This window comes from Nomascus leucogenys, chromosome 18 (genome assembly GCF_006542625.1).
Source record: "Nomascus leucogenys isolate Asia chromosome 18, Asia_NLE_v1, whole genome shotgun sequence".
Taxonomy (NCBI): Eukaryota; Metazoa; Chordata; class Mammalia; order Primates; family Hylobatidae; genus Nomascus; species Nomascus leucogenys.
In genome coordinates, this window is record NC_044398.1 from 100,256,316 (window position 1) to 100,324,649 (window position 68,334).

At 53.9% G+C, this 68,334-nt stretch overlaps 4 protein-coding genes and 1 pseudogene across 6 annotated transcripts; 2 read left to right on the forward strand and 3 right to left on the reverse strand.

The window, feature by feature from the left end:
* Positions 1-421: 421 nt before the first annotated feature.
* PRSS21 (serine protease 21) lies at positions 422-22,199 on the forward strand. Of its 2 annotated transcripts, XM_030798631.1 has the most exons (6): positions 422-497; positions 17,916-17,942; positions 18,266-18,452; positions 19,164-19,456; positions 21,437-21,591; positions 21,847-22,199. In XM_030798631.1, exons 1-6 carry the CDS (start codon positions 434-436, stop codon positions 22,084-22,086), a joined length of 966 nt encoding a protein of 321 aa, XP_030654491.1. In that variant the 5' UTR covers positions 422-433; the 3' UTR covers positions 22,087-22,199. The 2 variants fall into 2 exon arrangements, with proteins under 2 accessions (XP_030654491.1, XP_003269229.1); XM_003269181.3 differs by lacking the exons at positions 17,916-17,942; positions 18,266-18,452; positions 19,164-19,456; positions 21,437-21,591; positions 21,847-22,199 and adding exons at positions 905-1,070; positions 1,232-1,515; positions 5,365-5,522; positions 5,892-6,282 and having other exon boundaries at positions 434-587.
* A 933-nt stretch (positions 22,200-23,132) lies between these two features.
* Positions 23,133-23,474, reverse strand: LOC100583177 (annotated as a pseudogene).
* A 7,487-nt stretch (positions 23,475-30,961) lies between these two features.
* On the forward strand, positions 30,962-33,053 carry ZG16B (zymogen granule protein 16B). The gene is made up of 4 exons (XM_003269068.3): positions 30,962-31,112; positions 31,198-31,276; positions 31,477-31,579; positions 32,556-33,053. Exons 1-4 carry the CDS (start codon positions 31,032-31,034, stop codon positions 32,926-32,928), a joined length of 636 nt encoding a protein of 211 aa, XP_003269116.3. The 5' UTR covers positions 30,962-31,031; the 3' UTR covers positions 32,929-33,053.
* A 3,088-nt stretch (positions 33,054-36,141) lies between these two features.
* On the reverse strand, positions 36,142-45,417 carry LOC115831170 (serine protease 30-like). Its single transcript, XM_030797791.1, has 9 exons — positions 45,366-45,417; positions 45,259-45,285; positions 44,870-45,035; positions 44,518-44,786; positions 43,858-44,018; positions 43,332-43,641; positions 42,780-42,874; positions 42,492-42,629; positions 36,142-36,249 (listed from the first exon to the last, which is right to left on the reverse strand). The coding sequence occupies exons 1-9, from the start codon at positions 45,415-45,417 to the stop codon at positions 36,142-36,144; spliced, it is 1,326 nt and encodes a 441-aa protein (XP_030653651.1).
* A 10,898-nt stretch (positions 45,418-56,315) lies between these two features.
* LOC100593690 (serine protease 22) lies at positions 56,316-61,433 on the reverse strand. Of its 2 annotated transcripts, XM_030798661.1 has the most exons (6): positions 61,307-61,433; positions 60,501-60,527; positions 59,648-59,819; positions 59,140-59,417; positions 57,424-57,581; positions 56,316-56,888 (listed from the first exon to the last, which is right to left on the reverse strand). In XM_030798661.1, the coding sequence occupies exons 1-6, from the start codon at positions 61,386-61,388 to the stop codon at positions 56,652-56,654; spliced, it is 954 nt and encodes a 317-aa protein (XP_030654521.1). In that variant the 5' UTR covers positions 61,389-61,433; the 3' UTR covers positions 56,316-56,651. The 2 variants fall into 2 exon arrangements, 1 of the variants encoding a protein (XP_030654521.1); XR_004026770.1 differs by lacking the exons at positions 56,316-56,888; positions 61,307-61,433 and adding an exon at positions 60,937-61,226 and having other exon boundaries at positions 57,499-57,581.
* Between the last annotated feature and the right edge of the window lie 6,901 nt (positions 61,434-68,334).

Here is a 68,334-nt window from a genome sequence, read left to right on the forward strand (position 1 = left end):
CAGTCTGTGGGTCTGTACAGGACAGGCACTGCCAGCAGCAGGTTCCACGCTTCCAGTCCCCACCCGGCCCTCAGGAAGGCCTTGTCTGCCTGCCTTAAGGGGACTCCTGGCTCAGGGCCAGGCCCTTGGTGCTGGAGGAGGTCGTGGGTGGAAGGCAGGGGGCACCAAGCGGGCAGCCAGGACCCCCGGGCTGCAGACAAGAAAAGGACTGTGGGGTCCACCGGGTCTGGGCCACATCAAGGAATGTGGTTGAAGACCCGCCCTTAGGAGCTGAAAGCCAGGGCGCTACCAGGCCTGAGAGGCCCCCAAAGAGCCCTTGGGCCCGGTTTGGGAGGATTAAGCTGGAGCTCCCACCCCGCCCTGCCCCCAGGGGGCGCCCCGGGCCCGGCGCGAGAGGAGGCAGAAGGGGCGCCAGGCCGCGGGAGAGGAAGCCATGGGCGCGCGCGGGGCTCTGCTGCTGGCGCTGCTGCTGGCGCGGGCTGGTCTCGGGAAGCCGGGTGAGCTCAGGGCGCTGCTGGCGGGACCGGGGGCAGCGGGGAGGACGGCAGGTGGAGGCCGCGGGGGGCTCACGTCTTGTCTCCTGCAGAGTCGCAGGAGGCGGAGCTGTTGTCAGGTAGGGCGCCCAGGACGCGCGATGCCTGCCAGGGCGGCTGGGCCGGGGTGCACAGGGGCCCATCTACTGCTCTCTGTTCCCGGTCCCGAGAACGTGATGCTCTCAAGTAACTAATGGGCCCTGGGGGTGGGACCGTCCACTGCCCACCACGTGGGAGGATCCCTAGCGTCACCTTCTTGGGGCGCGGTTCCCCAGGGAGCGCCTCTCTGCGCGCACCCCGGGGCCAGGCTGGGCGGGGCGGGCCTGCCCACCCCACCCGGCAGCTCAGCCGCGTCGGTCTGTCCATCCCAGAGGCCTGCGGCCACCGGGAAATTCACTCGCTGGTGGCGGGCGGAGTGGAGTCCGCGCGCGGGCGCTGGCCATGGCAGGCCAGCCTGCGCCTGAGGAGACGCCACCGATGTGGAGGGAGCCTGCTCAGCCGCCGCTGGGTGCTCTCGGCTGCGCACTGCTTCCAAAAGTGAGTCTGGGGGGCGGTCGGAGCCGCAGACTTGCTAATGGCCTCCAGGATGAGCAAACAGTAGCCACCCCGCAGCTTGGCCTCAGGGACTGGGCCTCCAGCGTGCTCAGGCGGCCAGCCCGCTATTCCAGGGCTCCCCGCCCTCTCTCCTTTTCTGCTAGGCACTACTACCCCTCCGAGTGGACGGTCCAGTTGGGCGAGCTGACTTCCAGGCCAGCTCCTTGGAACCTGCGGGCCTACAGCAATCGTTACAAAGTGCAGGACATCATTGTGAAGCCTGACACTCTTGGGGTTCTACACAATGACATTGCCCTGCTGAGACTGGCCTCCTCTGTCGCCTACAATGCGTACATCCAGCCCATTTGCGTCGAGTCTTCCAGCTTCACCTTCGTGCACCGGCCGGACTGCTGGGTGACCGGCTGGGGGTTAATCAGCCCCAGTGGCAGTGAGGCTGGGGATAGACCGGGTGGGGTGATGGGGGTGCGGGGTGGGCATTACCCTCTATCCCTGTTCCCACTACACAAGCACAGCGGCCCCCTCTTTGGTCTGGGGGGTGCAAACTGCGCCCCTCCTGCTCTCATTCTCTCCTCACTTGCTTTTCTGCTCTCACTGCCACCTGCCAGGGCAGGGACCAAACACCCAGTTCTTCCCCCTTCCAGGGACTGTGGGGCCTGCAGGACAGTGTGAGAGGGAGGCCAGCTTGGCCTGGGCCTGAAGGAGTGAGGGGCAGTTCGGGAGGACCTGGCGACAGAAGCCTCAGGCAATGATTTTTAAAAATTGAGGCAACTCACAAACCATGAAATTTTCAAGTGTTTGGTGTTGAAGTACACAATTCAGTGATTTTTAGCCTACAGTCATGTGTCACTTAATGACTGGGATATGTTCTGAGATATGCATCATGAGGCAGTTTCATCATTGTGTCAACATCGTAGAGTGTAGTTACACAAACCCAGATGGCAGAGCCTGCTACACACCCAGACTGTGTGGTCTAGCCCATTGCTCCTGGGCTACAAACCTATGCAGCTTGTTACTGCACTGAATACCAGAGCAGTTGTAACACACTGGTAAGTACTTACGTACTTAAACATATCTAAACAGAGAAGAGGCACAGTAAAGATATGGCATAAAAGATAAAAACCAGGCCGGGCGCATGAGCCTGTAATCTCAGCACTTTGGAAGGCCGAGGCAGGTGAATCACCTGAGGTCAGGAGTTCGAGACCAGCCTGACTAATATGGTGAAACCCCGTCTCTACTGAAAATACAAAAATTAGCCGAGTGTGGAGGCGGGTGCCTGTAATCTCAGCTCCTTGGGAGGGTGAGGCAGGAGAATCGCTTGAACCCGTGAGGGGCAGAGGTTTCAGTGAGCCGAGATGGCGCCACTGCATTCCAGCCTGGGTGACAGAGTGAGACTCCATCTCAAAAAAAAAAAAAAAAAAAAAAAAGATAAAAAGCAGGCCGGGCGCGGTGGCTCACGCTTGTAATCCCAGCACTTTGGGAGGCCGAGGCGGGCGGATCACGAGGTCAGGAGATCAAGACCACGGTGAAACCCCGTCTCTACTAAAAATACAAAAAAAATAAGCCGGGCGTGGTGGCGGGCGCCTGTAGTCCCAGCTACTCGGAGAGGCTGAGGCAGGAGAATGGCGTGAACCCGGGAGGCAGAGCTTGCAGTGAGCCGAGACTGTGCCACTGCACTCCAGCCTGGGCGACAGAGCAAGACTCCATCTCAAAAAAAAAAAAAAAAAAAAAAAAAAAAAGATAAAAAGCAGTATACCTGTGCGCTAGGCACTTACCATTAGTGGAGCTGGCTGGACTAGAAGTGGCTGTTCGTAAGTGAATGAATGGTGAGTGAGTGTGAAGGTCTAGGACATGACTGTACATACTATACACTTTATAAACACTGTATACTGAGGCTACACTAAATTTACCCAAAAACCTTTTCTTTCTTTAATAGCAAGTGGAACTTAGCTTACTGTAAACTTTTTACTTTATAAAAATTATTACTATTTTAACTTTTTTACTGTTTTGTAATAGCAGCTACCTTAAGACACAAACACATTGTATAGCTATATGAAAATATTTTCTTTCTTTATATTCTGTTTCTTTTTTTTTTTTTTTTTTTTTTTTTGAGATGGAGTCTTGCTCTGTCGCCCAGGCTGGAGTGCAGTGGCGCAGTCTTGGCTCACTGCAAGTTCCGCCTCCCGGGTTCGCGCCATTCTCCTGCCTCAGCCTCTCTGAATAGCTGGGACTACAGGCGCCCGCCACCACGCCCGGCTAATTTTTTGTATTTTTAGTAGAGATGGGGTTTCACCGTGGTCTCGATCTCCTGACCTCATGATCCGCCCGCCTCGGCCTCCCAAAGTGCTGGGATTACAAGCGTGAGCCACCGCGCCCGGCCTCTTTATATTCTTTTTCTATGAGCTTGTTTTCTATTCCATACACGTGGAACATACAATGTATGATTTTTGGGTGTCTAGATTCTTTCATATAACATAATGTCTCCAAGGTTCATTTTGTGGGATGTATCAATACAGGGTTTCACTTTGTTGGCTGGGCTGGTCTCAAACTCCTGACCTCAGGTGAACTACCCACCTCGGCCTCCCAAAGTGCTGGAATTACAGGTGTGAGCCACCACGCCCAGCCATTTCATCAATTATTAATAGTGAGCTATTAACATCTCCAACTATTATTATAGAACTGTCTATTTCTCCCACCAATTCTGTCAGTTTTGCTTTATATGTTTTGGGGATCTGTTGTTAGGTATGAAGATGTTTATGATTGGTATATTTTCTTGGTGATTTGATTGTTTTATCAATATGTAATGTTGTTCTTGCACTCTTATAACAAGTTTGCATTAAACTCTATTTTGTCTGATATAGTATAGCAACCTCAGCTCTCTTTTGGTTACTATTTTTACGGAACTTTTTCCCAACCTTTCACTTTCAGTCTGTGTGTTTCACTGGATCTAAAATGAATCTCTTATAAGGAGCACCTATCTGGATCCAGTGATTTTTTAAAAAGCCATTTTATCAGTCTCTGCTTTTTATTTGCAGCATTCAAACCCTTTGCAGTAAGTGTAATTAATTACTGATCTGCAAAGAATTACTTCTGCCATTTTGTTATTTGGTTTTTAGATCTCATCATATCTTTTTTCCATGCAGATGTTTTATATTTCTTTTGTTTCTTATTTCCTCATTTTTGTTCAACTGATTGTTTTAGAGTACCATATTGATTCCCTTCTCATTTGCTTCTCTGTGTTTATTTTGCTTTGTTAGTGGTTGCTCTAGGGATTACAATTAACATCTAAACCTTATAACAACCTACTTTGAATTTATACCAACTTAGCTTCAACAGTATTCAAAAAATCTCTGTTCCTATGTGGCTCCATTCCTCCACTTTATGTTATTATTGTCACAATTTACATCTTTACTGATTGTGTGACCTTTAACCTAGATTTATAATTATTGTTTTATGTATTTGTCATTTAAATTACATAAGAAAAAGAGGAGTTACACACCAAAACTACAATAATACTGACTTCTGTATTTACCTGTGTAGTTGTCTTAACCAGGGCTCTTTGTTTGTTTGTACGACTTTGAGTTACTCTAGTGTTCTTTCATTTTAACTGGAAGGATTCCTTTATCCACTTCTTGTAGGGTAGGTCGGCTAATGACAAATCTTCTCAGCTTTTGGTTATCTGAGAATGTCTTAATTTCTTCTTCATTTTTTTCCTGATATAAAATTCTTGGTTGACTGTTTCTGTTAATCTTGCTGAGGATCCCTTGTCCTTGATGAATCACTTCTCTCTTCCTGTTCATAAGATTTTCTCTTTATCTTTTGTTAGTTTTATTATAATGTGTCTCGGTGTAAATCTCTTTGTGTTTATCCTATGTGGAATTTGCTCAGCTTCTTGAATCTGTGGGTTCACGTCTTTCATCAAATATGGCAAGTTTTGACCTGGATCCCACAGCTGTTGTGCGTTAATCATAAACATTCTCATCTACTGTAGCCCTTCTTCCTGCCGTGCTTTGGTCTCCACAGACTCAGACGGGCTATCATCTCCATTCTGAGAGTTTCAGGAAGCACGGCAACAGCCTGGCCCATCCATTGGGTTATTCTGTGATATTGTTGATTGCTTGTGATGCACTGGGTGCTGGGGAGTCAAGAGCAATGCTGGGTATTGTGGGTGTGTCAGGGACCCTCCCCCCACCACTATAACACATGCCCTTTCTCCTCTCCCTGCTCCAGATGGTAGAGGAGAGGTGAAGGGTGCTGTCTTTCTCTGTCCTATTTCCAGCACCTCTGCCACCTCCTTACAACCTCCAGGAAGCACAGGTCACCATCTTAAACAACACCAGGTGTAATTACCTGTTTGAACAGCCCTCTAGCCGTAGTATGATCCGGGATTCCATGTTTTGTGCTGGTGCTGAGGATGGCAGTGTAGACACCTGCAAAGTGAGTGCCTCTACCCCACCAGGTAATCCCACCCTCTCCAGCTCCAGACCTGAGAGCAACTACCATTTCTCCCCCAACCACTCCCAACCCATTGCTTCGATTTCTTAGGAAGAAACCAGTGCAGTCTTAGTTACTGAGCCTACAAAATATGCTTCTCATTTTTCATAAATTCTGCCTACACTGATTAACCCACCAACCCCTGGAGGCTGTTGCCCCACTTTAAAAGTGTAGAAGCTGAGACTTGATTCCATGGGAAGGAGTAAGGTTTGCCTTCAGTCTGCCTAGCCCCACAGCCCCTCCTGCTCTCATGGCCTCTCTGCTGCCCCACCCACTCTGCCCCAGGCTGGGCTCACCCATGCTGCTCCCCAGGGTGACTCAGGTGGACCCTTGGTCTGTGACAAGGATGGACTGTGGTATCAGGTTGGAATCGTGAGCTGGGGAATGGACTGCGGTCAACCCAATCGGCCTGGTGTCTACACCAACATCAGTGTGTACTTCCAGTGGATCCGGAGGGTGATGTCACACAGTACACCGAGGCCAAACCCCTCCCAGCTGTTGCTGCCCCTTGCCCTGCTACGGGCTCCCTGACTCCTGCAGCCATTCTGAGTGCACCAGAAACTGTGAGGCTGTAGTGGGGACCACAGTATTGGCTCACCTCCTCTGGGCTGTGGGCACTTCAGGGACAGGGTTGGGACTGCCTGCTGGATCAGATTCCAGCCCCTTTTGTCTCATTTGCTAATAAATACGTGTGCATGTTCAAGCTGATGCCTTGCAGAGCTTTCTGTGGACCTAAGGGGCTTCGTGGACAACTCCCTGCTCTTCACTCATGTCCAGTCCAGGCCAAGACCCCACCTGAACTCCTAAATTGTTATCCAGGTTTTTGTTGCAAACAGCAGGACCCTCTGGTTATTTCAATCGGAAAGATAACTGATAGAAGAGCAGTAGTACTTCAGTGTGTCAGACGGGTGGAAAGACATGGATTGAGGACGCCACAGAGGGAATGCTCTCAGTGCTCCCATCCTAGGGTTCCCAATCACACAAATGCCAGATGTTCCTGATCTTATTTTCGTCACCGCAATGGTTGACCTAAAACCAGGACATGGGTGCAGGTAGTTTATCTGGAAGGTGATCCCAGGAAGCAAAGATGAGAAAATGGAGAAACCAAGGCAGGAAAGGCACAAATGCCAATGAATTTGCTCAAACTGGGAGAAATTGAGCCACAATCCTGTGGGGGCTTCAGCATTGGCCCACTGAGGACAAGGACACCAGGGGTGAGTGTTTCTCTCTTGCCCCCTGACCCCACAAGTTGAGGGAGGTCCTTGGGGCATGGTATGATGCCACAGAGCTGTAGCAGCCCCTAGGTGAGGCTGTGGGCACCCAGGCATCTGCTGTAGCAGCACCATAAGGTGGCTGGCATGGGGGAGGGGGGTATGTCTTCCCCCAGCCTTGAGGTTCCTGACCCCGGCATCAGATTGGCCAAGGAACCAGTCCAACAAGGTAAATGCTGCAGGCTCCCTGAACTGGGAAAGCGATCTGCATTTTGCTAAGATCCAAAAATGCTGTGAGCACAAGAAGGTGCAAGAAGCTCTGGCCTAGACAGCCCCTGATCCCATCCCCACCCCACAGCCCTTGCTCCTTTGAAAATGCAACCACTTGAAGCAAACTCTCCCTGCTCACCGTTAGCCTCGGGAGGAAGGCTGCAGAGGGGCTCTGATTCTCAAACCGTGGAGGGTGGGCAGTCACAGGTGATCCCTGCCTACGATGTCCTCCCACCCTTCAGGACCACATCACTCACCAGTGGGGGGCTGACCTATTAGCAGGTGGAATTGCCAGTCCTGCCAAATTGTAGAGGGAGTGTCATGATACAGTGGACGTGCTATCCTCCTACCCTATGCATGCGTTGGGGTCGGGGAGGGTCTTCCTGCTGAGGAGACCTGGCCTGTCCACATAGAAGAATATTGAGACTGGAAAAAGGTGGGCAGATTCCAAGGTAGAACTGGAGTGGATGTAGCTGGTTCTGAGGGACAGGAGGTGAGTCCAGCAGCCCTTTCTAAGTTTGAGGGTGTTCTGCAGGTGAGCAGGTCTATGCAGACCTATTCTCAAAGGCCGAGGGAGCCAACAGGCCAAAGAAAGAGACTGACAAATCCAGTGTCTAAGAAATAAACATTTAATAGGAGCTTACAAACTGAAGCGATATCTTGGTTGTCCATGAGATGGTGGATCTCCACACCCTGAAGAAAGTTTCTTTATATCACAAGATTTTTTTTTTTTTTTTTTTGGTAAAACAAGTGCGATTGGTCATGCCTCAGACATTGCAGCAAAATCTTGACCACTGAGGAGATTAGAGAGGCATCTTTCTGAGTTATCTGTGTGACAGGAACAGCTTGGTATGCTGGAGTGAAACATGGTCACCATGGGGTTTTCACTTCAAGATGGCCTCACTCTTGCCATACAAAAGACTGTTTTCCTATAGGTCTAGGGACATTCCAGTGGAGTTGAACAAGTAAGTAGAGACGGACTTTTTTTTTTTTTTTTTGAGACGGAGTCTAACTCTGTCACCCAGGCTGGAGTGCAGTGGCGCGATCTCGGCTCACTGCAAGCTCCGCCTCCTGGGTTCACGCCATTCTCCTGTCTCAGCCTCTCCGAGTAGCTGGGACTACAGGTGCCTGCCACCACGCCCAGCTAATTTTTTTGTATTTTTGGTAGAGACGGGGTTTCACTGTGGTCTCGATCTCCTGACCTCGTGATCCGCCCGCCTCGGCCTCCCAAAGTGCTTAGATTACAAGCATGAGCCACCGCACCTGGCTTTTTTTTTTTTTTTTTTTTGAGATGGAGTCTCACACTGTTGCCTGGGCTGGAGTGCAGTGGCATGATCTCGGCTCACTGCAACCTCCACCTCCAGGGTTCACGTGATTCTCCTGCCTCAGCCTCCCAAGTAGCTGGGATTACAGGCGCACACCACAACACCGGGCTAATTTTTTTGTATTTTTTTTTTAGTAGAGACGGGGTTTCACTATGTTGGCCAGACTGGTCTCGAACTCCTGACCTCGTGATCCTCTCACCTTGGCTTCCCAAAATGCTGGGATTACAGGCGTGAGCCACTGCGCCCGCCCTAGAGATGGACTTTGGCCAGAGGGAATGACTTCAGAGATAAAAGGTGATGTCCACAGCCCAGAGTGGCCCATTTTGGGTGTCAGCAGGGCCTCAGGGTTCCATTGCCATATGCTGGTGAGGCAAGAGGAAAGGTGGGGACTAAGAGTAGCCCTGGGATTGGAGGAGCCAACGGGAAGGAGAGTGGAGATGGAGCACCTTGGGGTGGGGTGATGGAATAAGTACAGGGTGTAGCGGCTGCCTGTGAAAGGAGCGGAGATCTGGGGGAATGTGGGGAATGGGCAGGCAGGTTCGGACCTTGGGTGGGGGGACAGTCAGAGTCCAGAGGACTCAGAGCTCTGGCTGGCATGGCCAAGTCCTGTTGGGATGCTGGCATCTGCCCTGCCCAGGACCCCCCCCCCCCCACGCCACGGGAGACAGAGGCTACACCTCCAGGCATCGAATGAATAGACACCAAGGGTGACGGGCAGGGAGAGATCTGGAGAATTCGGGGGTGTCTTAGTGAATTCTTACGTTGCTATAAAGGAATACCTGAGGCTGGGTGATTTATACAGAAAAGGGGTTTATTTGGCCCGTGGTTCTGCAGACTGTACAAGAAGCATAGCACCAACATGGTGACCCCTCAAGAAGCTTCCGCTCATGGCAGAAGGTGAGGCAGGAGCACATGTGTCCCATGGTAAGAGCAGTAGCGAGACAGATGCCAGACAACCAGCTCTCACATCAACTAACAGGGCAGCAACTCACTCATTACCGCAGGGAGGGCACCAAGCCATTCACGAGGGACCCGCCCCCATGACCCTAACACCTCCCACCAGGCCCACCTCCAACAGTGAGGCTTCCATTTCACATGAGATTTGGAGGGGACAGACATCCAAACCATATCATCAGTGCACCAATATGGTCTGTGGTAAGGAAGAGATAGTTAGGCTGGGTCACATCAAGGAAGAGCAGGAGACGACCAAACACAGACGGTAGGAGGGGGAGCAAGCAGAAGGAATAGCATGTACCAGGGCCCTGAGGTGGGAAGGAACCTGGGTGTCTCCACCCCGAAACCAAGGGTAAAATAATGACAGCAGCATCTACGGGGCCACGCTCTATTGCGAGGGCTGAGCTGCATTAACTCACTCTTCCTCATCCTGAGGCTGCTCCCCCGTGAGGCCCCAACAATGTGGCTCCCAGTGCCTGCCTGCCTGGGTTTGAATTTAATCCATTTACATTCAAGGTTGTTATTGATAGGTAAGGACTGTTTCCTTCATTTTGTTATTATTATTTATTTTTTTTTGAGAAGGAGTCTCACTCTGTTGCCCAGGCTGGAGTGCAGTGACACCATCTCGGCTCACTGCAACCTCCACCTCCTGGTTCAAGCAATTCTCCTCCCTCAGCCTCCTCAGTAGCTGGGACTACAGGCCCCCGCCACCACACCTGGCTAATTTTTGTATTATTAGTAGAGATGGGGTTTCGCCACGTTGGCCAGGCTGGTCTCGAACTCCTGACCTTAGGTGATCCACCCGCCTTGGCCTCCCACAGTGCTGGGATTACAGGCGTGAGCCACCACGCCCTGCCGATCTTGTTAATTGTTTTCTGGTTATATATCCTTTCTTCCTCTCTTCTTGTTATCATTGCAGTTTGGTGGTTTTTGGTAGTGATGGGTTTAATTCTTTTCTCTTTCCCTTTTATATATCCGCTCTACCAGTGCGTTTTATACTTTCACGTGTTTTCAAGTTAGTGATTGTCACCTTTTTGCTTCCAGATGTGGGATTCCCTTCAGCATTTCTTGCAAGACTAGTCAGTCTAGTGGCGATTAATTCCCTCAGTTTTTGTTTGTCTGGAAAGGACTTTACTTCTCCCTCATTTCTGAACGATAGCTTCGGCTAATAACTTTCTCCTTTCAGCACTTTGACTATCTCACTCCTCTCCTGGTTTCAAAGTTTTCTGCACAGAAATCTGCTGTTTGTGTAATGGAGATTCCCTCCTATGTGACTTGACACTTTTCTCTTGCTGTTTTTCGAATTCTCACTTTGTCTTTGAGTTTTGACAATTTGACTTTGATGTGCCACAGAGAGGACCATTTTGGGTTTAATATATTTGGGATACTTTGAGCTTCTTGGGTCTAGATGTCCATATCTCTCTCCAGACTTGGGAAATTTTCATTAAATAGGTTTTCTATGCTTTATCCTCACTCTCCTCTCTCTGGAACTCCCATAATACGAACATGCATATGCTTAATGGAGTCCCTTAAGTCTTACAGACTTTCTTCTTCCCAATCCTTTTTTTTTTTTCTCCAATTGGGTAATTTGAAACAACTTGTCTTCCAGTTCAGAGAATCTTCTGCTTGACAAGTCTAATATTGAAGCTATCATATTTTTTTACTTCATGAATTGAATTTCTCGGCTGCAGGATTTTCTGTTTTGTTCCTTTTTTATGTTTTTTTTTAATCTGTTTGTTGAATTTCTCATTAATATGTTTTCCTGATTTTGTTGAATTACCTGTCTGCATTTTCTTCTATCTCATTTAGTTTTCTTTTCTTTTCTTTCTTGAGATGGAGTTTCACTCCTGTTGCCCAGGCTGGTATGGCATGATCTTGGTTCACCACAACCTCCGCCTCCCAGGTTCAAGCGATTCTCCTGCCTCAGCCTCCTGAGTAGCTGGGATTACAGGCATGTGCCACCACGCCTGGCTAATTTTTTGTATTTAGTAGAGACGGGATTTCACCATGTTGGTCAGGGTGGTCTTGAACTCCCGACCTCAGGTGATCCACCCCCCCCGCCCCCCACTTGGCCTTCCAAAGTACAGCCGTGAGCCACCGCACCCGGCCTCATTTAGTTTTCTTAAGATCATTATTTTGAATTTATTTCTGACAGTTCACTGATTTCCTTTTTCACTGGGGTCTATTACTAGACAGTTATGTTCCTTTGGTGCCAAATTTTCTTGCTGCTTCATGTTGCTTGTGTCCTTTCACCGATGTCTGTACATCCGGTGGAACAATTGCCTTTTCCTAAGTTTCTAGAGTGCCTTTCATAGAGATAGACTTTTACCTGCAGTTGGGTCTTAGTGTGCTGGTTGGAAAGGGTGTGGTGGCTGTGTTTCCAGATGGGTGCAGTGATATGGTCTCCGTGCAGCTCTTCAGCTGTGTTGAGCATCAGCAATAACTGTGGGTGCCTCGAGGCCTAGGCTGTAGAGATTTGTGGCAGTGGTTGTTAATGTCCTTGATGTCAAGGGCTTTTGGGATCCTCTTATTCTTATTTTCCCCACAATGGGGACATGCAGCCAAAGGGGACCTTTTAGTGTCAAGTTTGATATGGCCCACAAGACGATGCAGTGGCACTGGCTTTCATTTGCAGGTGCTTGGAGTAGTTGTGGGGCTGGGGTCCTAGGCTCAGAGCCTGGCGTACAAATTGAGGCAAGGCCTGGGTCATTGGGTGCAGGTTTACTCTCTGTGGCCGGGTTGAATGTGCATTGCCCACAGAGCCAGGATCTGTACTTCTGACACACTCCCTAGCAGGTCAGGCCCAGGGGGCTGGGTTGTAGCTGTGATTCTACCGTGGGGGGCAGAGCAATGGCCCATCTCTAGGGAAGATGTGGTGCTCTTCAGGTTTAAACCTGGGGATCAGGGTACGGCTGCCACTCCGGGACCTGAGCCAATAGGGCTCAGTGCAACTCAGAGTTCAGGGCCTCAGCTTAACTCAGGGTTCAGGGGCTCAGCGTAACTCAGGGTTCAGGGGCTCAGCGTAACTCAGGGTTCAGGGGCTCAGCGTAACTCAGGGTTCAGGGGCTCAGCGTAACTCAGGGTTCAGGGGCTCAGCGTAACTCAGGGTTCAGGGGCTCAGCGTAACTCAGGGTTCAAGGGCTGAGGCTCCATGCAGTAGTGACTCTAAACCCCGAGAAGGTAGGGCTTGGCAGTTTCCCAGACTTCATGAGGCCAGATACAGTGGCAGAGTGGCAGAGCACAGCTGTCATTTCGGTCCTGCTGGGGAGGGAGGTGGCAGGAAACAGCACATTCCAGGGGAAGGCAGGGAGCAGCGCAGAGAGACTCCACTTTCCAGGGAGAGGGCTATCTCCGCAGCTCCATCTCTAGGAGGCTAATCTGGCTCCAGGGAGGCAAGATACTGGAGCTGGCCCATAGGGCAGTGTCTCAGCTGGAGCTGGCCCACAGCACGGGTGTCAGCTCAGCCACTGCCGAGCCAGTGTTTCCCTGGGATGCGAGCTACTCCATCAGGTCAGCCCCTGGATTCATAGCTGCTCAGCTCAGCCCAGGCAATGATCTCTTGGGGGAAGTGGGCTGCTTTAGCTTAGGCCTGGGGAATGTGACTATTCTGGGTAGCCCTGGCACCGTTTCCTGGAATGCAGCAGGCTTCTCCAACTTCGGCTCTGAGCAGCCAAGGTGCTGTTTTCCCGGGAGGCAGGTTGTGGCTTTGGCTCTGGCCTGAGCGGAGAAGGGGGAAGGTTAGGTGGAGCACCTCAACCTCTGCTTGGCCCCAGGAGCAAGGGTGTGACCGCTCCTCCCAGCTCAGTTTAGGGGTGTGAAGCCACCAGGCTGAGGTGGTTCAGTGGTGGCTTAGTCTCAGGGATAAAGGGCAACTGTGGCTACTCAATCCCAGGGCAAGATATGCTCTGGCCGTAGTTCCAATTCAACGCTGGTGCAGGGTGGTAGCCACATGACCACAGGAAATGGGCTCAGTGTGGGCTCCTCTGCAGGGAGCTCAGCTGTGCGGCCTCAGGCAGCCCCCTTGCCTGGGCTTAGTGCCTGTGAGGACAAGGGACACCAGTGGTGAGGGCTGTAGGTGTCCAAGGTGCTGGTGGGGCTCCTGGGATCCCCTTGCTTACCTTCTTGCCTCATTCCCAGCTGATCCTGGTAGGGGACTGGGGTGCAGGCCCAGTGTTTCCTTCTGTTCTTCATGCGGCCATCCTGAGTTTCTCCGCTCACCAGGTTTCTGTTACTCCTCTAAAGCACTCTGGTGCTCTTCCTCAGTTATTTTCATTAAAAGTTAATTGTTGGCCAGGCGTGGTGGCTCACACCTATAATCCCAGCACTTTGGGAGGCCAAGGCGGGCAGATCACGAGGTCAAGAGATCGAGACCATCCTGGCCAACCTGGTGAAACTCTGTCTCTACTAAAAATACAAAAAAAAAAAAAAAAAAAAAAAAGGCATGGTGGCAGGTGCCTGTAATCCCAGCTACTTGGGAGGCTGAGGCAGGAGAATCACTTGAACCCGGGAGGTGGAGGTTGCAGTGAGCTGAAATCACGCCATTGCACTCCAGCCTGGGCAACAGTGTGAGACTTAGTCTCAAAAATAAAATAAAATAAAATAAAATAAAATTAAATTAAATTAAAAAATGAAATAAAAATAAAAACGTAGCTGGGTGTGGTGGCTCGAACCTGTGGTCCCAACTACTTGGGAGGATGAGGTAAGAGGATTACATTGAGCCTGGGATGCTGAGGCTACAGAGAGCCAAGATCTCAGCACTGCGCTCCAGCCTGGGCAATAGAGGGAGACCCTGTCTCAAAAAAAAAGTAAAATAAAGAAAAAAAAAGGAAGGAAATTGTGACACATACTGCGATATGGATGAGCCATGAAGACACTGTGCTCAGTGAAATAAGCTAGTCACAAAAAACGAACACTGTATGATTTCACACATATGAAGTACTTAGAGGAGCCAAAAGCATAGAGACAGAAAGCAAAACAGAAGTTGCCAGAGACTGATAGGGCGGGAGCAGAGCCTCACTTTAGTTTTGGCACCTGGCTCTGGTTGTGACGCCTGCACCGTCTCCCTGGAGGGGCTGGTCAGAGCTGGGCTCCCACTGAGTGATATGCCAAGGTGGGGCCCCCACTGTACCTCTGCTCCCACCCTACTGCACCAGCCGCCCAGCTCCCACCCCTCTGCACCACCCACCCAGCTCCCACCCCTCTGCTCCCACCCCTCTGCAGCATCCGTCCAGCACTCCTCTGACTTTCAGGGGCAGCAAGGGCCAGGCACGGGGTGTGGGCAGCGGAGTCCGTCAGAGGAGGAGCCTCCTTCAGGGAGGTGGAGGTGGAAGAGGCCAAGCCCTTGGCCAGCACAGCTCTCAGAGGCAGGAGCTTGGAGGTGGCACAAAGCGGGCTGTGTTCTCGCGCTAGCCCAGCCTAAGGGCACCTTTCCATGTTTTGTTTTGTTTTGTTTTGTTTTTCAGACAGACTCTCGCGCTGTCACCCAGGCTGGAGTGCAATGATGCGATCTTGGCTCACTGCAACCTCTGCCTCCCAGGTTCAAATGATTCTCCTGCCTCAGCCTCCAGGGTAGCTGAGATTACAGGTGCCTACCACCATGCCCAGCTATTTTTTGTACTTTTAGTAGAGACACGATTTCACCATGTTGGCCAGGCTGGTCTCAAATTCCTGAACTTGTGATCCACCCGCCTTGGCCTCCCAAAGTGCTGGGATTACAGGCGTGAGCCACGGCACCCGACCTGCCTTTCCATGTTTTGCTGACAGTTCAGGGGCCTTCTTTCTAACTCCAGGCTGACAGGTTTGGCGCCCAGAAGGAGAGTCGTCCGGGCCAGGACTCCAGAAGCACCAGCTGAGGTTGAGGGGACTTGGTGGAAGGGATAGTTAGCAGCCTGGCCAGAGGGGTGCCAGGACTCACCCAAATGCACACTGGAGGGGATATTCAGATGGCGCGAGCACGGGGATCACACATGCTCGTTCACACACGTGCACTTGAAGATGCATGCACACACATGCACCCAGACACACGCCCACCCAGCCTCTCCTGCACGCGGGGGACATGCACACACGAGGACACTCCTCCTCACCTGCATGCCTGACCTGGGGAAGAAGCCCACCTGCTGGGAGGCACCTCCCCCCCCACCCTCCATCTGCCCTGGCCCAAGTGCTGGCCCTGAGCCCGTGCCCAGGGAGACTTAACACAGGCCCTTTGTCCCTTGGGATCAGGGCTCCCAAGAGAGGGATTTCCTGAGCATTTATTTCCTGCCCAGGGCACGCCCCAGTCCTCATTCTGCCAGGAGAGGGGAACAATGAGGCCTTCTCCTGCCCGCAGAGGTGGCCCTGGGCCGGCTGGCCCTTGTGTGTCAGGAGTCGGGTTAGGGCCACAAGCCCCTGCCTCCCTGCCCTCCAGGTGTGGGGCTTGGGAAGACCCCTCTGTGGCTTTGCAGCCTGAGGCACAGCAGACAAGAGGGTCTCCATCTGCAGCCCATGCAGCAGCCAGGGCCTCCCTGCAGCCCCGGGGCCAGGCTGGGTCTCTGCGGGAAGCCCCCAGCCTCACTGGAGGCAAGAACCTGAGTCCCTGGCTCAGATCTCCGGGTAGGACTGGCCTGACTGAGACCCTGGGAAAACCAGGAGCTGACACCTCCTAGGGGCCTCGGTGGCTCCCCGGGACTCAGGAACCAGAGGGAACGTCCTGCTGGCTGGGAGAGGGGCAGGATCAGAAGCCCAGGGACCTTTGCCCCAACCCCAGCAGGCCAAGGCCAGGCTGTGCATGTGACTTGTCCTTGAGCAGCTGCTGCTGGGGAAGGAGGCCCTGAGGGAAGGCACCGCAGCCTTGTGCTGCTGAAACCCGAAGCTCCCACACGCCCGCTGCGCCCTCACCGAGTTCCCGTTGGTACCACACTCTGTGCTAAGCGTTTTATCTGTACTTTCCCCAAAGAAACTTAATACTTTTATTGGAAAACCAGAACGCCTAATCACACATTTTGCCTAATCTTTCATGTAATTAACCTTCCACTAGTGCAAGTGTTGAAAATAGAATACACTATTCCCAAGTTTCAAGTTGAGGGAGGCGGGATTCCCGGGTTCTGGTTGTACATTCCCATTTTCACTGATCCATTCAGTGGTCAATGGATTCTTGGGTTGCTTTCGTGTCAGCTACCGTGAAAAATCCTGCTATGAACATGAGTATACAAATATCTCTTGAAGGCCGGGCGCAGTGGCTCACACCTTCACCCTGGCACTTTGGGAGGCCGCAGAGGGCACATCACCTGAGGTCAGAAGTTCAAACCAGCCTGGCTGGTGAAACCCCATCTCTACTGAAAATACAAAAATTAGCTAAGCATGGTGGCAGGTGCCTCTAATCCCAGCTACTCTGGAGGCTGAGACAGGAGAATCACTTGAACCCAGGAGGCGGAGGTTGCAGTGAGCCGAGATCGCACCACTGCACTCTAGCCTGAGCGACAGAGCAAGACTCCGTCTCAAAAACAAACAAAACTAAACCCCCCCAAAAACCAAAAACAAATATCTCTTGAAGACCTTCCTTTCAGTTCTTTTGGGTGTATACACAGAAGTGGAATTGCAGCTGGGCGCAGTGGCTCATGCCTGTAATCCCAGCACTTTGAGAGGCTGAGGCGGGCGGATCACCTGAGGTCAGGAGTTGGAGACTAGCCTGGTTAACATGGCGAAACCCCGTCTCTACTAAAAATACAAAAATGAGCCAGGTGTGCTGGCGCGCACCTGTAACCCCAGCTACTTGGGAGGCTGAGGCAGGAGAATCGCTTGAACCCGGGAGGTGGAGGTTGCAGTGAGCTGGGATCATGCCAATGCACTCCAGCCTGGGCGACAAGAGCGAAACTCCATCTCAAAAAAAAAAAAAAAAAAAAAAAAAATTTGTTCCAGAGAAGTGAAGAGAGCCCAGCGGGAGCCCGCAGTGGGGACAGCCTGGGCAGAGACTTGGCAGGATCCCCATTCTGGGTGGAACGGGCCCAGGACCACTGTTTTCCCAAGGAAGTCCCATGAAGGACCAGCCATGCTGCTAGGCCCCACCCGGCCTTCAGGGGGTCCCCAGGCTTTAAGGGGACTCCTGGCTCAGGGCCAGGCCCTTGGTGCTGGAGGAGGTCGTGGGTGGAAGGCAGGGGGCACCAAGAGGGCAGCCAGGACCCCTGGGCTGCACACAAGAAAGGGACTGTGGGGTCCACCGGGTCTGGGCCACATCAAGGAGTGTGGTTGCAGACCCGCCCTAGGAGCTGAAAGCCAGGGCGCTGCCAGGCCTGAGAGTCCCCAAACAGCACTTGGGCCCGGGAGGGTGAAGCTGGGAGTAGAGGGCAGAGCTCCCACCCCGCCCCGCCCCCAGGGGGCGCCCCGGGCCCGGCGCGAGAGGAGGCAGAGGGGGCGCCAGGCCGCGGGAGAGGAGGCCATGGGCGCGCGCGGGGCGCTGCTGCTGGCGCTGCTGCTGGCGCTAGAGGGACTCAGGAAGCCGGGTGAGCTCGGGGCGCTGCTGGCGGGACGGGGTGGGGGCGGGGGCGGTGAGGAGGACGCGAGGTGGAGGCCCCGGGGAGCTCACTTCTTGTCTCCTGCAGAGTCAGATGAGGCGGAGCTGTTGTCAGGTAGGGCGCCCGGGACGCGCGATTCCTGCCAGGGCCATTGGGCCGAGGTGGGCGGGGAGGCGGTGGGGGGGTAGGGGGGACCTCTACTGCTCTCTCGCCCCCGCCCTGGGGATCGAGAGCTCTGTTGGTGTGGAAAGTAACTAATGGGCGCTGGAGGGGGATGGGCGGGCCCTGCAGAGCACGTGGGAGGGTCTCCAGTATCACCTACTTCCTGCTGCACACACGCGAGGGGACCCTCGGTGGGCAAAAACGTGGTTTCCCGGACTGGGTTGAAGGGGAGAAAGGGAGAGGTCGGGCTTAGGGGGCTGCCTCCCGCGGCTCAGCAGTTCCTCTGACCATCCGAGGACCATGCGGCCAACGGGTCATCACGTCGCGCATCGTGGGTGGAGAGGACGCTGAACTCGGGCGTTGGCCATGGCAGGGGAGCCTGCGCCTGTGGGATTCCCACGTGTGCGGAGCGAGCCTGCTCAGCCACCGCTGGGCGCTCACGGCGGCGCACTGCTTTGAAAGGTGAGTGGGGGTGCCAACGGAGGGGTGCGGTGACGGGCAGGAGCAGGGCTGGGGGGAGTGCCGCCGAACTTTACCTGTGGTCTGATGCCAGACTTGGGCGTGAATGTTGTGCGTGGATGCGGCCTGGTGTTCTCCTGAGCCCCAGGCTGTGCTGCAGCCGGTTACACCCACTCCAGTTCCCTTTGGGTCTCCTGGAGGGAACCCTGTTCAGGTTCTTCCAGAATGTTCTTCCAGAACATTTCCACGCACTTTTGAGTATTCTCTCCCTTATTCTTTCAACCCAAAGTTCACCACCGTCCATCCCACCCTCATCCCCGTTCCTGGTGGACGGTGCAGTACAGTATGGGGCACTGAGCCAAGGCCAGCACGCCCGGGCCGCTGTGTGGACTCCATCCTGCCAAGCCCACGCTGTCGCGGTGCATTTGCCCATTCCTCCTTGGGCTGCATGGGGGTGCCCCTGGAGGCCTTGGCTGAATGCAAGGGTCCTTCGGACAGCTCTGGGAGGTGACAAGACCCCACCCTCCTGCTGCAGGAGCAGGTCCTAGGACTTTGGTTGTGGTCTCTCTGAGCTCTTTCATTTCTACAGGGGACCCTGGGTGTTAGCAAGTACTAGCAACACCACAGTCTCCCCTCCTGGACCGGACCCCAGTTGTGCTCAGGTAGCCAGCCCTCCGTCCCAGGGCCCCTGACTGCTCTCTTCTCTTCTACCAGCTCTAGTGACCTTAGTGATCCCTCCGGGTGGACGGTCCAGTTTGGCCAGCTGACTCCCATGCCATCCTTCTGGAGCCTGCAGGCTTACTACACCCGTTACTTCGTGTCGAATATCTATCTGAGCCCTCACTACCTGGGGAATTCACCCTATGACATTGCCTTGGTGAAGCTGTCTGCACCTGTCACCTACACTAACCACATCCAGCCCATCTGTCTCCAGGCCTCCACATTTGAGTTTGAGAACCGGACAGACTGCTGGGTGACCGGCTGGGGGTACATCAAAGAGGATGAGGGTGAGGCTGGGGACAGGTGGGTCAGGGAGGAACTGTCTTTGTTCACCTGTTCCCCTACATAGGCACAATAGCCCCCTGCTTGGTCTGGGGGTGCAGGCTACGCCCCTCTTGCTCACAGTCTCTCCTCATCTGCCAGGGCAGGGACCAACACCCAGTTCCCTCCCTTCCAGGGGCTGTGGGGGCCAGAAGGAGAGTGTGAGAGGGAGGCCAGCTTGGCGCAGGCCTGCGGGTGGTGCGGTGGTGGAGGGGTTCTGGAGGGCTTGGCGACATAAACCTCAGACTTGGATTTATTCCTGCATCTTTCCACCTCCCGCGGTGCTCACCAATGCCCCAGGCATCGGGCTCCCGGGCTGCCTCTCCAAGCCTCCCGCACCCACCCTAGCTCTGGCCAATTCTCCTGCAGCACTGAGCCCATTCCTCTCCCCAGAAACTTCCAACCCACGCTCAACCACAGCTCCCACGGAAACCCCTCTGGGGGTCCTCTGGTGGGCCTGCCGTGGCACCTGCGTGTCCCCCAACACACATGCCCTGAAAGAAGTGGGCCCAGCATCAGGAGGAGCCCCGGGGCCGGCAGCCCCCGACTAGGCGTGTTCCCTGTATCAGGACTCCCCCTCCCTCTGCTCCGCCGTCTGGCCCGTCCCTGCATCATCCCACAACAGTAGTAACAATAACAAACGTGGTTCCTTGAGCACACACTGTGCGCCTGGCACTGTTCTAGGCGTGGGGGCCCAGCAGTGAGCCAGGCGTGGCCTCTCCTTCTGCTGGAGCTCACCTAGGAATGAAGTTGGTAACGTTTTTATACCCATCTTACAGATGAGGAAACTGAGAGGGTTATGGAAATTGCCAAGAACTAGTAAATGGAGAAGTCAGGGCCCCTTGCCTTAGAAAGGGTAAGGGATGTCCCCAAGTCACACCCTGGCAGTTGGAAGCGGGAGTGGGGAACTCAGCACTGGAGCCGCCTCCCTCTAGAGGAGGGATCCTTTCCCTTCCCTGAGAAGGACCCCTGCTGCAAAGACGAGTGGATGTGAGCTAGGGGCATGGCCAGGCTGCCTCTGCCACCCTTTCTTCCCAGCCCAGGGTGGACAGGTCACACCAACCCCAGGCTGAGCCTCAACTCACAGTGCAAGGGAGGCAGGGGGCAGGTACTTCTGGAGCCCCCTGCCTGGTGTGCACCTTTGCTGTGCCCTGCGCTGGCTGGGAGGCCTCGGGCAAAGCTGTTCATCTCACGGAGCCTCCATTTCCTCCCCTGTGAAATAGGGTAATGATGGTTCCACATCCCAGGCTAGTTCCCAGGTTGTTAGTCCCGAGGGCTTAGGAGAGGCCCCGCTGACTGGAAGCACTGCCTGCAGGTTGGGTCTCATTGTCTTTTGTCATCCTCGGCAGGAGAAGGTGCCGGCTGGCGCTCTGAGGCAGGAATTGGACACGTGTGGGTTCCTGTCAGGCTCTGAGACTTCCCCAGTGCCTTGCCGGGGGTCAGCGGGGTGATATCCCCCTGATTCTCCTTATCTGGGAGTGGGTCCTGATGATTGCTGCCTCCCAGGGGTGCTGGGGGGGGGGCCCTAAGAGCGCTGCAACAAACTTGTGCCCAGGCCTGGAAAGCGCCCAGCTGCTACTGAGGCCAGGGCTGCAGCCAGGCTGCCCCTCCCCCAGGTCTGGCTTTGGATGCTCATCTTAACACCATCTCAGCTGCTGTCACCCCTCCCTCGGCTCCTTTTGGCTAAGGAGTCTCTCCATGGGCCCAGGCAGGGTCATTGTTGCCATCCTGCAGACAGGGAAAGTGAGGCTGGGGGAGCTCTGACAGCCTGTCCCTCCCCGGGGCCTTCTGTGATGCTGCTGAGGGTCTCTGCTGTGCTGGGGTCTGGGCTGGCGCTGGGGGTAATGGAGATGAACCCCAGGGCCCCCACCCCTGCAGCCTATGCCATCCCTCCCTAGAAGGGCCTCAGGTTGTTGTCTCTCTCCTTCCCCCTATCGTCCCCACAGCACTGCCGTCTCCCTACACCCTCCAGGAAGTTCAGGTCGCCATCATAAACAACTCTATGTGCAACCACCTCTTCCTCAAGTATAGTTTCCGCAGAGACATCTTCGGAGACATGGTTTGTGCTGGCAATGCCCAAGGCAGGAAGGATGCCTGCTTTGTGAGTGTCCCTGCCACCACTCCCAGCCCAGGAAAGCATCCTGTGTCCCGTGCCTTATTTGACCCTCATGCCAACCCTGGGAGGTGGAGACTGTTGCCCCATTCTGCAGATGCAGAAACGGAGGCTTGGCTGCTGCCAGGGGGAGGAGGAGGATGTGCACCCAGTCTCCCCAGCCCCATAGCCCTTCCCACTCTCAGCCTTTCCCCTGCCCCACTCACTCCGCCCCAGGCTGACCTCAGCCCCGCTGCTCCTCAGGGTGACTCAGGTGGACCCTTGGCCTGTAACAAGAATGGACTGTGGTATCAGATTGGAGTCGTGAGCTGGGGAGTGGGCTGTGGTCGGCCCAATCGGCCCGGTGTCTACACCAATATCAGCCACCACTTTGAGTGGATCCAGAAGCTGATGGCCCAAAGTGGCATGTCCCAGCCAGACCCCTCCTGGCCGCTACTCTTTCTCCCTCTTGTCTGGGCTCTGCCACTCCTGGGGCCGGCCTGAGCCTACCTGAGCCCATGCAGGCTGGGGCCACTGCCAAGTCAGGCCCTGCTTCTCTTCTGTCTTGTTTGGTAATAAACACATTCCAGTTGATGCCTTGCAGAGCATTCTTCAAATGCGGTGGCTTCATGGACAGCTCATTCTGTCTTGTGCAGACAGCCTGTCTGTGCCCCTGGCTCACACCCACATCTGTTCTGCATCATAGAACCATCTGGTTATTTCGATCGGAAAGAGACTTGTGTGTTGTCCAGCCTGGTCTTGAACTCCTAGGGTGGTCTCGATCCTCCCGCCTCACCCTCCTGAGTAGCTGAAATTATAGACGCACATCACGCTCGGCAATGGAACAGGAGTAGTTCCAGGGTGCCAGGAGCTGGGAAGCCTGGAGTGGGGGTGTGTGCATTGGAAGAAACAATCCTGACATCCCTCACCCCACAAGGATCCAGCACAGAAACACCAGACATCCTGATCTTACTGTGGTTCCCCCAAGGCTGACCTAGGACCAGGACATGGGTGCAGGTGGTTTATCTGGGAGGTGATTGCAGGAAATGGGGAAAGCGAGGCAGGGAAGGAAGGAACACCAGTGAGCTTACACAAACATGGAGGGTACCATTCTAGGCAACTGGGGTGCAATCCTGTGGGGGCCTCAGCATTGGCCCACTGAGGACAAGGACACCAGGGTGGGCGTTTGTCTCTTGACCACTCCCCCCCACCATGTTGAGAGTAGTTCAGGGGCATGGGATGCCTCAGAGCTGGGGCAGCCCCGAGGTGAGGCTCTGAGCACCCAGGGAGTAGGCAATAATGGTCCCCCTTGTGGGACTCCAGCTGGCTCCATGTTCGAAAATCATGGCCCTCCCTTAGCGATGTTTTTATTTTTTTATTTTTATTTTTGCAGTTTATTGCATGAAGGAATTACACAGTCCAAGTTAAAAGCAGACCCCAAATGGTTACATTAGACAAACTGTGAGGTTTTTAAACTTGTAATAAGGTTAAGAAGGGAAATTCTACTCATTACAAGGAAATCCTCACAAGATTCAGTGAGCCACAAGTAGTTAAAACCCTTGAACCATCAGCTGATGGTCCTTAGCCAGTCCCACCTCTACAAGGAACTGGCATATGTTCTTGCGCTGGTCACCCTGTAGCTGAATGACTTCTCCATATTCTGGATGCTCAATTACCATCGTATTGCAGGCAAATTTCCTCTTAAATGCCTTCACTAGTTGCTTTTTATTGTAATCCTTAGTGATCCCTTAGACAGGACTAAGGGTTTTCCTGTCATTTCTCTGTTAAATTCTTGCATGGATCTATTCCTCAGTGCCTGCAGGGAGCAGGTCATCACTCTTACTTAAATCAGCAAAGGGGTGGAAAGAGTGGAGATTCTGGATAGTGGACATACGAGATGATTCGTTTTCCTCCGTGGGAATGGGCAAAACTTGGGCCAAGGCACCACCAGCCACAGATTTCCAGCCAGAAAACAACACCCCAGAGATCCTGTAACATTATGAAGGCTTTGGAATGTCATATTTACATCGTTTATAGATCAGTTTTATCATCTACCTGTAGACTATATTGGACCCTAAATTCTAAGTTCCTCCAATCCAGTTTTCTCCTATGGAATTATTAAAACTGGAAGCTGCTCTTTCATAAATGCCCTGCGAGCTAAAACTAAACAACTTAACATAAATATCAAGGGACAAGTATTGTGCCTGATGTGTGGACCGCACAGAGCGTTCACCAACCATCCAAGGCCACAACCAGAGACATTTTAACTGCAAAATTGCTGGCTTCATACTGCAGCTTTTCCCAAGACCATCAAAACGAGATTCCATATCATGGTGGTCCACTTACCTCTCTTAACGCCCATCTTTCTCCCTTGACAGGATAATGTGTAATTAAAATTTTACAGCCAGTAACTGCTTTGGGTAACTTAACAGAACTGCACCTAAAAACATGCTTCACTCCACCTGGTGGGTAACTTTGGCGATATTGCTAACACAACTTGTTCAAATTGTACTAATGTTCCCTTTTATAGACTTGGCCCTGTTTTCTGCTTTATTTCAACCCAGTCATGAAATGCTACTCAATGGCTACAATAGCTTTCAGCCAGTTTGCCTGTCATCCTTTTCTCTTTTCTTTTTTTTTTTTTTTTGAGACGGAGTCTCACCCTGTCGCCCAGGCTGGAGTGCAATGGCGCGATCTCAGCTCACTGCAACCTCCGCCTCCCTGGTTCAAGCAATTATCCTGCCTCAGCCTCCTGAGTAGCTGGGAGTGCCATCATGCCCAGCTACTTTTGTAATTTTTAGTAGAGACGGGGTTTCACGATGTTGGCCAGGCTGGTCTCAAACTCCTGACCTCTCGATCCACCTGACTCGGCCTCCCAAAGTGCTGGGATTACAGGCATGAACCACCATGCTCGGCCTAGTTTTTTGTTTGGTTTTTTGTTTGTTTGTTTGTTTTGCTTTTTTTTTTTTTTTTTTTTTTAAGAGATAGGGTCTCGCTTTGGCACCCAGACTGGAGCCAGTGATCCTAGCTCACTGCAACTTTGAAGTCCTGGGCTCCCTCCACCTCAGTCTTCTGAGTAGCTGGGTCTACAGGCCCACACTACCACCACCAGCTAAGTTGTTTAAAATTATTTTTTGCAGAGACAAGTTCTCACTTTGTTGTCCAGGCTGGTCTCAAGTGGGCAGTTAGCCCCAGACCTCCTGCCAGATGCTCCAGCCCAGCCAAGTGGTCTGGAATACATAAATATTTTTTAAACCTGTGAATATACACTTCGAGATTTGTGATTTCGTTGTATGCAAATTGTGCTTCAAACTGGGAAAAGCCCAACCCCCCAACAGTCTAGTTAATGATACGCATGTGGAAGTCCCTGAGGGTAAGTGAACTGAGGTCTGCACCTGATGTCTGAGGAAAGAAGATGAACCAATGAGTGGACGGAGGGTCCGGGACATGGACAAATGCAGTGACACCCACACAGGAGAATGCTGAGGACTGGAGAGGCAGGGATTGCGTGGGTGTCACTGTTACCTTTTACTCTCCAATATGTCTGAATTTGGGTGGTAAATGTAGGGGAAATGTCTGTTGACTTTGTCCTTGGAGGACAGCTCCCCAGGGCCCATCCTCAGCTTCTGCCATCTTGGTCCATCTGGACCGTCCATCCTCGAGTCTGGAAAATTCCAGGCCCTCCACGAGGCTCGCTGTGGGGGCCGCAGTCAGGAACTGGCCTCCCGGACCAGAGACGCCCCCACAGGGCGACTCTCTCTGCAGCCTCCCAGGGAGGACTCAGCCACTCTTGGGAAGGAGATGAGCAACTGACTCAAACCAGTTTGAGGCTGTTCCAGTGCCTGACACCATTGAGGGCCTCGTCCGGGCCGGTCCTCATGTATTAGTCCATTCTCACGCTGCTAATAAAGACATACCTGAGATTGGGTATTTTAGAAAGGAAAGAGGTTTAATTGACTCACAGTTCAGCGTGGCTGGGGAGGCCTCAGGAAACTTACTATCATGGCAGAAAGGGAAGCAAACACGTCCTTCTCCACATGGTGGCAGCAAGGAGAAGTGCCGAGCAAAAGGGGGAAAAATCTCCGTATAAAACCATCAGATCTGGTGAGAATTCACTCTCTATCACGAGAACAGCAGCATGCGGGTAACTCACTGCCTACGACTCGATTACCTCCCACCGGGTCCCTCCCACAACATGTGGGAATGATGGGAACTACAATTTAAGATGAGATTTGGGCGGAGACACAGCCAAACCGTATCACCTCAATAAGACGGACTCGTTTCCCCCCAGCAGACGGCTGGAGGCCGCACACATGGTCTCGCTCCTCCCTCCCAACAGCCTCAGGTGCTGGGGTGTGCTAGGGGTCTGTTTACTGATAGAGAAACCGAGGCTGGGAGTGGCTGCGGGAGGTGCAGTCAGGAACAGGGTCAGAGTGTGGCGCCGGGCCGGGCCTCTCAGGTCCCATATCACGGAATCTACCGGGGCAGGTGCAAAGGCTGAGCCCAACATCCTTCCTCCATTCGCAAGACAGGGCCGGAGCAAGTCAGCTGGAGCACAGCCGCGGAGGTGGACAGGGTCGGCCGCCGTGGGGCACTTCCTGGCCCCCAGGAGAGGAGGCGAGGAGAGTGGGGCGAGCCCCAGGTTCTAAGCAGGTGCCCGTCTCAGGAGAGATTCAGGGGGATGCTAACCAGGTGCTGTGGGCTGTCTTTGTCCCCGCAGAGTTCATATGTGGAAGCTCTAAGCATATGTGTCAAGAGGTGGGACCTGTGAAGGTAGTTAGGTTTCGATAAGGTCATGAGCACAGGACCTCCAGTGATGGGTTACGGCCCTTATAAGAAAAGGAGACCAGGGCTCTCCTCTTCGCCCCTCCCCAAATAAGAGGACACAGTGAGAAGATGGGGGTCTGCTCGCCAGGAAGGAGCCCCCACCAGCAGCCGCATCGCTCAGCACCTTGATCCTGGACTTCTAGCCTCCAGAGCTGTGAGAAACAAACCTCTATCATCTACCAGCCGCCCACGGCGTGGGATTTGTGTTAGAGCAGCCTGAGCTGACCCAGACGCCAAGGAGCAACACACGTACGCGGGAATCCCGCCTCCCTCTACTTGAAACTTGGGAATAGTGTATTCTCTTTTCTTTTCTTTTTTTTTTTTTTTTGAGATGGAGTCTCGCTCTTTCACCCAGGCTGGAGTGCAATGGCGGGATCTCCGCTCACTGCAAGCTCCGTCCCCTGGGTTCACGCCATTCTCCTGCCTCAGCCTCCCAAGTAGCTGGGACTACAGGCGCCCGCCACAACGCCCTGCTAATTTTTTGTATATTTAGTAGAGACGGGGTTTCACCGTGTTAGCCAGGATAATCTCGATCTCCTGACCTCGTGATCCACCCGCCTCGGCCTCCCAAAGTGCTAGGATTACAGGCTTGAGCCACCGTGCCCGGCCAGTGTATTCTCTTTTCAACACTTGCACTAATGGAAGGTTAATTACATGAAAGATTAGGCAAAATGTGTGGTTATGTGTCCTGGTTTTCCAGTAAAAGTATTGCGTTTCTCTGGGGAAAGTGCAGATAAAATGCTTAGCGGAGGCTGAGCGCTGTGGCTTACGCTTGTAATCCCAGCACTTTGGGAGGCCGAGGCAGGCAGGCAGATCACAAGGTCAGGAGTTTGAGACCAGCCTGGCCAATATGATGAAACCCCATCTCTACTAAAAATACAAAAATTAGCCAGGCGTGGTGGTGTGTGCCTGTAATCCCAGCTACTCGGGAGGCAGAGGCAGGGGAATCGCTTGAACCCAGGAGGTGGAGGTTGCAGTGAGCCGAGATTGAGCCACTTGCACTCCAGCCTGGGCAACAGAGACAGACTTCGTCTCTAAAAAAAAAAAAAAAAAAAATGCTTAGCACAGGCGTGGCATCAACGGGAACTCAGTGAATGTGCCGCGGGCATGCGAGAGCTGTGGTTTCAGGAGCACAAGGCTGCGGTGCCTTCCCTCAGGGCCGCTTTCCCCAGCAGCAGCTGCTCAAGGGCAAGTCCACATGTACAGCCCAGCGTCGGCCTGGTGGGGTTGGGACAGAGGCCCCTGGACTTCTGATCCTGCCCCTCCCCCAGCCAGCAGGACCTTCCCTCTGGTTACTGAGTCCCAGGGAGCCGCCGAGGCCCTGGGAGGAAACAGCTCCTGACTGCTCAGTCTCAGTCAGGACCGTCCTAACCAGAGATCCAAGCCAGGGACTCGTGTTCCTGCCTCCAGTGAGGCTGGGGGCTTCCCGCAGAGGCCCAGCCTGGCCCCCAGGCCACAGGGAGGCCCCGCCAACTGAGTGGGTACAGATGGAGACCCTCTTGTCTGCTGGGCCTCAGGCTGCACAGCCACAGAGGGGTCTTCCCAAGCCCCACACCTGGAGGGCAGGGAGGCAGGGGCTTGTGGCCCTAACCCGACTCCTGACACACAAGGGCCAGCCGGCCCGGGGCCACCTCTGCGGGCAGGAGAAGGCCTCATTGTTTCCTTCTCCTGGCAGAATGAGGACTGGGGCGTGCCCCGGGCAGGAAATAAATGCTCAGTAAATCCCTCTTTTGGGAGCCCTGATCCCAAGGGACAAAGGGCCTGTGTTGAGTCTCCCTGGGCACGGGCTGAGGGCCAGCACTTGGGCCAGGGCAGATGGAGGGTGGAGGGGGGGGGGTGTCTCCCAGCAGGTGGGCTTCTTCCCCAGGTCAGGCAGGCAGGTGAGGAGGAGTGTCCTCGTGTGTGCATGTCCCCCGCGTGCAGGAGAGGCTGGGTGGGCGTGTGTCTGGGTGCATGTGTGTGCATGCATCTTCAAGTGCACATGTGTGAACCAGCACGTGTGATCCCCATGTTCACACCATCTGAACATCCCCTCCAGTGTGCACTCTCTTCCTCCAAGTCCCCCCAACCCCAGCTAGTGCTTCTGGAGTCCTGGCTCAGATGACTTTCCTTCTGGGCATCAAACCCTGCCAGCCTGGAGTTAGAAAGAAGGCCCCTGAACTGCCAGCAAAACATGGAAAGTCGCCCTCAGGCAGGGCTGGGGCAAGAACACAGCCCCTTTGTGCCACCTCTGAGCTCCTGCCTCCCAGAGCTGTGCTGGCCAAGGGCTTGGCCTCTTCCACCTCCACCTCCCTAAAGGAGGCTCCTCCTGAGAGGGGCTCCGCTGATCCTCCCCCGGCCTGGGCTCTGCTTCCCCCGAAATCAGAGGAGCACTTGAGGGGGTGCAGAGAGGTGCAATTGGGGCCTCACCTTGAAACAGTAGTCAGTGGGAAGCCAGCCCTGACCAGCACCTCCAGGGAGATGGTGCAGGCGCCAGAACAAGGGCCAGGTGCCAAGGCTAATGTGCTGCTCTGCTCCTGCCCCGTCGGGACTGGGGTGTCATGGGGAGCCCCCTTCCTGACTCTGCCATCCAGCACAATGGACAGGGCTTTGGTGGTTCTTTGCGAATAGGTGTCAACCAGGGGTGGGCGGACGTTTTGTGTGAAGGGCCAGATGGTACAATTTTAGGTTCAGGGGCTGCAGGTCTCTGTCACAGCCGTGTGAGCTTCTGTGCAAGCATGAAGGCAGCCACAGGCCACATGCCAATGAGCGCACGGCGGCTGTGGGCCAGTGATGCTTGACTTAGGAACTGGGGCATGGGAATTTCAAAGAATTTTCATGGACCACAAGACATCGTTCTTTTGAATGTTTCCTAAGAATGTTAACATGTAGGAGGCATTCTTTGCTCGTGGGCTGGGCAGAAACAGGTGGTGGTTGGCCGGGTCATAGTTCGCCACCCCTGGTGCAGGCACCTGGTTCAAGTCATGAAAGTCCTGCGCCTCCCACAGCCCCTTCCCACTCTCATCCCGATGAGACCAGCGTCCCCATTCCTGGTGAGCCAGCACTTCCAGAGCCAGACCTGTGCATGCACAAAGCCCTTCTCCGCACCCATCTTCCTGGGAAGCATGTGGGGTCCACACACACTGGTATTCCAGCCTGTTTCCCTGGGGGATGGGTGTGCAGTGGGAGTGTCCCCCACCCTCTCCACCCATGTTTTCCACAGCCAGGGATTCACCACCCGGGCTCTCGGCGTCTCCAGGTGGATGCGCCCGTGATTTCTCAGCTTTTGTTCTTTGCAAAAATTAACGTTGTACACTCTCCCCCAAGGCATAAAGTCTAAGGCTCAGGGCAGCCAGCCCCGGGGGGAGGATCTTGGCTCCTCTGAGCACCCTCAGGGGGAGGTTCTGTTGTTATCCACACAGAACAGAGGCCCAGAGAGGTGAAGCAAGTGCCCACAGATCCCAGCCCCACTACGTCAGGAAGCCGGGCTGGACCCGCGTCTGCCTCCAGGGTCCTGTGTTGGTGATCACGGCCCTATGGCTGCTCCCAGCGGTCACAGGCCCTGCGGAGCTTCAGCCCCCGGAACACACACAAGAGGTGTCCTGAGGACACGCATGGAACTGGGCTTGAGCTGCAATCTGTCCCCTCGTGCCCTCCTCGCTTGGGCATCCGACAGCCTTTATCTCTTCTCCCCGATCCTTATCCGACACCCCAACTCTTCTGCACACTCCAGTTCCTTCCCAATGCCCTGGGTCCTTCAGGGTCCTTGGGATGAGACATCTCCAAACATGAGCTTTTCTCAGCTGGCGTCTGAGGGTGATGGCGTTCTGCCCACAGGCATCCGCCTGCACAGGCCTCCCTGACAAGAGGGGCTGAGGGGTGAAGGAGTGAGACAGAAAACCAGCAGCGCCCCCGGGACCAAGCCCTGGAGAAGCGCCAGTTCCCCCCCCAGATGAGGGCCGACTCCTCCTCGGAAGGACCAGCCTGGGGGGTCGCGCTCCCCAGGCCCTCTGCCTCACATCGTGGCTCGGACTGCACCTTCTGTGTCCTTCCCTCCCATGGCCTCTGAGTCCCTGAACACTGGCTCATACCGGCTCCACCCAGATACAGCACAGAGGAGAGACCCAGGCAGCCTCTAAGGGCAGTGCCTTGAGGCCCAGTGCCTGGTGCGCCTGTTGCACAGGGCGCAGGACACAAAGGGCTGGGTGGTCCATTCAGGCTCTCTCAGGGCCCGCGTCAAGCTCGGCCTGGGTCCCAGGAAGCCTGCCAGGCACCAGGTGCTGCCTGAGTCTGAAGGAGGCCCTGACTCCAGGTCGCCCACGGCAGGAGTGGGCCCCACGGAGCTTCTGTGGACCCTTGACCCTCCACCCTCGGGTGGAAGCCATCAGGCTGAGCTGGATAAGCCAGACTGTCCCCACCTCTGCCATCCAAGTCGGTGCCAGTGCTGACTGGAGAGAGCCCAGAGATGACTGTTAAATGCCTGTCACTGTCCCCAGCTCTGTTTATGTAGGCTGCATAGCCAAGACAGCAAATACCGCACATCCGGGAGCCTCCCCGAGGCTGGCCCTGGGCCTTCCCCCAGGAATAGCCCCGTGGCCAGCTCCTTCCTGTCCCCCTGGTGGCCCCTCGCTCCTTCCTTCTGGATGGGGGCCCAGAGGGCCCAGGAGAGAATAAAGGCGATGTGGAGGGTGCCCGGCACAACCAGACGCCCAGTCACAGGCGAGGTAAGGTGCTTGGCTCCATGGGTGGGGACTGGCAAAGTCACACTGGCCTTGCTTTGGAGTCAGGAGGCCTCTCTTCTTCCCGCAGAGCCCTGGGATGCGCCGGCCAGAGGCCATGCTGCTGCTGCTCACGCTTGCCCTCCTGGGGGGCCCCACCTGGGCAGGGAGTAAGTCGGCGGGGTCTGCCCTCAACCTCCCCTGCCTCCCTCCGGGAGAGCCAGGGACTCACCCGGCCCTGGTCCCAGACTAACTCTGGTCACAGAACCATCCTGTCTGCCTGGAGGGGCGGGGTCCCCTGTTGTGGCAGAGGTCACCCCCATATCACCGTGTGGGGATTTTCTTCCCTTTGGGTCTCTCTTTCCTGCAGAGATGTACGGCCCTGGAGGGGGCAAGTATTTCACCACCACGGAAGACTATGACCACGACCTCACAGGGCTGCGGGTGTCTGTGGGTCTTCTCCTGGTGAAAAGGTGAGTAGGGCCATGGTCATGGACCCAACGCCATGTCCCCTCCCATCCCACAGTTTCAGGAACTCGGGGCAGGGGGTAGGCACCCGTAGCCACTTTTCCCACAAATGCCTGGCTACCACCGATGCTTCCTGGCTTGAGCAGAGAAGGTCAGACCGCCCTCCCTACCTTCTCCCTTCAACCCAAGCTCAACTCAACCAAAAATGGCCATTCTGTCCCCATGCCTGATAGAAAAGTCAGGGGAAAGTCTGTCCGATGACTGTCAAAGAAGACAGAAGGTAAGGGTCAGAGTGGACCACTGACTGAACATGAGTCAGCAGAAGTGTTAGAGGCAGAAATCCAGGGCCATTTCGTTAATATCGAGGTGTCTCTGCTGGAGGTCTGGGATGGATTTTTGCCCTGCACTTAGAAGTTCTGGGGTCTTGGGAGAGGGGAGAGAAGCCCAACAGCAGAGGAGACAGAGGTGGGCGGGGCGAGCCGGAGGGGTGCATCCTGGGAGAGCACCAGGGTGAGGGACGGGTGAAGATGAGCCCCGTCGGGGAAGGGCTGGCGAGTGTGGGAAGTCACCTGCCCCTCGGCCTGTGAGCTGCTCTGCTCGGAGTGACTAAGGCTAGGGAGGTCTAGGCTCGGCCAGAGGCAGCTCATATGTGGGCCACAGTGACAGCAGCTGGTGCCTTCTGGGTCACGGGGACCTGGCACTGCGCGGAGCTATCCCTGTTAGGGTCTCAGTGACTCCTCCCAAAAGTCACACCTGCTTTGCAGATGGGGAAACTGAGTCCGGAGAGGCTGGGTAACGAGCTCAAGATCACAGGGCCCAAAAGTGGTAGAACCAGGGTGGACCAGTGAGTCTGCGTCAGGGACCCAAAGTCTGATGGCGCTGGACTCTCTGCATCCCGGGAAGGAGGATGGGGGCGCTGAGGACCTGGGATGTGCTGGGCCATCCCAGATCTGGGCGTCCAAAGCTTTGCCTCTCTCCCAGTGTCCAGGTGAAACTTGGAGACTCCTGGGACGTGAAACTGGGCGCCTTAGGTGGGAATACCCAGGAAGTCACCCTGGAGCCAGGCGAATACATCACAAAAGTCTTTGTTGCCTTCCAAGCTTTCCTCCGGGGTATGGTCATGTACACCAGCAGGGACCGCTATTTCTATTTTGGGAACCTTGATGGCCAGATCTTCTCTGCCTACCCCAGCCAAGAGGGGCAGGTGCTGGTGGGCATCTATGGCCAGTATGGACTCCTTGGCATCAAGAGCATTGGCTTTGAATGGAATTATCCAGTAGAGGAGCCGACCACTGAGCCACCAGTTGCTCTCGAACACACATCAAATTCAACCACGGGTGGGGTACGGGGCTAGGGTGGGGTACGGGGCCATCTGAGCTGAGGCCATCTGGGTGGTGGTGGCTGATGGTACTGGAGTAACTGAGTCGGGATGCTGAATCTGAATCCACCAATAAATAAAGCTTCTGCAGAATCAGTGCATCCAGGATTGGTCCTTGGATCTGGGGTACAACCAAAGCCTTCCCTGCTCCTTAGAGACAAAGGCCCCAGTGCTGGAGCCCAGTGAACTGAGATGAGGGGTAGGGCAAAGGTGACTCTGCCAAGGGCAGAAAGAGAGCAGCACCACCCCCTCAGGGGTGCTGTGGATCTCTGTGCCAGTCCCACAGTCTTTGAGGAGTCAGGCTTCGAGGCCACCACTCCCCACTGTCCCTCACCCCAGGCCCATCCAGTGGGCCTCTGCGGGCCACTCAGTCCGGGATTCTCTGAGTGCTCAAGGGGCCTCAGGGAAGCCACTCACTCGTCCATTCACTCAGCAAACATGTGCCAAGGCCTTGTCCTCCCCAGGCTCCCCTGGCACTGGGGGTATAAAGAAGAGGCCAGGTTTCAGCTGAGTGCGTATACACTGTGGTGGGGGCTGGTGCAGAGGCAGATAGTGGCAGTTCACTTGCCATCTGCATGGATGGGGACACATGCAGGTCATTGTGCGTGGGCTCCTGCCCAGAGGTGAGGTGAGGGGGATGTGCTTCAGGGAAGTCTTCCTAGAGGAGGCAATGTCTCAGCTAAGTCTTAAAGGATGAAGGACAATTGGCCAAGTGGAGACAAGGGGAGGAGGGCATTACAGGTTGAGGGCTCAACATGAGCAAAGGCAGGAGATGCAGGTGGCTGGGGTAATTTGTCACAGTAGCAACAGGAAATCAGTACAAGCCCTGGACCTGGCCCATTCTTCATGTCCCCTTCCCAAGCCTCCAAGCCCACATGGGCACTTGCCAAGATCAGAGCTCCAGGGACCTCCAGGGACCTCCAGGGACACGGTTTTCAGCCCTTTGGGACCATGATCCACAGAGAGAAATTGATCCTACTTGAGACACAGGAAACAACACGTGTAATGCAACAGCCAAACACCCAGCGGTCATCTAATGCAACAGCCAAACACCCAGCGATCATCTAATGCAACAGCCAAACACCCAGCGATCATCTAATGCAACAGCCAAACACCCAGCGATCATCTAATGCAACAGCCAAACACCCAGCGATCATCTAATGCAACAGCCAAACACCCAGCGATCATCTAATGCAACAGCCAAACACCCAGCGATCATGTAATGCAACAGCCAAACACCCAGTGACCATCTAATGCAACAGCCAAACACCCAGTGACCATCTAATGCAACAGCCAGTCAGTGATCAGGGGAAGGGCCAGGTCCTATTTCAGGGGCTCCACCCAAACTCCCCACCCACAACAATTGAAGGACAGGACTTCAATTATCATCATTTGCAAAATGAGGAAACGGGGGAACTGAGAGCAAAGTGACTTGTCTTACACAGCCTTTAGAGGCAGAGTTGGAGGTTTACCTTGAGGTGACCAAGCTGCAAAGTCTGGCCCCTGAACACCAGACCTAGGCAAAGATTTCACAACCCAGCTTCATCTTCCTGCATGAAATACACACTGATTTTTTTCTGTTCTCTACTTTTATTTTTATTTAATTTTAAATGCTGGTTGAGGGCCACTTCTTAACCTGGGGTCTGTGGACAAAAATCAGAAATCAAAATTCAGAGAATCCATGAACTGGGATGGGGGGAAAATTACCTCTTTTTTTTTATTGCCCTTGACTGAAAATTTCATGTTTCCTATGGGTATGAATGTGACCTCACATGCAACACCCATGAAATGACCACATCAAATACTGTTGTCACAGACACCTTGAAACTTACAGCTGTCACCACTTCAAAATTATGGTGATCAGACTTACCATTCAACGTGTTGATAATCAAAGCCCAGGCAGAGAACACTTTTAAGAAAACATTTTGGGCCGAGTACGGTGGCTCACGCCTGTAATCCCAGCACTTTGGGAGGCCGAGGCGGGTGGATCATGAGGTCAGGAGTTCCAGACCAGCCTGGCCAACATGGTGAAACTCCATCTCTACTAAAAACACAAAAATTAGCCGGACATGGTGGGACGTGGTGGTGTGTGCCTATAGTCCCAGCTACTTGGGAGGCTGAGGCAGGAGAATCGCTTGAACCAGGGCGGAGGAGGTTGCAGTGAGCCGAGATCACGCCACTGCACTCCAGCCTGGGCGACAGAGAGAGACTCCAGCTCAAGAAAAAAAAAGAAAGAAAGAAAACATTTTGATACACGTATCGGCAGCTGCTTTGCAGGAGAAATCTCTTTCCTTTCTGCGAGAGGGATGAGAAGTCCCTGGGGCCAACTGGGGACCTCCCCTCTGACCGGCCCAAGGGCTCCATTAGTTACTTTTTACTTTTCAAGGTTCTATTTAATTCTTTAAAAATTTGTTTTAGTAAGTTTCTTTCATTTGTGTTTATTTTTTCTTTTATTTCTTTTCTTTTTTTTCTCCCAAGCTGGAATGCAATGGCGCGATCATGGCTCACTGCAACCTTGACCTTCTGGGCTCAGGTGATCCTCCCACCTCAGCCTCCTGAGTAGCTGGGACTACAAACACATGCCACCATGCCCGGCTTTTGTTGTTGTTTGTAGAAACAAGGTCTTGCTATGTTGCCCAGGCTTGCTGTGTTTTTATTTACTAAATCTGGTGAACCTAACTCAAGATACTTTGGGCACTTTGAGAGAAGGATAGGTCCCAAGAGGCAGAAACTGGTGGGGGCAGTTAGGATTGGGCCTGCTGGAAAGCCTGGCCCTTCTTGGACAGAGCAGAGGACCAGTGGGGGAGACAGAATTGCATCCTTCCAGTGAGGGGAAGGCAGGGCAGGTCTTTTCAGCACCTGCTCATGTGAGAGGGTTTCTGTCACTTGGTACTGGGTGTACCCGAGGAAGCCAGGACGAACCCGGAGAGGAGCCTCCCTCCAGAGGTTTCTCCCTGAACCTCACGCACATTTTCTCCAGCCTCGATAAGGACTTCCGCCGCCTCTACCCAAGCCTGTGCCACTTCAGGCCCCATGTTGGGGTGTCCAGGTCAGGCCAGGGGAACTGAGATGGGGGGAGTGTCAGGTAAAGGCGGGGAGGGGAGGATGGGGCAGCTCCAGGGGCTCCCATGTTTTGAAATCCTCTGTGGAGAAATGGCGAGGAACAAGCTCAGGAATCTCCAGTCCCACTCACCCCTTCATGAGGCCGTGATCCCCATGAGGATGCAGGTCCCCTGACTCTCCCCTGCTCTTTGCCCCGATGTAGAAGGAGGGCGCTGCATCTCTGGAGGAGCAGGTCTGTGTTGAGAGAAAGGGGAGCAGGGGAGGGGGCCTGCAGGAGGGCTCTCTGGGCCCCTCATCTTCCACATGCAGGCCCACTTTGCCCTAAGCCAGGGCTGAGTTGTCGGCAGGGCCCAGGGGGCCGGGGACTTCCCCTGGGCACTGCAGGCCGCAATGGGGAGCTTTGGGCCCTGTCTGGAAACAGTTTTGTTTGGACATGGGGGTGGGGGAAGTGTTCCTGGTCTCTAGTGGGCGGACACCAGGGATGCTGCCACATGTCCTGCGAGGCACAGGACAGCCCCCCACCCTCCTAAGAAAGAATTATCTGGTCCCAACTTCAGTAGGTCAAGGTTGAGAGCCCTGGCCTAGGGCATGAGGCCTAGCAAGCTGGCAGATACAGAGCCCCGGGCAGCGTGGGCCCGGAAGGAACACTGTGGCTGTGAGGAGCGTGGGCAGCTTGCTCTGGCCTGCCCTCCCCCTCCTGAGAGGCTGCTGCTCTGCCTCACACACCCTGTGCATCTGGTGGGGGTGCCGGAGCAGTTCCAGCTCCCCAAACCTCCAAACTTTTGAGCCGGGGGTCTGCGCCTGCCATCCTCTGCGGCATAGGTTATTTTATCTGAGCTCCTTCCCTCCCTGATCCTGGTCTCCAACCTCTCTAGGGTTAACCAGCCAGGGAGGGGATGCTGTGATATTTTTTCTTTCTTTTCTTCCTTCCCTTCCTTCCCTTTTCCTTCCTCTTTCTTTCTTTCTCTTTCTTTCTTTCTTTCTTTCTTTCTTTCTTTCTTTCTCTTTCTTTCTCTCTCTCTCTCTTTCTTTCTTTTCTTTCTTTCTTTCTTTTCTCTCTTTTCTTTCTTTCTTTCTTTCTTTCTTTCTTTCTTTCTTTCTTTCTTTCTTTCTTTCTTTCTTTCTTTCTCCTTCCTTCCTTCCTTCCTTCCTTCCTTCCTTCCTTCCTTCCTTCCTCTTTCTCTCTCTCTCTCTCTCTTTCTTTCATTTTTGAGACAGGGTCTTGCTCTGTCCCCCAGGCTGGAGGGCAGTGGTGGAATCATAGCTCACTGCACCACCCCCGCCCACCTCAGCTCCCGGGTAGCTGGGACCACCCGCAGGCAAGCACCACCATGCCCGGCTAATGTTTTAAAATTTTATGTGGATCTCACTGTGTTGCCCAGGCTGGTCTCAAACTCCTGAAATCAAGCTATCCTCCCATCTCAGCCTCCCAAGCAACTAGGCCTACCAGTGCATGCCACCATGCCTGGCTAACTTTTTTTTTTTTAACAGAAATGTCATTTTAAGCATTATGCTTCCAATTACAAAAGTAATGCGTGTATACTGCAGAAATTTTAGGAAAGACAGCTAAATTAAAAAGAATTCCCAGCTGGGTGCGGTGGCTCACACCTGCAATCCCATCACTTTGGGAGGCCAAGGCAGGCAGATCACCTGAGGTCAGGAATTCAAGACCAACCTGGACAACGTGGCAAAACCCCATCTCTACAAAAATACAAAAATTAGCTGGGCCTGATGCTGTGTGCCTGTAATCCCAGCCACTTCGGAGGCTGAGGCATCTCAAAAAAAAAAAAAAAAAGAAAGAAAATAAAAAAGAATTCCCATTACCCAGAGATACACTCTGCTGACATTTTGACATATCTATTCCCAGTATTTTAAAATGAATTTTAGAGATGCAAAAGGGCTACAGATTGATAAATGGGACATTCAGCCATTGAAGTTTGCCTTAAGGAAGAAAGAGTCTCTCTGAAGACAAGCCAAGGAGTCCAAAAAGAAAAGTGCAGATCAACTTGAAAGACACAAAAAGAGACAAAACAAACTAGACCTCAGTGCTTCCAGAGGACTGTGTTTGAAGCTGAGAATTGAGAGGGCTGGGAGATGGGTAGAACGCAATGAGGTTTACATAGGGATGAGAAATTCTGTGATGAAAGAAACTGAGTCCTGGCCTGGTGCGGATGGCTCACACCTGTAACCCCAGGACTTTGGGAGGCCAAGGCAGGCGGATCGCCTGAGGTCAGGAGTTGGAGACCAGCCTGGCCAACATGGTGAAACCCTGTCTCCACTAAAAATACAAAAATTTGCTGGGCGTGATGGCGTGCGCCTGTAATCCCAGCTACTCAGGAGGCTGAGGCAGCAGAATCACTCGAACCCGAGAGGTGGAGGTTGCAGTGAGCCGAGATTGCACTACTGCACTCCAGCCTGGGTGACAGAGTGAGACTCTGTCAGAAAGAAAGAAAAGAAAGAAAGAAAGAAAGGGAAAGAGAGAGAGAGAGAGGAAAAAAAGAAAAGAAAGGAAAAGAGAAAAGAAAAGAAAAAAGAAGAAAAGAAAAGAAAAGAACTGGGTCCCAAGCACTGCTTGTGGAAACCAGTTTCTGCTGAAGTGCTTTGAGTATGTGTGCCAGTATTACTAGAGTGCTAGTAAGTCTCCTATGATTTGGATTTTTTTTTCTGGGATGAGGGGATGGATGGATGGATGGATGGGTGGGTGGATGAATGGATGGATGGGTTGATGGGTGGGTGGATGGATGGGTGGATGGATGAATGGATGGGTGAGTCAGTAAATGGATGGATAGGTCAGTAGATGGCTAGGTAGGTGGGTGAGTGGGTGGAATGATGGATGGATAGGTGGATGGATTGATGGGTGGGTGGGTGGATGGGTAGGTGGGTAGGTGGGTGGGTGAGTGGGTAGATGAATGGATGGATGGATGAACTTACGAGTCAGTAGATGGGTGAGTGGGTGGATGGATGGACAAATGGGTGAGTGGACAGATGGATAAGTGGGTGGTTGGGTGAGGGGATAGATAGAGAGAAAACACACTAGCGGGACCAGGCACAGTGCCTTACACCTGTAATCCCAGCACTTTGGGAGGTCGAGACGGATGGATCACTTGAGCCCAGGAGTTCAAGACCAGCCAAAGCAACACGGCGAGACCCTGCCTCTACAATCTACAAAAATACATAACCAGGAGCGGTGGCGTGGGCCTGTAGTCCCAGCTACTTGGGAGGTTAAAACAGGAGAATCACTTGAGCCCAGGAGGTAGAGACTGCAGTGAGCTGAGGTCGCGCCATTGCACTCCAGCCTAAGAAACAGGACTGAAACCTTGTCTCAGAAAAAGAAAAAAAGAAAAAGAAAGGAAAAGAAAAAAAAAAAGAAAAGGAAAGCAAAGAAAAGACACTAGCATTCATCACGATCCAATTTTGGACCAGGCACAATGGTGAGTGCTTACACAAGGACGCCTCATTTAATCACCACAAACACCCTTGGGGTGTCTGTAATCTCACATTTTTACAGACAGGGAAGCCCAGGCTGAGCGAGTGAGTCATGGAATTTAAACCCCAGTCCCACGGTCCTCCTGCCACTTCCTGCTCAGGTGTTGGCCCAGTCCCACCATTGTGGGGGGAGGTTCTTTACTGAGAGTCCCTGCGTCCCAAGTGCCCAAATACTTCAGCCACCACAACATGTGATTTTCTTGTCCTGGAACTCCGAGGTCCACGTGCACACAGTGCCGCTGGCAGAACCTGCTGTAATCCTGAGAATTCCTTTTCAGCGACTCACTACAAGATCAGACACAAGCCATCAACTCACTGCAAGTTCAGAGACAAGGCGCGTGCCAGACCTGCACCCTGGGCTCCAGGCTGAGGAAGGAACTGCTTGTCCTACGCTGGGTCCCTGCCTCTGCTCCTGCTTCTCACCCCTGGGCCAAACGTTCCCCAATCCCGGGCGGCTCTGGCCTTTGGACAGAAGTCAGCCTGTCAGCCTTCTGGAACACCTGCGTCCATTGTGGCCACTTCTTCATCCCCGGACCGGCTCAGTCTCGCAGGGGCGTTTGAATTGTTTCCTCCTACACATGACTGAACTGTGCAGCTCCTGCCCTGACCTGTCTCTAAACAGTGTCACTAGTCCCAAGGCCTCCTTCAGGCCACTGGGCCCACAGACAGGCCAACCAGCAAACTGGGGGTCCCACTGAGAGATACTTGGTGCTGGCTGCCGTGCAGTCCGAGTGGGCCAGGCAGCTGGGACCTAAGAGGAGCTGCTGGAGGAAGTGGAGCACCTTGAATGCCACCTGGACTCACGTCTGCCCTACCGCCCCCTTGGACCCGCACCCACCCTGGCCCAGGCACCAGGAGAACCCTCTGTGTCTTTCCAACAAGCTCCAGGCAGGAGGGGCTTCACGAGCAGAAGCAGCAGTCTCCTAAGTCCCCTACAAACAGCACCTGTGTGAGGGGCCAGAGAAAGAAGACAAAGAGGGCTCTGTGTGCACCACAGTCCAGGTCAGGCATGGAAAATCCTTCTGTGGCTTTTGCTGTTTGGCTGAGGCCCCTTCCTTCTAACTCACCGTTGGCAGAAGTCGGATGCCTCAGAGAGAAAAGGCTTCCCCTGCCCATGGAGTTTGAGGAGCGTTCGTGCTGTCCACTGCCAGGAAATGTTGGGGGTTCTGAGGACCACACACACACACACACACACACACACACAAATACACACCCATTCAAGCATACACACGAAATACACATGCAGACACACACGCACACAAATACACACCCATATACACATACACACAAATACACACCCATCCAGAGAGACACACAAATACATACCCATACACACATACACACAGACAAGCACACACGCAAATACCCACACACACACAAAAATACCCACTCACACAGACACACAAATACACACCCACTGACACACACACATACAAATACACACCCACCCACACAGAGACACACTCACACACAAATACCCATTCACATACATGCAAATACACACCCACCTCCCAACAAATACACGCCCACCCAGAGACACGCACACACACACATACTCACCCATACATACATACGCACACAAATACACACCCACCCCCACACACAAATACACACCCACACACACACAAATACACACCCATTCACATACACGCAAATATCCACCCCCCACAGAAATATCCACGTAGAGACAAACACACACACAAATACACACCCACCCACACAGAGACACACTCACACACAAACACCCACCACAGAAACACACACATACACACATACATACATGCAAATAGACACCCATACACAGACATACAAATACCCACACAGACACACACACCCACACACACAGACACATACATACACACACCTACCCCACAGAGACACATACACAGAGACGCAGACATGTACACAAATACACACACACTTATGTACACACAGACACACATGCACATAAAAACACACCCACACCTATCCACACAGGCAAATACACACAAACACACATAAATACACACCCACACACAGACACATCTACACAAAGACAGGCACACAGCCTGGACAGGGGCCTCCTGGATGGGAGTGGATCCTGGCACAGGGCTGATGGCACAGCAGCCCTGGTCAAGGTCATCTGGGGAAGAGACTGGGGGGTCGCTGGGCACGGTGGCTCACACCTGTCATCCCAGCACTTTGGGAGGCTGGGGCAGGTGGATCACTTGAGGTCAGGAGTTCAAGACCAGCCTGGGCAACATTGTGAAACCCTGTCTCTACTAAAAATACAAAAATTAGCCGAGCGTGGTGGTGTGCACGTATACTCCCAGGTAGGCTGAGGTGGGAGGATCGCTTAAGCCCAGGAGGTCGGGGCTGCAGTGAGCTGAGATCGAGCCACTGCACTCCAGCCTGGGCAACAGAGCAAGACCCTGTCACAAAAGAAAAAAGGAGAGAGAAACTGAAGGTGCTGATATGTAAGGAGGGAGGCTGAGTGCTTCTGAGACATCCGTGGTGCTTCAGGCCTGTGTGAGGGAGGACTCTGCTTAACTCTAACATTCAAGCAGAAATCCAGAAGTGAGGATTTTGTTTTAATCCTTCACTTTCCCTCCTCACTAGATTTCTGGAAGGAGTTATTTATGAGTGAAGAGCTGGAGAATCCATTAGCAAACTGATGCATAAAAGTGATTAGCAAGAGAAAGTTGTGAGACCAAACAGAGAAACTGAGAGGCCAGAAACCTCCACCCAGGACACTGAGCTCCTGGCAGATCCAATGAGTCCCTCCAGGACGCCGTCCATCCTGGGATGAAGGCAGAGGGGTTGGAAGGAGGCGAGGCCGTCGCGGGAGAACAGGACCTATGAAGGCGGCCCACAGCAAAAGGAGAGATGATTCTAGAGCATCCAGTCTTCTTGGGCAGCAAAACAACCTACATTTTCTAAGAGGCCACCCAGCTGAGGGTGCCCCCTGGGAGGGCTGAGGCGTCAGGGTGATGGCTCCACTGCCCACTCACCTGTGACCCCAAAGCCCCTCTCCTCCATGGGGTGCTCCCAACAGCCACCTCCAGGGCAGGCGAGTGGCGCCGGGACAAAGGCTGGCCCGACTGTGCCCCACCCAAGCAGACGGTCCTTCCCCCAGACCTGGCACCAAACTGGAGTGAAAGCCCAACCACCTTGTCTCACAGGGAAACTGACGCCGGATGCGAACTTCCAAGGGGATCCCTCCCTGCAAGTGTGGAACTGGCGCTGCCAGGCACTGCTCTGGCCATGCTTCTAAGACACGGGCAGAGGGCGCTGCCCACCACACTGGCGATGGCCTCAAAGCCCCTGTTGTATGCCTGGGACAGCGCCCAAGGACCCTGCTCATGCCTGGGACAGCCCCCAGGGCCCCCACTGGCTGCAGTCAGCAGCGGACAGGGTGGTGGGGGAGGGTATGGACACTCCGTGGGCCGGAGCTGGGAGAACAAGGCCTATTATTGGACACCTGGTGGCCATGGCAACCACACAAGGATGCCTGAGAGTGAAAATCCATGGGCTTCAGGGAGCTCCAGCTCTTGCACTGGCTGAGTCACGGTGACTATATAACTCTTCCTCCCACTTTTGGGACACTTTTGAGAGGGACAGGGATCACAGGATAGACATCGCCCAAGACCGTCCTGAGCAAGCCTGGACACCGTGACCCTAACGATGAAGATGTCCCGCAGACACTGTCCGGGGCAGGCCCCATGCTCTCCCAACCTACCACAGCCAAGTGTTTTTCTAAAGTACAATCGAAACGAATTACTAGAAAAGCAAAGACATAAAATACACATAAAAAGCCTACAGTTTTTATTATTAGATTCCATCAATCCTACCGGAAGGGGGATCCCGGACTCCATGGCTGCTGGTTGACAGGGACCCAAGCAAGCATGCGGTCAACAGCTCGAGCAGCAGCACTGGGTGGGACCTGGAGGTGCCTGAGTGGGACGTGGGGGCACCTGGGCGGGGCCCAGACATGCCTGAGTGAGATTCAGCCAGGGTTCTCTGAATCCAGTCCGTGTAGCTTAGCACCTGAGTGTAGACACCAGGCCGGAGAGGCCGGGCACAGCCGAATCCCCAGCTCACAATGCCGGCCTGGATCCACCTATCATTGATGGGGCAGACCAGCGGCCCCCCGGAGTCACCCTGGGGGAGAGAGAGGGAGAGCCCCATGAGGTCTGCACTGAGGGAGACACCTGGGCCCCAAGTGCCTTTGAGAATCTGCTGCTGAGGCCAAGGAGCTAGGCAAGGACTCTAGTCCCTCTGGAGACCCTGAGGTGTGGGACATGGGGAGAGAGTCCAGGACAGGGTGAGCCTAAAGAGCCCACACAACTGGATGGGGTGACCAGGAGCTGCAGTCACCTGGCAGGAGTCTTTCTTGCCCTGGACAGAGCCAGCACAGAGCATGTCATCCTGGATGAGGCGCTGGCCAGCCAGGCTGGGCTCTCCTAGGTGGTACATCAGCTCACACATGTTCGGGTCCAGGAGGGGCACAGCCACCTCCTGAAGGACACTCGCCAGGGCTGGATGTGATGGGGGGGCCAGCCTGAGCCCAGCTCAAGCCTCGTCCCCGTCAGGTGAGCCTCTTCCCTCTCACCTGTGATGGTGGCAGCTTGCACCTCCTACCTCTTCTCTGCCCACCCACCCTGCTCTTCTCAACTCCCAAACCAGGAGGCACTGGGGTCAGGGAGCAGGGCTCAAGCCCAGATCCTCTCCCATGACCCTGGCTAATCTCATGACCTCTTAGCCTTGGCTTATTCATCCCAACACGGGCACAATCCTGGACACTGGCTCAAGATCCCCAAAATCCAATATGGTGGTCACCTTGGCCAAGGGGAGTCCCACAGTCTGGACAGCATGGGTCCTGCCCCAAGTGTTCCCAGCTTCAGGGTGGGGTGGGAGGGGAGAGAAGATAAACACGCGGACCAAGGTCTGTGGAGACACTCAGGCTGGCTCCGTGTGGTCCCTGGGCTGGCCCTCCCTGGCTAGGAGTAGGGGCTGGTGAGCGCATATTCCGCTTACCTCTCTCCTGGGTGTACCCCCAGCCCGTTACCCAGCACAGGGTCCCAATGGCGAGGGGGGTCTGGGGTCCTGGGAGGCAGATGGGGCTGAACTGGGAGGCCTGCAAGGGGGAGTCCAGCTCCATCAGGGCAATGTCCCCGCTGGTGGTGGTCCCACGGTATGAGGAGTGGACCAGGAGCCTCCTCACAGCCACCAAGGCCGAGTGGGGCTCTGAAAGGGAGGGTGTCAGCCCTCCAACTTTAACATGGTAGAGCCTGGGATCCTCAGACCTGGGAGGGGAACGGAAACACGGCCCACTGCAGGCAGCCGCCGAGGGGAGGGGCGAGGAGCACCCCCACCCAGCGCCACTCACCTCAGGAAGCAGTGGGCGGCCGTGAGCACCCAGCGTGGGTGGATGAGGGAGCCCCCACATATATGCCCCACTGAGGTCAACCACAGGCCAACCTGCCACGGCCAGCGTCCTTCCTGAGTGTCTTGGCCTCCCACAATCCTCCCGGCCTCCTTGGAGTGGCCGCATTCTGCAGAGGGTTGGGCGGGTGGGAGACCTCAGCTTTCTTCCCTCTCAGAAAGCCCCTCCCTCCCGGTCTCACTCTTTCCCCTAACACCTTCTGACATCCCTCTGCCCTTGATGTCCCGGGATGAGGCTCCCAGGGCCAAGGGCCTCTGCATGTCCCCTGGGGCCAGTCCTCCCTGGCCAGGAGTAGGGCCTGGTTGAGTGCAGGGATGAGATGTCTACGGTACCTGAAGGCAGCACATCCCCACGGGCCCCTGGAAAGCAAGAGAGCAAAGGGGAGCACACAGGCTGTCAGGGGGTGGGAGGGAGGGGAAGACAGAGGCGCATCCCTCACCTGGCAGCAGCCACAGCAGCAGAAGCAGCATGCGGCCTGCCGGAAGCCCCATGGCTCCTCTTCCCTACAGACACTGCACTAGGGTCAGAGTCCTTGGACGGCACCAGAGGTTGGGGGGGCAGGGGTGGCAGGTCATTAACCAGTGGCAATCACGCTGGAGCCCTCTGTGCCTGGCAGAACCCGCCCTCCGTAGATGCCGCTTGGGCTTCTGTCCCGCATGTTACAGGGAGGTGGTTTAGAGGAGGCTGGGGTTGCCAGGGCCCACCTCAGGCCAGTCCCTCCAAAGAGCCAGAGGTCAGAAGACGGGTCAGTCCACTCTACTGGGCTGCGATGTGGAAGCCCCACCCATCCTTCCGGCAGGCAGGAGACCCCCACTTCTTCACCCACTGGAAGCTCTGCTCAAGGCAGAGGTGGGGACCAACCCTCTTCACCCTGTCCCCAACCAGGAAGTGTGATGTCTCCACACAGGCCAGCCGGGCTGCCCCAGCCCACCTCCCGCCTCCCTTCCCACCAGAAGGACCTGTAGCTCCTGCAGAGCCCTCCTGGGGCACACCGTATCTAAGGGGCTGGAACCTAGGGGAGCCCTATTAGTTGCTATGGGAACAAAGACAGCCAGGGTTCAGCCCCCCAGACAGGAAGGGTCGATTCAGGAGACACGTTTTCCAGGTGCTGCTTCCTCCTGCTGCTGCCACTGCCCAGAACCTTTGGCCCCCATCCCAGGGCCAGGAGCAGAGGCGGAGCGAGACAGAGCCAGACTCTGTCTCAAAAAACAAAACAAAACAAAACAAAAAAACAAAACAAAACAAAACAAAGCATAGTATAACTTAAAGAAACAAAACAAAACAAAAAACAAAAAACAAAAACCAAAAAACCACCAGGCGCGGTGGTTCATGCCTGTAATCCCAGCACTTTGGGAGGCCGAGGTGGGTGGATCACCTGAGGTCGGGAGTTCAAGACTAGCCTGGCCAACATGGCGAAACCCCATCTATACTAAAAATACAAAAATTAGCTGGGTGTGGTGGTGGCACCTGCGATCCCAGCTACTCAGGAGGCTGAGGCAGGAGAATCACTTTAACCCAGAGGCAGAGGCTGCAGTGAGCTGAGATCGCTTCACTACACTCCAGCCCGGGCAACAGAATGAGACTCCATCTCAAAAAAAAAGAAAAGAAAAGAAAAGAAAGAAAGAAATCCATGAGTTCATAATACTACAAAAAACACCTTTATCATTTTTGGAGTATGCTAAGGAAATAGTTCATTATTTTGAGGATAATTAAATAGATGCCAAAAACATAAACATTTTTAAAAATAGAATGAAAGGGGCAACAAAAATAAATAGATGATGAAAAGTTTCTCTTTATGGAGGAATTTCTGCTAATAAATGGAACAGGAATATCACCATGTTGCAGTCTAATGGACTAATTGGGCTAGGGAATAATCCTCAACAGCTGCTTCCATCACTAGGAGACAGTCAACCGGTGTGTACCCCCGATAGACTTTTCTGGAAAAATCAGAGGCCTGCAAGGGGGAGTCCAGCTGCATCAGGGCAACATCCTCGCTGGTAGTGGTCCCACGGTATGAGGGGTGGACCAGTAGCTTCCTCACAGCCACCAAGGCTGGAGTGTCAGCCCTCCGATTTTAACACAGTAGAGCCTGGGATCCACAGACTTGGGAGCGGAACGGAGACACAGTCTGCTGCAGTCAGCCGCCCAGGTGAGGCAAGGAGCGTCTGACTTTGCCCAAGACTGCAGATCTGGGATGTGGGACACAGGAACAGAGCCCAGAACAGGGAGAGCCTGAAGAGTCCACAAATCTGAACTGGGAGTCCAGAAGGAAACACAGAAACAGAGGAATATGTTAGAGACAGCATGGGGGCACAACCAGCAAATCCAGATGGTGAGATTAAAGGACAAATGATCAGTTATTGGACAAACAGTGACAAAGAAAAAAAAGAGATGGAGGGGGCACCTCTAGAATAAAGAAACTTAAGACGTATAGCAATCAACTGCAATGAATAAAGTTTAATTTGTAAGGGAAAATTGTGAAAGACTTTAAAGTGGACCCACAAAAATTACTGAGTAAATTCAATGGGGTTGTCTCTCATACTCTTCCAGGTTTTCTGATTCTATGGGGGTCCCTCCCTTTGAGCTATTTTAAGACTCTGTAAATTGTAGATAACTGATAGGAATGCAGATTGTTCTTGTACATCTATTTAAGCAAATTAATTTCCACATTGGTGATGTGTTAAATATGCTTCTACTCTGAATTCTCCTTTGAATCAGTTGTAACATCTCACTGATTCTGTCATTAATTGAGTTAAATAAAAACACAGGCTGGGTGCAGTGGCTTATGTCTGTAATCCCAGAACTTTGGGAGGCTGAGAAGGTGGGATGATAGCTTGAGGCCAGGAGTTCAAAACCACCCTGGTAAATATAGCAGACCCTGCCTCTCTAAAAGTAAAAAACGGACATGTATTAATTTTATATTTGTATGAGTCAGGATTTGATCTTTTCAGCACATCATCCTTTAAGAATTTATATTCTGATTCAGACGCACACATTGGAAAACATAAAATGAGCTGGGAATTGGAAATATGAACATTAATTACATTTGATGTTGTTAATGAATTGTGGTTACTTTTGTTTAGTTTGATAATGATACTGTAGGTCTTTTTCATGCCTCTATCTTTTAGAGACTTATACAGAAAAAAAATATTCAATTGGTCTCAAAAATCCAGAGTGAAAATAGCCAGTCTCTGTGTTGCCCAGTTATGGTGAAATATAAATTAATGCCCATGAAACTGGCAGGTGTTCATTTTGTACTGGAAGTGAGGTAAGTAAGGTCAGCTGTATGATAACGCCAGCTTCCTCTAGGTTTACAAGCAGAGATGCGTGTCCCTGGACAGGGGTGTTTATTAATTGGAATGTCGTGAGCAGTCCCTTTTACTTCTGCTAACATTAGGCTAGTGAGCACCATTGTTGTGGGGAGATGTGATGGAATATTTTGTTGGTGGACGGTTTAAGCCTGAAATGACCTTCTCGAGACCCCTTGATATGCAAATCTGAGAGATGGCATGAGTAAGTTTGCATAGGGCAACGAGCAGGTCTAAAAGGAACTGTCGTTAAGCCTGTATGGGGTCCTCAGTGAAATAGCCACAACTTCCTGGTATGCAGATTAAACCAAGTATCTCTTGGCTACGTGTCATGGTACACAAGCTAGGCGACAGACAATACAACACAGATACATCTCTGCGGCGCTTCCTATAGCCCATATCATTGCGGAACAGGAATTTGAAAGATGTGGGCCGGGCACGGTGGCTGAAGCCTGTAATCCCAGCACTTTGGGAGGCCGAGGCGGGCGGATCACGAGGTCAGGAGATCGAGACCACGGTGAAACCCCGTCTCTACCAAAAATACAAAAAATGAGCCGGGAGTGTTGGCGGGCGCCTGTAGTCCCAGCTACTCGGGAGGCTGAGGCAGGAGAATGGCGTGAACTCAGGAGGCAGAGCTTGCGGTGAGCCGAGATCGCGCCACTGCACTCCAGCCTCGGGGACAGAGCAAGACCTCGTCTCAAAAAAAAAAAAAAAAGGAATTTGAAAGATGTAATTCGTATGTGGGAAATGTAAAGCAGCTGAAAGGATGGAATGCAAAATCCACCAACAGGAGAAAAATAAGAAATGGGAGTAAAACCGAGTAGTAAATAAAGCATTAAGTAGCTGAATAAGCTACAATTAGGAAACCAGTCACAAAAGCAGACTTTAGTGAGGTTTGATATTATTAGAATTTCTCTTATTAATTGGAATAGTCCCAACTGGGCCCATTAGCAAAAAGTAACCCCAAGGACTGCAAAGACAATTCTCCCTTGAGTGCTGTGAAAAGGAGGCCTAGTGTGCCCAGCTCCATTTTGCTCCTGTAAAGCAAAAATAAAATACTGAGGCCCTCCAGCCATCTGAATGGACCACCTCATTTGGGCCAAGGGCATTCCAAAGTTAACCTGAAAAACTAGCTCAGGCCATGATGGCAAGAGGGGCTGGATACGCCTCATTATACCCTCTTTCCTTTTGGAATTCATAAACGTGGACCAGCATTAACATCAATACAAACCTTAACTCTGATAAGAAACATTTACAGTCTATTCTCTCTGAAATCTGCTACCTGGAGGCTTCATCTGCATGATAAAACCTTGGTCTCCACACCCCTTTTCATAACCCAGAAATTCCTTTTTCATTTTGTTTTCTTTTGTTTGTTTTGTTTGTTTGTTTGCTTTGTTTTTTGAGTTGGAGCTTCACTCTGTCACCCAGGCTGGAGTGCAGTGGCACACCCTCGGCTCACTGCAACCTCCACCTCATGGGTTCAAGCAATTCTCCTGCCTCAGCCTCCCGAGTACCTGGGACCACAGGCACCTGCCACCACACCCAGCTAACTTTTGTGTTTTTAGTAGAGACGGGGTTTCAACATGTTGCCCAGGCTGGTCTTGAACTCCTGACCTCAGGTGATCCACCTGCCTCGGCCCCCCAAAGTGCTGGGATTACAGGCATGAGCCACCATGCCCAGCCCCAGATATTTCTTTCTATTAATAATAACTCTGTCAACCAATTGCCAATCAGAAAATGTTTAAATCTACCTATGACATGGAAGACCCCACCTTCCAGTTGTCCTACCCTTCCAGAATGAGCCAATGTCAATCTTACATGTCTCAAGAGTTAGGAGGTCCCAGGCATAGGAGAAAGTCCCTTCAAGAAAGTCCCTCAGGTATTATGAAAAGTATTATGTCTCCCTAAAATGTATAAAAGCAGGCTGTACCCCAACCACCTTGAGTACATGTTGTCAGGACCTCCTGAAGCTGCGTCCCAGGTAAACCCTTAACCATGGCACAATAAACTTTCTAAATTGATTGAAATCTGTCTCAGATACTTTTGCGTTCACACGCCTAACCGCCCTCCCACCAGGTGATATCTTTTTAGATTAACTGCTTTTGCTTATCTCTGCGTGTAGGCTGAACTAACTGTGGGAGGAATTTAGTTTATAGTTTAAAGCAAGCATGATAATCCCTTCTCCAAACTTATCCCTGAGGAAATAAGGAGTGGCTACACACAAGTAACAGTGTTATGCTAAAGATTTATAGGAGCATTGTGACCTGACCAAGGACAAAAAAGTTTCACAATGCCCACCTCACACTGCTGCCCAGATGTCTGTGATTCTGGGCCACCTCTTATTTCAACCCTCCTCCTTCCCGTAACATAAAAGGAGCCTGAAATTCTATTAACTTAAGGTGGTTCTTTGGGACATTAGTCCACCATCTTCTCAGTTTGCTGAGTTTCTGAAATAAACTTGCCTTCCTCACCCCAACACCTTGTTTCTCAACTTATTGGCTATCAAGCAGGAAGTGGTACAAGCTGTGGGCTCACATACGCAGGCTCAGCCCAAGCATCTGTTCATGTGCAGCTTGTGGCTGAGGCCAGAAGCCCTGGCCACACAGGCACTGTGCTCTGTGAAATGATGACTGGGCCTGTGAGTATGACCTTGAAGACCTTTGACCTCAGATCCCATATGTAAGTCATCAGGGCAGGGGGCCAGTTGAGCAAAGGCTTCCCCGTGGAACAAGGGGAGGGTCTGTAGGACTAGGGAGACAGGTGTCTATTGGCATCACCACTTGATGTTGACCAAAGCAACAGAACTGAATTGAAGGAATAATGGAATTTTCCAGTTCTCATAGGACTGGACCCTCTGACCCACGTAAACCTCTAGAATTCTTGGATACTTCATGGATTTAGTGGGATGGTCTCAAGAAAGAAAGGATCTCTGCTAATAAGAGAATGTGGTGCTTGAGTAATTAGTTAGAAAAACAAGAGGGCCAGGCACGGTGGCTCATGCCTGTAATCCCAGCACTTTGGGAGGCCGAGGTGGGCGGGTCACTTGAGATCACGAGTTTGAGACCAGCCTGGCCAACATGGCAAAACCCCATCTCTATTAAAAATACAAAAATGAGCCAGGTGTGGTGGTGGGTGCCTGTAATCCCAACTACTTGGGAGGCTGAGGCAGGAGAATCGCTTCAACCTGGGAGGCAGAGGTTGCAGTAAGCTGAGATGCCACCACTGCACTCCAGCCTGGGTAAAAGAGTGAGACTCTGCCTCAAAAAAAGAAAAAAGAAAAAAAAAAAAGAGATATCCACATTGTCCACCAAACTGATGAAATAGATGATACTTATTACCATTAACTCATGGAACATTTACTAACACCTATTATTTTGCCAGGCTGCAGTGAGCCATGATCACACCACTGGACTCCAGCCTGGGCCACAGAGGAAGACCCTGTCTCTAACGACAACAATAAAAAGGTGGGGAAACCTGAAACTAACTGGGGGACCCTTTGAGGGTGCAAAATTCTTGTGGCTAGTTGGGAGCTCAAGGCCTTCATAATTTGAGTAATTTAAATGGGATTCAATTGTGCTGGATCTGGATGAAAAAATCTGGGGACATCCCTGTGTCCATGGAAAACCAAAGGAGTTTTCCTCTGGTAAAAAACAAAATAGAAAGGGTTTCTTTGACAAGGTCCTAAAACTGTTATAAAATAGAAGGTTTGGAGTAGATGTATCAGTTAGGAATGCATTTAGCTGCGAGTAAAAGAAAATCCAACCAATCATGATTTAAAGCAAATAAGAAGCCTGGGACTGGGTGCAGTGGCTCACACCTGTACTCCCAGCACTTTGGGAGGCCGAGGTGGGTGGATCACCTGAGGTCAGGAGTTCAAGACCAGCCTGGTCAACATGGGGAAACCCATCTCTACTAAAAATACAAAAAAAAATTTTTTTTTATGGGCATGGTGGCACATGCTGGTAATCCCAGCTACTCAGGAGGCTGAGGCAGGAGAATTGCTTGAACCGAGGAGGCAGAGGTTGCAGTGAGCCGAGATCTTGCCATTGCACTCCAGCCTGGGCAACAAGGGCAAAACTCCATCTCAAAAAACAAAACAAAGGCCGGGGTGGTGGCTCACGCCTGCAATCCCAGCACTTTGGGAGGCCGAGGCAGGTGGATCACCTGAGATCAGGAGTTCAAGACCAGCCTGACAATATGATGAAACCCCGTCTCTACAAAAAATACAAAAATTACCCGGACATGGTGGCATGCGCCTGTAATCCCAGCTACTCGGGAGGCTGAGGCAGGAGAATCACTTGAACCCAGGAGGTGGATGTTGCAGTGGGCTGAGATCGCACCATTGCACTCCAGCCTGGGTAACAAGAATGAAACTCCATCTCATAAACAAACAAACAAACAAAAAACAGGAAGCCTGGAAGGAGGCAGGCTGTGTAGTGCTATGGCAGCATCTTGACCTCACCATCACACCCATAGCTGTTGAATAGTAGTTCACTGTCATTAGTGTGTCATAAATGGCTGCTGAAGTCTGGGCATTGCATGTGCCTTCAGGACTAGAAGAAGGAGGAAGGAGAGCAAGGATGACGACAGCTGTATATGTCCCTTTAATCAGGGAAAAACAGTCTTCCTAAGAAACCACCCATCTCATCAGCCAACACTTAGTCCCATAGGCACATGTGACCATGCAGGAGACAATGAGCAGTTAGCTCTTCCAGGTGGAGGAAGCAGAGAAGAGTTGAAATAGGGGCTGGCTTAGCAACCAAAGGAACCTGCCACGGAGGGAAGTCATGTATTTAAGCATGTGCTTTTAAATGCTTGCTTCGGATGCAAAGTGGAGAAGAGTTAGGAGGTCCCAGGCATAGAAGAAAGTCCCCTCAAGGGCTCATGATTTGAGAAAGGAGTAGCCAGACTTCACAGTCTGCATCTAAGGCAGTTCCTGATGTAATGATATTTGTCGCGGAGGTCAGATGGTCCCCACCGGTGCTCTTAGGGAGGTAGAGAGAGCTCTGCAAAGGGCTGTTCCATGGGAGAGGTGAAAAAGGAGCCAGAGCCATCTGCCCAGGAGTCTAGGATGGGCGTATAGCCGGCCATGTGGGCCCAGTACAACTGGAACATGTGGGATTCCCTCGAGGAGACAGCCGGGCCTACGGGTCTCTGCAGCCCCTAGAGACAGGTGATGCTGGTGGGGCGGAGGTAGCGAGGTCCCCCCCGCAGCATGGTTCACATGTGGGACTTGTTCCTGGGCCAGGCTCCAACCAGGGAGAAGGGGGCTGTTGTGTCAGCTGTAGGCTCAGCATGTCCAGCAAAGTTTGGGGACGTGGGCTGGCCTGACTCTGAGTAGGGTGCACATGCTATGAGCCGGCAGGACCCCCGAGGGAAGGGTCCCCGAGAAGTGGGAGATGCACGCACTGCCTGAGCCCCACAGGGGCTGGGGAGACTCTGTACCCACCTCCTGGAACCCCACCCTGGTTTGGGGAGGGCATCGTTGGAAGTCCTGTTGCCCTACAGAGGCAGAGTTGACTTCCCGCTCCACCCCCAGCCTGACCCTCAGGGCCCTCGGATGCTGTGGAGCCACTGGGGAAGGCTCAAGAGGCTCCCTTAAGCTCAAGGCTGCCTGGATTCCCAATTCAGAGAAATCCCCACCCTCCCTGCTGAATCCTGCCACTCACGGGGTGGCTTCTCTGCCCTCTAGGCGCTATATTCTCAGGGGCTTCTGTCAGGACCCTATTAGAGGGAGTAGATGCACGTGCACCAGGGCATGTGGAGGGATGGGGTACAGGGACAGGCACCCACGAAACTGAGGGTCGGAGAGCGAGAGTTGACAAGGAGGAGAAACGACAGAAGCAGGGAGAGGAGAGGAAAAAGAGGAAGACGAGGGGCAGGACAGGGCTCGTCTGGTGGCACAGAGCAGGGGGGCAGAGCTGACAGGGCGGAAGGAGACACTGAAGAGAGAGACTGCAGGACAGGAGCAGGGGAGGGAGGGAGAGAAATGAGGGAGGGGGCACTCAGAGACGGAAGGGGGCCGTCGAGGAGCAGGGGCAGAGGGGGAAACCTAGTGAGGGAGAGAGGCCAGCAAACGAGGGCTGGAGAGGGGAGGGGCGAAAGCCCACAGAGGAGATAAGCGGAGCCAGGGCATAGGGTGACATCAAGAGGGGACCAGGTCACAAAGGGAGGGGCCGTGGGGATTGGCTCCGCTACCTGGGACACCTGAGTCACCCCAGCACTGCCTGGGCTGGTCACTCTGACAAACAGCAGGGCAGTTCTGGTTGGTTGGTTGGTCGTTTTAATAAAAACAACCCCAGGGCCGGGCGCGGTGGCTCACGCTTGTAATCCCAGCACTTTGGGAGGCGGAGGCGGGTGGATCACGAGATCAGGAGATCGAGACCACGGTGAAACCCTGTCTCTACTAAAAATACAAAAAAATTAGCCGGGCGTGGTGGCGGGCGCCTGTAGTCCCAGCTACTCGGGAGGCTGAGGCAGGAGAATGGTGTGAACCCGGGAGGCGGAGCTTGCAGTGAGCCGGGATTGCGCCACTGCACTCCAGCCTGGGCGACAGAGCGAGACTCCGTCTCAAAAAAAAATAAAAAAATAAATAAATAAATAAATAAATAAATAAATAAATAAAAACAACCCCAGGCCAGGCGCGGTGGCTCACGCCTGTAATCCCAGCACTTTGGGAGGCCGAGGTGGGCGGATCACGAGGTCAGGAGATCGAGACCATCCTGGCTAACACGGTGAAACCCCGTCTCTACTAAAAATACAAAAAGAAATTAGCCGGGAGTGGTGGTGGCACCTGTAGTCCCAACTACTGGGGAGGCTGAGGTGGGAGGATCACTTGAGCCTGGGAGGTAGAGGCTGCAGTGAGCCAGGGTCACACCGCTGCACTCCAGCCTGGGCAACAAAGCAAGCCCTACCTTGAAAAAAGTAGATAAATAAATAAGGCAATCAAAACAGTAAGAACAAATATTTTAGAACTGCACTTCCAACAAAGGACACCAAAAAAATAAATAAATAAATAAATAAATAAAACTGTGTTGCCTTCTCCAAACTCGGCCATGTCCTCGATCATTTCTGGTTGGAGACATTTCATGGCAGAGTCATAGTGTCTCTTTCTTCAGCACAATTGGACCTGGTTGTTTTCTTGACTTCGCTTTGGGTGAATCTCTTCTGTATCGGCTACTAAGAGGGTCACATACTCACCAAAGCCAGCGGCACAGCCCTCTAACCACATACCTACTTGTTACAGGGATGCTGGGGAAGGCCTGCACCCGGGCAGGCTGGGATGAGGGCCCTGGGTCCAGGAGGCCAGAGCCGGCTGCAGATGAGTGGCTGTGGGGAAACAGAGTATTAGCCTGCATCCCTAAGCAGGCAGGAAGCCAGACAGACTCCTCCTCTTGGCCTGGGATCAAACTACCACCCCCCATGGGGACAGGTGGGGTGACTCAAGCCCTGATGCCTGCAGAGCCGGAGGCCTGCCCTGCCACTGTCCGCAGCTTCTTCCAAACTGGGGATTTTAGAGCCTCGGCAGTGAGTCGCTCGACGAATCGGCTCCTGGGGATGAGGACCCAGCAGCCAGCCCACGGAGACGGGGCTCTGATGGGGCTCACCTGGGTGCCTCCCTCCACCACCACCCTCAGTTCTGCCATCCTGAGGCCCCTGAGGCCTGTGGTGGGGAGAGCAGAAGTGGGGGCTTGGCCTGGGGTGGAGAGGTAGCACCTCACTCTCATGGGGCTGGGTGTCTCCTCACCAGCCCTGTTTTGGAATCCAATGCATAGTTTGGGGGTCCCAACCCCTCTCCTCCCCTTCCTGAAGCACCAGAGCTGGGTCTCCCAGGCCTCTAGACTCTGCCTCTTCTCCATCGCCTGCCCTGCCCTGGTGGGAGAGGGATAAAAGGGAGGGTGGCCCAGGGCTGCAAAGGTCAGGGGTCAGGAGGCTGAACCCTAGGTGGAAGCAGGGGTCAGCGTCAGCCCCAGGTGGACAGGACGGCGCAGTCTCTGGCTAGGCCAACATCCAACCCCCAACATTAAGCTCCTCTGGACCCTTGCTTTCCAGTGTCCCCAGGCATGGGAAAAAACAGACACTGGAGAATAAATAATTTATTGAAATTAGAGGAATAAATAAGATATGTGGGCAGGGTTACAAATAGCTATAAAAATCATTAACATTTATATACACAAAAGCGCTGGGGCCCGGTGGCGGGGCCGGAAGTCGTGGGGGGGGGGCATGAGGCCTTGGAGGCTGCGCCTGAGGCCGTCGGGCGGGTAGGGGAGGGGTCTCCTTTCCGCAGCAGCCGTCCGGGCCCCCAGAGGTAGATGAGCCTATTTACAGCGGGGGAAACCGCCCGAGGCCGCCGCAGATCCAGATCCAGATCTGGATCTGGCCGCCTTTCAGATCCGAGCCCCGCGTTCCGCTGCACCCTAGGAGCGCGCGGCGGCCCCAGAGCCCGGGCTCGGTGCCCTGAGGGCCCCAACCCCCTGAGCGCGCCCGCGGAGCTGCACCCCTTGCACGATCTTCTCCACCCAGGAGCGGTGCGCAGAGAGGCTGATGTAGACCCCGGGCCTGTTGCGCTCGGCACAGCCCTCGCCCCAGCTGATGATGCCGGCCAGCAGCCAGGAGCCGTCCACCTGGCACATGAGGGGGCCCCCAGAGTCGCCCTGCAGACAGGAGGCGAGGTTAGGAACCCCCGTGGCACAGGGGGTGGCAGAATCCAGGACCCATGCCCTGTCAGGGGGCAGATGAGCCCCTTCCCGGGAGCACATTTCTCCTTCCTGGAGGAGACAGGACCTGAGCTCCACCCAGGTGAGAAGTCCCTGGCGGCAGAGTAGGAGCTGCAGCCAGGCCTTAAGACGTCCAGGCCCGGGTGCTGCCGCTGCACCATCTGACCGTCTTCCAGACAGTCCCTGAGCTAGAGCTGGCTCTGGGCACTGAGGCGTGGGAAGCCCCCTGAAGGGAATGAAAGCTCGCGGAGGGCGAGGTGGTGCAGCTGGGATGCCCAGTTTAATGTCTGAACAAATAAGTGAGTGGCTGAGCCAGGCTGAGGCTGGTTCTATGGGGACCCGGGACTGTCAGGCACAGCCAGTTCTGGGGAGGAGGCCAGGGAGAGGTTGTGGGGCTCAGTGGGGACAGGGCTGATGCTGGCTCCTTCTCGAGGCCCTCCTGGCCAGGGGTGGGGGGCTCGAGGGGGCTCACCAGACAAGCATCCCTCTCCCCCTCCAAGTAGCCGGCACACAGCATGTCCTCGGTGATGGCTCCCTGTCCTGCGCCCCGCCAGTACAGGCGGCTGCAGACTTCCGAGTCGATGATAGGAACCTTCAGCTTCTGCAGGGTCTGAGGGTGGGGCAAGGGCACTGGGAGGAAAGAGGACAGAATCAGGCTTGGGGGTCTCCCCTCCTCGCTGCCTCCTCAAAGGACTATCCCCCCCACCACCATTCCTCTCAGCAGCGCTTCTCAAAGGCTAACAGATTAGCTCTACCAGGCTCTCCCAAGATGCCTTCAGAAAATTGAAATTCCAGGTCTCCACCTCTGGCCCTGCTGAATTAGAACGTGAATGTGAAACCTAAGACCCTGCCTCTTTGATAAATTTTCTGATATCCACAGATAGTTAGAGCCTTTCTTGTCTCAGATACTGCATTACTTCATCCAGCACCAAGACTGCTATAGAAGTGTTCAATAAATGTCCACTCGATGTTGAAAATTACCAGGACCTGAGGGATCCCCATGCCTTGCCTGGAGCTGGTCTACAGACTGTGGTCTGCAGATTGTGGACTGAAAGTCCGCGATTCTAGCTCTTGAAGAAGCCCCTACAGAGATTATGGGGAGGTTGCAACCTCAGAGTTACTGGGATCCCCACACACCTGAGCTAGTGTCATTTCTCTTAATTATTCTGGAATCTGGTTAAATTTTCATCTGTCTTACACTTTGTTCTTACTTAGTCTCTATCTCTCTCTCTCAAACTCTTTCTTCCAGGTCTTCATTTTATCCTCATTTCTGCCTGTATGTTTCTTTTCCTTGGCCCAGTCTCTATCATCCATCTGCCTGTCGATCTGTCATCTACCTTTCTCTTGCTGCCTCCCTGCTTCTTCCTTTATGTAATCTAGTTTGAGTTTTGAGATGATGCTTTCCAAACCTCCAGAGGTGGTTTGAAAATTATATTTTACAATTAAGGAGGCTGCATTTTCTCCTGAGAATTTTGCCCGCAATTGTGGCATGCTGCCACCAGGGGGTGCCTGTTCCCACACTGGAATCAGGCCTCTTTATATTCACCCTGTATTCAGTTTAGTCTCACACACACCTCCTTTCAGCCATTCCTGTATCGATGAATTGAATAGCTTCACGGGTCTGGCTCTTGCCTCAAAACATAGCCAGATACTTTTGAAGTAGAAACGAGACCAGGCACAGTGGCTCACACCTGTAATCCCGGCACTTTGGGAGGCTGAGGCTGGTGAATTGCTTGAGCCCAAGAGTTCAAGACCAGCCTGGCCAACATAGAAAAACCCTGTCTCTACAAAAAATACAAAAATTAGCCAGGTGTGGTAGCACACACCTGTAGTTTCCAGCTACCTGGGAGGCTGAGGTGGGAGGATCACTTGAGCCTGGGAGGCAAAGGCTGCAGTGAGTTAGGATCATACCACTGCACTCCAGCCTGGGTGAGAGAGTAAGACCCTGTCTCAAAAAAAAAAAAAAAAAAAAAAAAGAAGAAGCAGAAGAAGAAAGAAAAGAAAAGAGAAATGGCCTGAAATTGCCCACCAAGGTTTCTTCTGGATTGCAGCCCATCTTTTCTTCCACCTCTGTCATGCTGTGCCTCTGGCCTCCACCCTTTGTTGCTCATGGTGTCTGTGTCCCTGAGTGTCTGCCATCCTCTGTCCCCATCCACCCCCAACTACCTTGGAGAGGAAGAAGCCGCACCTCCATCTTGGATGCTCCCCCAGCCTGAGATCCAGCAGTGGGTGTTTGGAGGGAGGTGGACAGAGGCATCAGGTAGGCAGATGGGCAGGACACGCTCTGAGAACTGTATGGAGCGCTCGAGACGCACCAGGGCAATGTCCGCACGGGCACCCTCCTTCCAGGAATACACAGGGTGGGGCTGCACCCAGGCAACACCCACCTTCTGGGACTGAGAGCCAGGGTTCCCCAGCTGCCAGGCCCCCAGCAGCACAGAGAACAGGGATGGTTTGTTCAGGTTGCTGGAAGGAAAGGGAAGGGGAGGATCAGCCAGGCCTGGTCTGGGAGGAGGTACCTGGGGGAACAGCAGGGGTGTGAAGGCCCCTGAAGGCAGGAGAGGCTTCTAGGTAGAATCAAGGGGTACCAAGATTGAACAGAGGCCCGGAAGCAGAGCCTGTGAAGGGAGCCCAGGGCCTGGGGCAAAAAGCCCAGGGCCTTGGAAGATCAAGTGCCCCAGGCCGGCTGTACATACTCCTTGAAACAGTGGGCAGCAGTGATCACCCAGCGGCTGGTGAGCAGGGAGCCGGCGCAGTGGTGGGTCCCATTCTTCTGGATGCTCACGACCCAGGGCCACTCGCTGTCAGTGCTGTCCTCGCCGCCCACAACCCGGTTCAGCTGCTGGGGCTTCCCACAGGCTGGGGGACCTGGAGGGGACAGTCAAGTTTTGTTATCTCCAACTTCCTACAACTCACCCTCGGAATCCCAATCCCTAGGCCTGCACCCCGAGCTCTGCCCACAGCCCAAGCTCCGTTCATGCCCACACCCCAAGTTCCACCCGCACCCCAAGCTCCACCTGCACCCCAAGACCCACCCACACCCCAAGATCCACCCGCACCCCAAGATCCACCCGCATCCCAAGTTCCACCCGCACCCCAAGCTCCACCCGCACCCCAAGACCCACCCACACCCCAAGCTCCACCCACACCCTAAGCTCCACCTGCACCCCAACCCCACCCACGCCCCAAGCTCCGCCCACCTTCCCCGTCTCTTCCCTCCCTCTATCCTCACTCCCTGCTGGTCCTCACCTGGCCCTGGCCTTCCCACTCACTTCCTGTCAGCTGCACCTGGTCTCTCCCTCCCCCTCTTTCCTTACCCTGCTTTCCACTCTGTTCACCTTCCTGGCTCTCTCTCTCCTCTGGCCCCGGCACCTCTCAAGCCTTTCTCCTTGCGTCCATGTCTCCTTTCTGCCTCCCTTCCCCTCCAGCTCTTCCCCCCTCTCACCCCAGCCCTTTTCTGACCTGTGCCCAGGGGAGGGACACACAGACACTGCCTGCGCCTGGGCCTCCTCCCTTCTCCCTCCCGTCAGAGCTGCCAGCTCCACTCACCAGGTATGCTGGCCGCATTGAGGATGGCTGAGGGCAAGAGAAGGAAACGGTTATGCCAGTGAGGGGCCCCAGGACACCGTGGTGAGGGGCCCTCAACGCCCAGTGAGGAAGTCCCCCAACACCCAATAAGAAGGGATCCCAGTGCCCAGTGAGGGGGAGGTCCCAACACCCAGTGAGGAGGGTCCCTCAGCGCCCAGTGAGGAGGGGTCCCAGCGCCCAGTGAGGAGGGGTCCCCCGAGTACCTGGTGGTGAGGAACCCCTAGCCCTCCAGTGCCCAGGGAGGCTCTCAAGTCTGTCACCCCCGGGCCCCTCCCGGCGGGGCATTTCCTGGGGCCTGGCCAGGCCCTGGCTGCACAGCTGTGACCCTGCCCTCCCGCAGCTTCCCGTCCAGCCTGCCTACCGGGGACCAGGACCGGCTCCTCGAGGAGGCACAGACCTGAGCCCCTCGGGTCTGGACGCTGCTGCCGCTGGTGCCCTCCCCTGACCTCCTGCCACAGGAACAAAACAAAACGGTGCTGCCCCAGAGGCAAGCCGCGGAGGACGAGGAGATGGGAGAACACGGTGGCGAGAGGGAGGAGGCGATGGCGACGCCGACGGTAACTGGAGACCGAGGCGCGCTGCGTACTTGCTGCGTTTTCTGTTTAATCCTCACAGCCGTGGAAGAAACCGAGGCACAGAGCAGTTAAGGAGCCAGAGGTAAACAGAGAGCAGAAGCAGAAAGGAGATGAGAGAGGCAAGGCGGGGAGGGAGGGAGGGAGGGAAGAAGGAGGTGGGAGGGAGGAGGGAGGAGCAGCCTCCGGACGTACCTGTGGATGCCAGCAGCAGCAGGGAGGTGAAGGTGCCGAGACAGCCCCCACCCAGGGCTGGGGGTGCTCCAGAAACCACCATGGCTGGTGGGGCGGGGGAGCAGGCAGCAGGCTCGAGAGACCCGGGGCGATGCGGGTCAGGGTGTGTAGGTTCCCTGCAGGTCGCCCCAGGTTTTATCCTGGGAGGCGGAATGCCGTCAGACCAGTCCCCAGGTGGCTCCCGCGGCCACCCTGGCTGTGGGTCATGGGCAGGGGGCGGGGCTGCGGGGAGGAAGCCAGCGGCTACAGGGCTCTGGGGGGGCTCTAGTTGAGACCCCAGGCTCCAGCTGTGGGTCCAGCATGTGGCCTCTGGAAGGGCAGGGGAGGGGACTTCTGCCCAGTGGTCCCTGAAATTGACTGTCCAGGGGCAGAGAAAGGTCCCAGGGCACTGAAAGGAAGGGGTTCCAGGCTGGGGAGGGCCTGGGTTTGGAGTGGCTGAAGCCTGGGGTACTGGGTGTTGGGGGGGTCCTAGGGCCTTAGGGATCAAGGGGGTGCCCGAAGCTCAGTAACGGCTCCCACCTGCAGGGCCCCTGGCCCCTGTGACTCAGCCCAGAGACCTGGCGCAACCCGGGGTTCGGGAATCCCGTTAACCCACTTCCCGAAAGCTGTGAATCAGGTGAGCGGCGACCTTGGTGGCCTCCTGGTGGCCGCCCTCCTGTCGTTCCTGCAGGCGGGGCTCGGCCCTGCCATTCATACACCTGACGACTCACCTCACCTGGACTCCTGGGAAGGGGAGGAGCCCATGGGCACCAGGGCTCGGCCAAGCAGGGGGGTTGAGAGAGGAGGGGCCCCGGGAAGGGCTGGATTCAAAGAGCTCCTGGGCTGGGCTGTGGGGGGCCAGGTCCTGGGCTGGGAGTGGATTCTCGGTGCTTCCACCCAGCGGCTGCGGCAATGACAACCCGGGGCTGAATCCTGTGATACCTTCCCTGACTCAGTGCCCTGCAGCGCCCCACACTTGGGACACTCCCACCCAAGCAGGGTAGGCTTCCTCCTCTACAAAGAGGCAGGAGCCTGCGCCCCTTCACTCATTCAATCAACAAGCCTCCAGCAGGGCCCTTGCTACTGCCAGGGGTGAATTAAAAACAACCATAGCGTCTGGGTGCGGTGGCTTATTCCTGTAATCCCAGCATTTTGGGAGGCCAAGACGGACAGATCATGAGGTCAGGAGTTCAGGACCAGCCTGGCCAACATAGTAAAACCCCATCTCTACTAAAAATACGAAAAAATAATTAGCCAGACGTGGTGGCAGGCGCCTTTAGTCCCAGCTACTTGGGAGGCTGGGGTGGGAGAATCGCTTGAACCTGGGAGACGGAGGTTGCAGTGAGCTGAGATCACACCACTGCACTCCAGCCTGGGTGACACAGCGAGACTCTGTTTAAAAAAAAAAACAAAAACAAAAAAACCCGTAGTAGTGAATATGTATGTAATAAATATATTTATACAAATATAAATATAGTATTTATATAATAGAGCAAACATTGAGGAGTGCCATGCATTGCCTCACCTAATCCTCAAATGTCTTTATTATTCCCACTCGGCAGATGAGGAAACTGAGGCAGCTTAGGGTGGTTAAGTGACTTGCCCAAGATTGCTGGGTGAGTGGTGGAGCTGGACCTGCACCCCGATTGTGGGGGTGGCTGCTTGGAGTACCCCCATGGGGGCTTCGGGAGCCTAGAGGAGGTGCCTCACCCTGCCTGGGGTGAGCCCTACCTTGCTCCCTGCAGAGTCAGGGTGGCGTGGGTCAGGAGCTTAGCAGGCCACCGAGGCTGCTTCAGGGACTCCACGGCTCTGAGCAGGATGGGTTTTGCCCTGGGGGTGGATTCTGTGCTGCCCACCTCCTCTGTCTGTTCAGGGTTAGGGTGGCAGCAGGACGACTGGCGCTTTCTCGTGGCAGAGAGGCCATGCCCTGCCCCACCGAGAGAGAAGCCAAAAAGCAGGGCCTTTGGGAGCCCCAGGGGATGCATTATTCTCTGTCCCAGGTCTCAGAGGGGGTTTGGGGGAACTGCAGGAAAAGGCCACGCAGAGTGGCCGAGGAGGGGCAATGTCTCTGAGCAGCAGCAGCCCTGGAGCAGAAATTTCCTCTGGGCCACCCCCAACCCTACTCACTGTTCCCTGCTCAGCTCTGCACCCAGGGTGGCCAGGGCCCTCCTGCTCCCCACCCCACTGCCTTCTGGAATAAGGCGGGTGGCCTCCCCAGCTCACCCAGCAAACGTGTGTTGAGTACCTGCTGCATGCCAGCCCTGCTGGGCACCAGGACACATGTGACGAATAAGACGCAGGCCTGTGTTCAGGAAGCACATGACCTCCTGGGGGTGGGAGGCAGGTGACGGATGACAGTGAGGTGTCCAGGAGGTGGGCACAGAACCATGGGACCAGGCGGGGGCTTGGACCCTAGAGGGCCACGGTGAAGCTGGGTGCTGGGGAAACAGTGTGGGCAGGGGGGCTCCCTGTGGACCCCCAGGATCATGTTCAATGCCTGCTGCCCCCTGGGGCTCAGCGAGTGTTTGTTGAATGTATAAATGAGCGTGGAAGAAGCAAGTCTGCAAGTGGCTGGGGACCGACCACTCCAGCCTCCCACTCTGCCTCCCGCCCAGGTTTCCTCTCCATTCCAGCTTTTCTGCCTTTCTGAACAGCTGGCTCACTGCCCCGGAGACACAGCGGCCCTGCCACTGTCCCTGGCTGCTGTCCCTGAGACAGGGTGGCCAGGAAGAGGGCCCTGAGGAGAAGGGCCCGGTAGGAGCCCGGGGCAGCCCTGAGGAGCTGGATGAAGACTTCTGGCACAAGTCCTGGGGAAGGACCCCAGACAGCAGTTCCCCAATTCCCAGGGTATAGAGGGTGGAGTCTCTGAAAGGCCACGGGGTGGAGACCCTGGCATGATTCAACGTTCACTCAACAAAATATTTATTGAGCACCTGCCAATGCTAGACCCACATGCTGGCCGTCATCCCTGCCTGTGCAAGCGCTGGATGAGCTGCATGACCCTGCCACCCACCCCCCCGCCCCCTGCCACCCACCCCCCGCTCCCTGCCACCCACCCCCCCGCTCCCTGCCACCCACCTCCCCTGCCACCCACCCCCCACCCCCTGCCCCCTGCCACCCACCCCCCCGCTCCCTGCCACCCACCCCCCGCTCCCTGCCAGCCTGGCCTCAGGGCCTCTGACCCATGTGCACTGGAGTGGTGATGACTGACAGGGCCACTGGGGCATTTCCGTGCTAACAGCAGCTGCCACTGGCAAAAGAAGTGACTCGCTAATGGTGGCATCTCAGATGTGGGCCCAGGAGCTACTTTGAACAGGGCTATACGTTCATTGTCCCACCAAAGGCTATGGAGCCCACCCACCACGCGCTGGAGTTGTCAAGGAAAATAAGACACTCTCCTTGTCCTCGTTAACTCCATCAACAAGTATTTGCTGATCACCGCCTGTGTGCTGGCACTGTCCTAAGTGCTGAAGATACAGCAATGAGCAACCCAAAAGTCATGGACATCGGATGAAACAGAGAATTTTAAACAATAAGTAAATCATTTAGCTCTGTGGAAAACAGGATAGAGATTTCTCAAAGAACTAAAACTAGAACTGCCATTCCACCAGCAATCCCACAACTGGGCATCCACCCAGAGGAAAAGAAGTCATTGAATCAGAGACACCTGCACTCGTGTGTTCATCGCAGCAACACTGTTCACAACAGCAAAGCCATGAAATCAACCGAAGTGTCCGTCAACAGATGATGGATAAAGAAAATGTGGTGAATATATACACAGTGGGATACTATGAAGCCATAAGAAAGTACACAAAACCGTGTGTTTTGCAGCAACGGGGATGGAACTGGACGCCATTATCTTAAGCGGAACAAGTCAAGCACAGAAAGACAAATATTGCATGTTCTTATTTATTTATTTATTGAGATGGAGTCTCGCTGTGTCACCAGGCTGCAGTGCAATGGTGCAATCTTGGCTCACTGCAACCTCCACCTCCCGAGTTCAAGCGATTCTCCTTCCTCAGCCTCCCAAGTAGCTGGAACTACATGTGCGCTCCACCACACCCAGCTAATTTTTGTATTTTTAGTAGAGGCAGGGTTTCAGCATGTTTGTCAGGATGGTCTCAATCTCTTGACCTCATGATCCGCCAGACGGCCTCCCAAAGGGCTGGGATTACAAGCATGAGCCAGTGTGTCCAGCCTTTTTTTTTTTTTTTTTTTTTTTTTTGAGACAGATTCTTGCTCTGTTGCCCAGGCTGGAGTGCAGTGGTGCAATCTAGGCTCACTGCAACCTCTGCCTCCCAGGTTGAAGTGATTCTCCTGCCTCTGCCTCCTGAGTAGCTGCGATTACAGGTGCACACCACCATGCCCAGCTATTTTTTATATTTTTAGTAGAGACGGGGTTTCACCATATTGGTCAGGCTGGTCTCGAACTCCTGACCTCAGGTGATCTACCCGCCTTGGCTGCTTAAGCATGTTCTCATTTATAAGTGGGAGCAAAGCGGCCGGGCGCGGTGGCTCACGCCTGTAATCCCAGCACTTTGGGAGGCCAAGGCGGGCGGATCACGAGGTCAGGAGGAGATCGAGACCATCCTGGCTAACACGGTGAAACCCCGTCTCTACTAAAAATACAAAAAATTAGCCGGGCGTGGTGGCGGGTGCCTGTACTCCCTGCTACTCGGGAGGCTGAGGCAAGAGAATGGCGTGACCCTGGGAGGCGGAGCTTGCAGTGAGCCGAGATCAAGCCAGTGCACTCCAGCCCGGGCGACAGAGTGAGACTCTGTCTCAAATAAAATAAAATAAAATAATAATAAAATAAAATAAAATAAATAAAATAAAATAAAATATAAAAATAAACAAAATAAAATACAAAAAAAAATAAAATAAAATAAAAATAAAATATAATATAATAAAATAAAATAGTGGGAGCAAAGCAATGTGCACCCATGGCCAAAGAGTGGAATAACAGACATTGGAGACTGGGAGGGTGGGAGGGAGGGAGGGGGCAAGGGAGGAGAAATTGGCTATTGGATCCAGTGTTCATGATTTGGGTGATAGACACTAAAAGCCCAGACTTCACCACCACACACTATATCCAGGTAACAAAAATGTGCTTGTACCCTCTAATTGTTTTTTGTTTTTGTTTGTTTGTTTGTTTGTTTTTGAGACAGAGTCTCGCTCTGTCGCCCGGGCTGGAGTGCAGTGGCTCAATCTTGGCTCACTGCAAGCTCTGCCTCCTGGGTTCACGCCATTCTCCTGCCTCAGCCTCTCGAGTAGCTGGGACTACAGGCGCCTGCCACCACACCCGGCTAATTTTTTGTATTTTTAGTGGAGACGGGATTTCACCGTGGTAGCCAGGATGGTCTCAATCTCCTCCTGACCTCGTGATCCGCCTGCCATGGCCTCCCAAAGGTGCTGGGATTACAGGCGTGAGCCACCGCGCCCGGCCCTTTTTTTTTTTTCTGAGACAGAGTCTCACTCTATCACTCAGGCTGGGGTGCTGCAGCATGATCTCAGTTCATTGCAACCTCGACCTCCTGGGCTCAAGCAATTCTTGGGCTTTCGCCTCCCAAGTAGCTGAGACTACAGTCATGCGCCACCATGCCTGGCTAATTTTTGTATTTTTAGTCGAGACGGGGTTTCGCCATGTTGGCCAGGCTGGTCTGGAACTCTTGACCTCACCCGCCTCAGCCTTCCAAAGTGCTGGTGTGAGACACCATGCCTGGTCTAGTACCCTCCAAATCAATAAAGATAAAATTTTAAAAATCATTTAGTTCTCCCCTGTAATCCCGACACTTTGGGAAGCCGGGGCAGGAGGATCGCCTGAGCCCAGGAGTTTAAGACCAGCCTGGACAACATAGCGAGATCCCTTCTCTATAAATTTTTTTTTAAATTTTTAATTATTTAGTCTCATAGTTGATGAAGTCATTGGGGGAAACCAAAGCGGGCAAGAGGCGTGGGGAGTGGGTGGGGGTTGGGGTGGGTGAGGATGAAGGGTCGCAGTCTTAGGCAGTTCTTCCCAATGAGGGTAACATTTGAGGAGAGACCTGAGAGGGGAGAGAGCTGTGTGGAGCGCTCAGGGGACCGTTCCATCCCCAGGATCGCAAAGGCCAAGGCCGGGATGTGTGGGCCCAGGTTGGGCGTCCCAGGGCGCAGGGAGAGAGCTGCAGAGGGTGTGAAGCATGAAGGCCTTTGGCTTTGTTGAGGGGCCGGAGCGCCCCCAGCCCTGGCTGCATGTTAGCAGGATCCCAGGAGGAGCCACGTTAACACCTGGCTGTGAGGAGGCCGGGGAGAAGCAGGGCTACCTGTCAGGCCCAGGACAGAGGAAATGGGGTGGGGAGAGGGATGGATTCTAGGTCTTTCTCTGAGGCCAAGCAGACAGGACCAAGGGCCAGAGGGCCAGTGCAGTGGGGGCAGTGGCTGCCTGAGGCAAGGGTTGGGGGCAGGATCAGGAGTGACTCTGGATCTGTTTAGCTGGAGACGAGGCCCAGGGCAGGTGAGCTCAAGGCAGAGGTCGGGCTGGAGGGAAACCTGGCATCTGGAGCCTGGGGAGGATTTAAAGTCTGGAGGCTGTTGAGGTGACCAATGAGCGGGTGACATTTGCCATCAGAGGCCACGTGGGTGTGGACAGCCAAAGAGTTCCACATCCCTCACTCACCTGCAAATGTGACGGGACTGGAACCGCCACAAAGCAGAGACGTGGGCAGCCAGGACAGTGTCCCAGGCCAAGGGAGCCCCTGTAGGAACCGAGCACGCGGCTCTGGCACAGGGGCTGGGTGCTTGGGCCGGCCGAGGCCACCAGACCACTGAGGTCCTCCTGGGCCCCGAAGAGAAGACTCTACTCAAGGGAAGGGAAGGTACTGCCGGCTTGCAGCAGAGTCAAGCTGGGATCTGAGCTGGGTTAGAGGTGTGGAGGGGACGCAGGAGGCAGGTGGGGAGGTAGGTGAGGGCAGCATCCAGGAAGAAACCGTGTCAGGGACTCTGGGGGAAATGGAGATGGAGCAAGGGGGATG

Bases quoted from the DNA above. Each gene is read 5' to 3' on its own strand.
- PRSS21 (XM_003269181.3), top strand. From the start codon at position 434: ATGGGCGCGCGCGGGGCTCTGCTGCTGGCGCTGCTGCTGGCGCGGGCT. The intron at 1,071-1,231 runs GTGAGTCTGGGG...CTTTTCTGCTAG, and splicing joins GCTGCGCACTGCTTCCAAAA to GCACTACTACCCCTCCGAGT. The intron at 1,516-5,364 runs GTGAGGCTGGGG...TCCTATTTCCAG, and splicing joins GTTAATCAGCCCCAGTGGCA to CACCTCTGCCACCTCCTTAC.
- ZG16B (XM_003269068.3), top strand. From the start codon at position 31,032: ATGGGGGCCCAGAGGGCCCAGGAGAGAATAAAGGCGATGTGGAGGGTG. The intron at 31,113-31,197 runs GTAAGGTGCTTG...TTCTTCCCGCAG, and splicing joins GACGCCCAGTCACAGGCGAG to AGCCCTGGGATGCGCCGGCC. The intron at 31,580-32,555 runs GTGAGTAGGGCC...CCTCTCTCCCAG, and splicing joins GGTCTTCTCCTGGTGAAAAG to TGTCCAGGTGAAACTTGGAG.
- LOC115831170 (XM_030797791.1), bottom strand. From the start codon at position 45,417: ATGGGGCTTCCGGCAGGCCGCATGCTGCTTCTGCTGCTGTGGCTGCTG. The intron at 42,875-43,331 runs GTAGGATTGATG...TGCTGACTGCAG, and splicing joins AGTCCGGGATCCCCCTTCCG to CCAGTGGGGGCCCTGGGGGC. The intron at 36,250-42,491 runs GTGAGTGGGCAG...CTCTCAACACAG, and splicing joins GAGGGGCTTTGGGGTCACAG to ACCTGCTCCTCCAGAGATGC.
- LOC100593690 (XM_030798661.1), bottom strand. From the start codon at position 61,388: ATGGTGGTTTCTGGAGCACCCCCAGCCCTGGGTGGGGGCTGTCTCGGC. The intron at 60,528-61,306 runs GTACGTCCGGAG...TCTTGCCCTCAG, and splicing joins GCTGCTGCTGGCATCCACAG to CCATCCTCAATGCGGCCAGC. The intron at 59,820-60,500 runs GTGAGTGGAGCT...TGTCCCCTCCAG, and splicing joins CAATGCGGCCAGCATACCTG to GTCCCCCAGCCTGTGGGAAG.